This window comes from Electrophorus electricus, chromosome 2, assembly GCF_041902795.1.
Source record: "Electrophorus electricus isolate QZ-2024a chromosome 2, ASM4190279v1, whole genome shotgun sequence".
Lineage (NCBI taxonomy): Eukaryota > Metazoa > Chordata > Actinopteri > Gymnotiformes > Gymnotidae > Electrophorus > Electrophorus electricus.
The window spans coordinates 18,786,790-18,858,878 of record NC_137498.1 but is presented as its reverse complement, the minus strand read 5'-3'; the positions used below and the strand labels follow the sequence as shown (position 1 = coordinate 18,858,878).

Here is a 72,089-nt window from a genome sequence, read left to right as displayed (position 1 = left end):
GAAGAATGTCGAGAGACATAATCACATTGGTCTGAATGTTTCAGTGTGGTTGGTGTCAGTAAGGCCAGGATGTGACAGAAGACAGAGAGAGGGAGAGACCAGGAGAAGCCACCCCAGCCAAGTGGAGGACAGCAGCAGTGTGTGGGGGAGTTCTTCAACTCCAGCAAGTCAAATCAGGGGAATTAAAAAGCACACTCCATTTTGGGTATAATCTGTTTACCTGATGCTCAGACATAATCCCTGATTTAGGTTGCAGGACACGTCATCCTTTTAGTTGATTTCTCTTGGAGCATCTGTCTGTCATGGAGCTGCAGTGGTTATGTGGCTTCTGCCTGGTTTGGACCCTGACCCACTGCCACTCATGTCCAGATGTATCCAGCGGCTCTCAGATCATGGCTACTGACATCCACTACATCCATTAATAGCCTTCAAACTTCTTACCACAACGGCTCTGTAGTTTAGCTTTAGCAAGTTTTGCTATACTGACATTGCCCTTCACCTTTGGTGACTATTCTAGAGTGACTGCAGAAGATCGTTGTGTCTCCTACTAAGATCAGAGCATGAGTATAATAAAGATTTTACCTGTAGGCTTCCTATGATTAGAAAGAAGGGAAACGAGGATTGCTGGGTGTAGCTCTTAGCTTAGGCAAACTAGTTTAAGCCTGCTCAGGCAAACTGCTTAGAAGTCCTTTCAATGGGATTTTTTCTTTCATTTTCCATTTGATGAAATCTGACTTTTCACGTACCTTACAGTTCATTTCAACATAACGCTTGAAGCTCTAGGTACATCAATGCAAATTTACCAATTTGAGTGTCAAACTGAGTGATAGCCCAGAGCTTGAGGCTATACTGATGTCATATCCATATGTCATTTAAATCTTAAAAATGACTAGTATATTCAGTTTCATTTGCACCAAACAAATGAGTATGTTATCCAGTTTCAAATGCAGTGCATGCTAACACTGCATGATCTGACCTTTAGATTGGAAGATGAAAGACCATGAGGTATACCACACCTTTTCCTGAACTGCGTAACCATGCAGGTATTGCTCTCATTACAGATTGCGGGGTGTGAGGGGAGTGAAGGGAGTTGTCTACTCTACCACCTTGCCCACAGGCACAGATGGTGGAAGGTTCCCAAACTTGAATCAGACTGGTGGGGCTTGCCAGTGTGGTACCACCTAGTTCTATTACTGAAACGAATCAATCATCTCAATTTTACATGATACATTTTTCTCTGTCGTAATCGACAAGCCGTCAGCCTGGTGAGCTTAGGCATTTATCTCTATTAAACACTCAATAGTGCCATTTTCATGCAACGCCTCTCCAGCACACATCTTCGAGATGACATTTGATGAAGTGTTTCTAATGCACCCCAACCCACCCCACCCCACCACACCACACACACAAAACTTTATCTATCCTTATGCCTGCTGGCTTGTCCTCAAAGGAACCATATCATATGGAAATGAATTCTTTATCTTGAAGAATATGATAAAGAGGAATCATCTTCTCAAAAAAAATCTAAAAATCTGCAATTTCAGAAATGGCGCCTGACGTTGTTGTTTGTTGGAACAGCAGGAGAGAGGCGCAATAACTCCTTTGTGGAGAGCACCGCGCGACTCGTGCTCAGAGGCACCCAATGTGCCAGTGCCAGAATCCGTGGCAACGTTGACGTCAAAGAGAGAGAGAATCAGCCCTTATGCCGTTTATGTCTGTGTGAATGCATCCAGAAGGCTTCATGGGTGTTCTCACACACAAGTGCATATCTGTTGTGTTTCCAATATATTTTTTGTATTTACACAAAGGATTACGTTATGAATCAGTATAAATATAGACTTCAGCCTAGAAAAAGGCACAAAATTGCTCCTCCGTATTAATTTAAACACTGGTAATATGTGTAGCTGTAAGTCATTGGTTCTGATTTCAGATTTCTTCTACGTTAAAGGAAAGCTGAACCTGAACCATAAGTCATTATATATGGCTAGAACCATAACTGTTCCTCTTGCCAAATACTTTATGAGAATCGTCCTTACTATGACCTCAAAATCTTATGCTTGTGCTACAATGAAACCACATCACTGTTTTTCTTAGATAATTTAAAGAAATTTAATATGACAGGTCAGTGAAAACACATTGCTTATTTGGTTCTGTAGAGATCCCAGGCACCTGTGGGACATCTCACTAACACATCTCCCTTCCAGCAGAGAAGACACCACCATAGTCCTCTGGTGGGTTTGCTAACACAGTGTGACAGGAGACAGTTATCTGCTAATGATCTTCTGTGGCTGTTTAAGCACCTGCATACCTTAGGTGGCATATCTGTTAAGGGTTCTTCAGTCTTTGGCATGGAAAGCTGAAAAAAGTTCAATAGCTCCCCTATTGGCCAGCCACAAAATTACACCTCTTGTTATCCACACGGCTATTCCTTGAGGCAGACTGCATTGTCTGATGCCTGATGTAAGCTTTCACAGCTAGGGCAGGCTCGGCTGTGCCCCAGCTCAACTAAACGGGATACAGATCGAAAGTAATTATCGCAAAAACGTCTCTCACAGCAGGGACTCTCCCCATGGTCCCCCTTACGAGGGGAAAAGGCATCCATTGTTGCAAGCCGTCCATTGTTGCAAGCCGTCCATTGTGGTACTGCTGTACAATAAGTGATTCATTTTAGATTATTTTAATTGCCCTGACTCCTCTTTAAAATAGTATCTATTAGAATGCTGCTATCATTCCCATCTTCTGCTTAGGCAGAAATGAGCTAAAGTCTGTTCGAATGGAGACCTTGATGTCTGTTCTTACTTTTATAGCTCTGTTACACACTGAAATCTGACTGCATACTTCTATAGTAGGCTAATTTGTCTGTGGATTAGTGGTTTTGAGTTTTATCAAGATGAGGTGGGATTTGGTCCAATGAGAGAGAGAGAGAGAGAGAGAGAGAGAGAGAGAGAGAGAGAGGAAGAAGAAGAAGAAGAAGCACAAGAAGCACAAGAAGCACAATACCTGGTTCCATTTCAATTATCCACCAAGTATCTAAAGGATGTTAGGGCTATTTGGAATAAATGTTTATTTGGTCATTAGGATTTCTAAATTGTAGCACCCAGTGCATGCACTAATAAGCAAAATAGGCGATTCCTCCATCCAAATTGAAATATTAACATCACTTTATTTTCAGCTAATTATTTATTTAAATAAATGATTTATTTAAGTTTTAATATTTAGGTTTTGAAGGCTACTTGCTGCATAGCTGGTAGCCATGTGTTACTTTTTTAAATCTTAGGTGTAGTAGTGCTTAATTATTATTTCTATCTAGAATACAGCTATTTATCAGAATTATTCCTGTTTCAAGACAGAAGAAAACTTTTGGGTTGTTTTTGGCCTAATTATGATTGTTTCAGGGTGACTTGATGTGATTACATTTACATTTTTTATAATATAATTAATAATTAATTAATAATGGCATAAAAAGCCTTAAAATTGCATGGGTAAAAAACGGAATAAATATAATAGAACATTTCTAGAGGACAACAGTATTGGAGGATTTCCTGAAGACAGAAGTAATGTGTAATTTATATATACAGAACCATTGTAGTCAACAGGTGCAGTTTTAGAAGGTCAGTGTGTAGTTCTTCAACCATGACAGTAGTCCTGCTTGTGGCTGGTGGGAGCCGATGGCTGAATAGTACCGTGGGTGGCGTTTGGAGCTGCCCCAGTGTGCAGCCAAAGAAGTGGAAGCGGTGTCTGGGGTTCATGCAGCTGTTATACTCCATGCCTGAGCAAAACATAGGAGGAGGCAATGACACAAGCTTGTGCACATGCGGCAGCCATTGCGGACATTGTCGCTCATTCTGAAGGTTACTGGAGATTGAGCAGATTGTCTGCATTGTGTTGGTTCTGATTCTGTTCTTCAGACTGCAGTGGTGTTTGTTCTAAGAGGATCAGTTGTAAAAAAAAGCTGGAGAAAAGACAAACAACAGCACCAGGTTGTTAGACATATCAGTTGAATAAATGGATGTGCTCAAGCAGTTTCTATTTTAAGGCTGTTTGGTTGAGTTTTGTAAAGTTAAGAGCTAATTAAACAAAAATGTGTCTCCTCTTTCTTTCATGTCTTTACGTTGTGGAATCTTTTTTACAAGATGTCAGATTATACTTTATAGTTAGTCCATTGAGTCGTAATATATTGGTAATAATTTGCTTTATATTAATATTGGGTTCCTAAAATTAGATGCAAAACATATATTTCTTTCGCAGCCAATTATTACACTAGTACTTCTTTGAATGTTTTCTATTATGAGTCTAATTATTTGTGATTTAAAAAGATCAGCTGCTGTACATGAATTAAGATCGCTTTCCTCTCAAGATCTTATTTTTAGATGTGAAACATTCCATAGAACTGACTTGTAACTCACACTCTCACTCACTCACTCAGTCACGTTTAGTATATAAAAAATAAAATTCTCCATAAGGGGGCACCAGTAGTATTGAAATAGCTTTGATGCTTTGCATCAATGACACTATCAGCACTGGTGCCAGTGCCAGTGCCCATAAAGAAAATGGACCTCAGCCAGCAAAATTGGTGTTGCCCCGTAATCTTGTTTATCTGGATTCAGTAAACCTGTGACGCAAGATGCCAAAGGGCAACATAAAGTTGTTTACCGGCTTTCCTGCAAATCTACAAACACAAGGTCACAGCAAAAACTGCAGCAATGAATCATCAGTGGTCCTGAAAAAGATGAAAAGTTGACTCTGGATATCAAAGAAAGAAGCAAAATTTGCAAATCTGCCATTTGTTTTATACAGCGTCTTACGACTTCTGTTTCTGGATTAGGGAATGCCCACACCCAGGTACGTAATCACTGGGCGCTCAAACCAGCGGAGACGCAGGTCCATTCTCAAAAGATTCAGTAGTTATCGGGAATCAGCATCAACTCCAGCCAAAGCGCTGAATGCTGGCACTTTGCTGAGTAAGTAAGTGTGGTCATGGGTGGTGTATGCATGGTATATGTGTCCTTTTTAAATATTGTGGTATTTGGCAGTGTCTGTCAGAAATGTCAGATTCTGTTGGGTGGGATTCCTCTTACAATTCCTCTTACAATTCACTCCATATGGCACTTTGAGAGTGAAGATTTGAGTCTGAACAAGACACTGTAGCTATTACTTTTTTAGCACATCAGTGGATAAAAGACTGAAAATGCCAATGGGCTTTTGGGAAACTACTATCACTGTGATGACCTGCGGTCCATATGGGCGCTGAACCCTGTGCTCTTTGTAGCGTGCTGACTTCAAATAATTGTGAACTGAGTGACTAAGTTTGAATACTCGTGTTTTTGTTGGGGTTTTTTTAAACAAAAAAAACGTTGGGGTGAACTAGATTAATACGTTCCCCATACCATGAATACACCATGTACACTGCGGACAAGGACAGTAGGTTTAATTTGGTTTGTTGAGGGGGTCGAAGGGAGCCACTGTACTTAGCGCATTAGATTTAAAACAAAACAATAAGGGGAATGTGAAGAAGACCAGTTTACACGCATTTACACCCATATGATTTGAGGATAATCGAAAATGTATCTACAAAACCTCTCTGGTGTCAATGAACTACCCCAACATATATCTAATATTCCAAAAACAAATAACAAATAATCTACAAAAGCACAAAAGAACTGTCATTCTTATTGTTGTTGTATTCTTATAATTCTAATAAGAATTATTAGGATGCAGAAGTTCCAAATAAAATCACACCCAAATTGTCTCACCAAATAATTGCTTACATGCCATTTAATCTGAGGAGCTGTTTTGGTGAGAGAATTTAATATTTTAACATTTTGAGTTGAAACTTGTGACACAGAAAGCTAAAGGTGTTCAATTAAAGAAGAAGCTCTTTAAGCAGCTTTCATGTTATGTTGGTGTCCAAAATGCAAATATGCTAAAACGAAGACCAAAAATATTACATAAACATATGCTTAGATAATAGAAGTGGATGCAGTCTTTGAGTGGATGCAGTCTTTGAGATGACCAAATTATTCCAAATACAAAGCTATGGCAGCAATGTTGTACAGTATTATCATTTATGAATGTCACACTAAATGTTTGTAGGGGCTCTATCCTCAGAGCTTAAATGTTTATATAGGTAACATGACCTATTATGCCCTAATAGGACCTTTAGAAAATCTTGAATGGATCATAACTTGACATCAAGTCCATCAGTCATAAAGAATTCATTCATAATGGTGAAATATTCAGCAATCCCTGAACAATTTAAGTCAGTCTTAATGTAGACAAATCAGACAGTGTGTGCCAGCAAGCTTGCACCATTACCCTCATTATCACTCGATGCACCAGAACTCCCCCTTTTGCAAACAGAACTTCAGCAGTACATGGTGACAAGAATGTTACATAACTGGCATTTCTATTTATGATGAAGGGGTGGTTGTAGTCAGATTCTAACAGTACTCTCTTATAACGTTGAAGAACTGCATTAAGAATACTAGGGGACCATAGCTAAATGACTGTGTCTCTGGAATGAGTGATATCAGGCAAGTCTGGACACGTAGAACAGCTAATTAAATCCAACTCATGGATGAATCCTTCTCTCATTAATGCAAATGGTGAGTCCAGAATATCTGACCCTGCCGCTCCAGTCTGTGGAACGGCCCTGACACGCTTCCCAGGCCTGAGAATCATGAGGTCTGACGCTCTGGCTCCTGTACTCATCTTAGTGCCCCGGACGCTGGCTGCTCAGCGGCTTAAGGGGCCATTCTGGTTGTAAATGAGGCTGAATGTTGTAGAAGCTAAGTTTAAATACTTAATGAAGAGAATCTCAGAGTCAAATTGAGTCAAGCAGCTATAATATTCACTTATTAAGGGCCACTTTAGCATTCTGACCGATAATGATCACGATCCTGGCTTTGCAGTCAGAAGTCTTGCTCTGTGAGTCACTAAATTAAACAGGAATCACAGTGTAGCACAGTTTTCTACCCAACTAGGGTTTCACTCATATCCAAACCCAGTGGATTATGTAAGGAAGGTGAAAGCTCTTTTTCCTAAACCATTCAGAAAAATATAATTCAGGTCAGATAGTTGTGCAACAAGCAAACCAAAACCTATCCACTGGATTGGATTTGCAAAGATAATAATATGAGTATTAACCATTTATAACCACTTTTAGAGGCAAATGTTTGCACAGAAAAACAGAAATGGGTGGACAGTTTAGGAGTAATGATGTAACCTTTAATGATTGTTGGGAGATTATTTAAAAAGGTTACATCCCGGAGAAATCACATATAATTTGCAGTAGATGATAACACTTGCATCTGGACCATAATGTCCTAATACGGTAATAATGAAAATGTCACATGTCACTCCTAATTTAAAAATAGCATATGTCTAAACTAAATTAAATCTTATTGGATAGCATGTTAATAAATGTATGAATGTGGAACGCTGAGGTCATGTGTGCAGCCTACTGTGGTGATTTCCAGGCCCAGCCTTTGGGGCATTCTGGCACTACGCCACAGGCTGTTTTCTTTTCCCTTGAACATCTGATCTGGCTCATTAGATAATTATCAAGCCCCTCAAGAACGGACTTGGGTTTGCGAAAGACTGAGAACCAATGACTTTTGCCCCTTTATCCTACTGGTTAATTAACTGGAGATTGTATAAAAATAAAAGTAGCCATGACAACTATACAAAGATGAACAATCAGTGTCCTGGAATGAAATACATTCAGAATATAACATCACTAACCCTGTCTTTCTTATGACATTTGAGAGGAGCATTTTTGCAGAAATCGCATTAAACCCATACAAGCTGGGTGATCATATGTTGCAGCACTATTACATAGCATTTTTACACACCTACAATACAATAGACTAGATTTCCTCAGAGAAGTACTGTTCTGTATGTTGCCTACAAGGTAGATGTGCTAACTGACATGTATAAGTGGAGCTGGTCAAGCCCTTCTGTTTGAAAAGGTTGAGCATGTTCCAAACATGAGCCAACTATTGTCTCCTGATGAAACAAATGACCACAGAGACGTGACAAGGTGTGATTTGCTGCTGGGTTCCTTCACGCATGGCATGCGCAGCCAATCGGGTCAGCTCGTCTCCGTTCCACTGTGAAATTGTATCGAATCACCATGCCACTGCGTGGCTGGCTCTGGACGTTTTTCAAAAATATGTCGGTCACGTGCTGATCCTCACCATAGCTGCCTTCATTGTTCCACTGCAAATGAATGTAGGCAACAAAAGCCATCACATCGCACATTTATTCTTTTTTTAATTTCTGCTACAACCTGCTGCTCTGTCATTCGTTCCATGTCTGTCAACCCAAGTGCCAAGGCAACATAAAGCTGGGATTTTTCCATCAGCCTTGCCGCAAAGTTTTCCAGTGTCAGAACTGGAACTGGACCTAAAAGTACTGTAACTTGACTAAGAATTGGAAATACTTTAGGTTTTATGCAGGTGAGATACAGGGACAAAACCAGATTTTTTTTCCAGCTGAAAGCAAAATAGTTAATATGGGGACCCTTTTATTAGTCAGAAATACATTTATAGATTAATTAACACATCCAATTGGATGTGATGTGCTTTCTTTCTATGAAGGCAGTCTAGGCATCTGTACAGTATTAAACAAGTGAACACAGTCCAGGGAACTTATGTTATGTAGGGCATGTAGGTTACGGGAGGCCACGCAATGCGGATGGCTTTTCCACAGCTTCATGCGTTCGGCATGTCCAACACCCAGAGAGGAGTGCATCGATGGGTGTCTTCAGTCTGCGCTGCCCAATATGGGATGTTATGTGGTTATGCTGTACTTAAGCAACTGAAACGAATGGAGCTGATCTGGACACAAGGCAAAAGTGGTATTGGAAGATACTAGAGAGCACGCAGGGTAGAAGCTAGCCCCCTTTATCCTGTATACACCAATATATGAGGCAGCATAGTTCAGGCAGAAAATTGATCAATAGATACAAATAATAACATTTAGCTGTGAAAATAGCTTGATGTATCTGACATCGCTTTGACATTAATTTCCTCTGAATTAAGACTACAGTGAATTTCAATGCCAGACACCCTGAATGCTTGTCTCTTCAGGTGGACATAGTGGTAGGCAGAGGAAAATGTAGCCCACTATCTCTAGGTGGAGACTGTGGCTGTAGCAAACCAGCTCACCCTATGGACAGGTAAAAAAAAAAAAACCCTGATAAAGCTAGCAGCATCCTGGGATATCTCATATAGAAATTGTGATACTGAGAGTGCTCTGATATTCAAAAACAGAAATGTACATAAAAATTCATTGAAACCCACAAGCAATTGCCGAGAGAAATACACACACACACACACACACACACACACACACACACACACACACACACACACACACACACACACACAGATATTCCTATGCCTTTATCCAGCTTTAGATCTCACTCAATTCAAATCCAAAGTAGCTTTATTGGCTTGATCATATTCAGTTCCATTTTTTGCAAAGCATTTTTGCCTATTTATTTCCTACTCACTATTTCTATCCCTCACTTACCCACCCTGACACATACACACAGACTAATCCATGACCAATATCATCTGTGCTGTTGTGTCTATTACTGTTTGTGATGGCAGATGAGACATTGTCATTGACGGCTGTGTAAATCCCTCTGAACTGAGCACATTCATACATATGAAGTGGTTTGGCTGGTTGCTACGAAGTGCAAATTCGGAACTCATATTCCACCATACACATCATGTACACGTTGCAGGGATTAAACACCTGTTTCAAATGCCTCTCTTCTACACAATACATCAGAGCTTGAGCACAGGTGGCCAATGATGTTCAAATTGACTACGCTTCACTCATTAATAGTTGGAAATTAAAGACACACTTCCTTCGTTAAATTCAGTTGACCCCACAAAAGGACTCTTTGAGCTTTCCTAGTCTAATGTGACGTGGCATGCCAGCTGCATGGTGAGATTAACACTGTGATGATTTCATTAGGCATCATTGATTTTTGTTGATACACCAAAGACTGGATTTATTCTATAATATATTTCTGAAGCTAACAGAAAAAAAGTGACAACAGATAAAAGTGATAAAGAAATCCTTCACATGGCAGACTAGACAAAATAAATGAAAGTAACATGACATTTTAGCTGAATAACAAGTTAAAAATCTATATGCATGTTTCAGTTTCATTGTAGTAATAACACAAACATGTTTCCTCTATAAAAGAAAATTTAAAAAATGATACTTTTATACAAAACTAATTTTAAACTTACTGATCAGCCAGAAGCTCCACATTGTATCACATAACAAGCCAGTCCCATATTACATATGGTAAATGCAAAACCTTAGAGTGTTTGCTGGATTGCCAGTAGTTTGGATTTATCTGGCAGTGTCTGTCTTCATGAGATGAGCACTGGTGAACCTTTTATGGGAAGTGGAAACAAGGTTTTCTACATACCTCTTAAAACCTCTATTTTATTATTATTATTATACTTTTCGTGTGTGTGTGTGTGTGTTTTTTTAAGCTGCTTAGCAAAACAAAGATGACGCTCTCCTAAAAGGGTTCAAGACAAACAGGAAAGGGAATTGTCAGAATCGTAGGATGCAATCTGGCAGCTCTTCAGCTTTTTGTTGGTAGATTGAAATTAACGATAATGGCTACTATGAATTTGAACATGGCTCATCCTCTGGTCAAAAGTGGTTTTGCTTACTGCAAAAAAAAAAAAAAAAAAAACTTGTTTATTATATATTTTTACATGCTGAATCCAAATATGTCTTCAGGACTTCTCCATCACCCATAGTGTTTTTGTTCCTTTCTATTCATATGTCATTATGTATATTATGGAAAAGCAGTACCAAGGAAAGTGATATAAAATGTGATATAAGGTCCACCCACTTTAGTTTTAGAAGCAAAAAAAATCCCAATCAAATCACCTCTTTATTCACAGTTTACAGGAAAATTGTTATAATGTAGCATTAACTTAGGAATTCTTTTAGGCAGCTTTACAATCCCTGGAGTGTAACAGCTGTGCTAGATACTCTAATACCACGGCTGAACTTCAGTAGTTGGACTTCATACTGTTGGTCAATAACACACAATGTGCAATCAGATAATTCAGTCCTGAAAATGAGTTGATGGCTAACAGAGACTATAAGGTGGACCCCGTTGGCATGATATTATTAGGCTAACCTGATCCTGCTGGCTTTCATTTTGATTTTACCACAGTTAGCTTTATATACAGTGCAGTCCATATGCAACTGGAAAGTGGCATGATTCTCTTTGGCTCTCCACTCCAGCAGACAGGAAATGAAACAATGACCGTGAGGTTAAAGTGCCCAATGTCAGCTTTTTTGTAGAGTAATTAAATATATAGTCATTGGACCATATAGGAACCATACAACCCTTTTTGAACCCTTCATTTTTGTGGAAAGTCAGAAAGTCACCAGGGGCTCGGAGTTATGGCAATAATGCTTCTTAAGAGACTGGCTGACTCAAAGGCTTTCAGTGGAGCAAAGCCTCTTCTAACTCACTACTGCTGAAATGAAATACTGTTGCTGCTCTGTCACAGTGTCCAGGAGAATGGACTTGCTGTCCAGGAGAATAGACTTGCTGGACATGCAGGACCACCAATCTGGTTTATTCTTCTGGGAATCAGAGATGTTCTTTATATGTGATAATAAACAGTAATATACTCAGGACACAGTATTATATAGTCAGTGTATTCAATTACTAGTATAACATGCTTTTTTATCGATGCTGAGTTAGAGCACAGAGGGCTTAACCATTGGAGCAAGAGGAGATTATTGCAAATACATCTTTTTTTCTTCTTCTTCTGCCAAACCAGTTTCTTTATAGTCTTGTGCCAACATGTTCAGTTAGACATAAGGTGGTGAACTGAGCCAGTCATATTACACTTTGTTTGAGTTCAGTTTGAGATTGTTTCTAGACATCACTGAGGAAATCCTGACACCTGAAATCAACTCTACTTTTAGCTAGTCACTCCTGAGAAAATGATCAAGTATGCAAGCTTGTGATTACTTATTAGATTCAATAAGGTTAAGCAAAATGTCAATGTTTATTAATATTTTCAGCAACTTAAAGTGTTGTAGCAAGGTTGCCATTTCATACAACACACCGCAAGGGCAGCATTCTCGAGGAGTCTCGGGCCTCTAATAAAGGCTACAGCAGGGATTAGCGATTAGTAGGGAACTCAGGACTCTAAGCAAGTTTTCATATCCAAAACCCACCTTGTAGCAATAATGTCCAGAAGCAGGGGTCATGGCACTTACACATGGAGTAGAGAACTTTGTGTGATTAGTGGACATAACCATGGGACATGTCTAGACAGCTCTCTCACTGAGCTACCTGGATGGGGTTTGAGCACGTTCCCTGACGTGGTTATGGACTGTGCTCCTCCGAAGACACCACGGTCAGGTCCACCTCCTGTAAGCTGAGCCGCAACAACTCATCTTTAGGATGCATATGTGGCCAAGAGGCCAGCTGGGGAAAATATTCCCATTCTGTGATCCCTGCTGTGTGCCTCCCAGCTGTCAGAGAGAGTTATCAATGCTTCTGTTCGTGATGGAGACCTCTAAACCATGCTGCATGGCCCAGCTAACCGGGGACCTGCAGATCCGCTAACATATTTCCCACTGCCCATATGCTGGGCGTGGTCTCTGTGATAAAGACAAACCAGTCCACTTGTGGTGCCATGACATGACACGAGCCAGCTGTATGACTGAAGGACAAGTTCAGTGAAGCTTGACCACACTCCTAGAGTAATCTCTGCCAGAGTTTAATTTCTGCATCTGATATAACACACCTGACTCTAATATTCAGAGGCACCTGCAGGCCTCTTGATCAGGTGTATAAGATGAGGGGGTATCCAACCCTGCTATTGGAGATCATTCCTGTGGTAGGACTCCAACCCTAGGCTATCACCCCTGGCTATTTAAATATCCCTGAAGATACCTGCTTGGCTGGGTCAAGTGTGTTAGACTGAGGCAGAAAAGCAAGTTTCGGGTAATTAGACTGCTAGGAACGAGTCTAAACCAAACTCCTCTAATTTATTATTGGCGATTGTAAATGGAGATTTTTTCCCCCTAGAAAATTATACAAAATTATGTATTTTTCCGTATACCGTGTCTACAAGGCAACATTTTCCGTCAAATTACGTTGCGGTTTGATTTTTTTCCCCCTGAGCATGTGAATGTCTTGACTTTGTTGGATGTATTTTAACATTCTCATCGTGAGTGCTTAACGACGTCTGAATGTGGATAAGCCGTGCACTGCGGAGCGTAGAAATGCTTTGTAGTGAAAGCGGGTATATGCTACACATTAAACAGCAACACATGTCCCTCACTGCATGTCAAGTTGCTTCCTGCATTAACTTGGAAATTAGAGATCAAAGCTCCCCCACCCTCCCCGTCGCCTCCTTACCTTCCTCCTCAGGGGGAAGGATCGATGCGTCGTGCGAGGGCTGCAGTGCGCTGTGCGCCGTTGTTTATTGCGTGTGGCGCTCTGCGTTTGCGTTGTTGCATCCCCGAGTGACCTTTTCCGCCGGTTTCAAAAGAATATCCTGAAATTGTAAAGGATTATTCGCGGGTGGCTATGGCTCTCCAAGCAGGCTGTCGGGTGCCAGGGTATTATTTAAGTTTGTGCAGGTGCCTGTAACCACAGTGCTGGTTCCAAATCACTGACATTTGCGCACATAATAAGGATTCAATAAAATGCTTTGTTCTGTCTTGTTGCAAATGTGTGCTTTAGCTTCAGTTACCAAGGAGACTAGAATAAAACGTAAAATAAACTGCAACAAACTAAATTGGGTGCTATAGAATATTCAACAAATACCATTAAAGCTCATTTGCTTTAAATGCAATACTAAAGGAGACCTGAAAAAATAAATGAAGGATGCCTGATAGTTCAATGTAATAGTTTAAATGATCAGTCTGGACCTGTATAAATCATTGCGTCAACTTATCAGACATCCTAACAAATAATAAATAAAAATAAAATTTTGATTTCATTTAATTATAATACAGTTATTAATATGATTATTGTTGTTTGAAGTCATATTTCTGAGGAACTGGTACGATACGTTTTTGTTTTTTTTCTAATTTGACAGACATACACTATTTATATTTGTTACTAATCAACTTGCAGGACTTAAACGCCCCGCTCGGGGATTTTGGGGACTTAAATCCCCCAAAAGACAAACAGGCTCTCATTCGCTGCCTCGGAAACTGCTCTGATGTCGTTCAGCGCAGTTTGAGAGGAATGGTCTGCCCTTGCTCGCTAGCGCCACATTTCCACTTGTGGACAGAAGCTCGCTTAATCTTTTTTAAAGTTTTATTTATGGATGCCTGCGTTTCATGTCTAAAGTGCTATATATCACAGCTTTTCACTTCCACTCCTACAGATCCGCTGGGTCAATGGTCTCATCCTTCAACACACATGAACTAATGAAGCACTTTATTAGTAGAATTAAGTAATAAAACAAGCACCAGGGCACCCATCATGAGAGTCGAGAACTCCAGTCATATATAAAATCTTGTCTTAGGAGTAACTAAGGCACTTTTAATATAAAAAATTTATCTGTCCAGTCGAGAATGGATCAGCGGTAGCATACAAGCACAATCTTTGGTTTCCCCTTTTCCAGCAAGTACCAAAATACCCAACAGAGGGCAAGGCTAGAAAAGGCCTGATCCCTACAGTTCAGCGCCTCTGTACTACACCATGCCAAACTCAAAAAGTGGTTGATTCTTCAAGCTCCTACTATGGAGCCATATTGCATCCTTGCTGGGAGCTTACCATTCAAAGAAAGCCGATGAATTCACGGTCTTTTTTGTGCTAAAAATAATATCTTGGCTTGAAAGGTGACATCTTTATTGGGAAGTAAGTATTTTCAAGATGCCAAGATTCAGGTGTGTAATGCCAGTTTGGAGGCATGGCGTTCAAGAACTTTGAATGACCTATAACTTTGATAGCACAATTTAATGAACAGAGTTCACTGGGCTATAGCAGTGACATGATTGGACGAGCTCTCCAGTACATAATACAGCACAATGAAGGTCATTAGAATTAAGGCTCTGTGCTTTACATGAGATATTTGTTTCTGTGGAGCTATAGTTCTTGAATCTATATATTGTGCTTGATTAATAGTGTCTTGCATGAATTTTTTTTATATTGTTTTATACCAGAAAAAGGAAATGGAAATCCAATGTGTCACTGGTCACCAAATGTTAGCAACTGGAATGCAACAGTTCTACTTAGTGAGTGCAGGGTATGCAGCATTTAGTCTACGTTGTCGACAGCACCTCTGTTTTCTGTTTCCACTCTTTCCACAGTAAAGTGCCATCTGGTTCTCCAGCACCAGGTACTTTCATTCTCCCTTTGGCTTGTTGAAACCTCTCAGAAAAGAGTCGAAAAACTTTGATTTTGTCAATCATTAGCACAATGTATCCATTTGCCATGTTAATTGGCCCAAGGTGCTAAAACAAAACATTGATCCTCAGTAAGCAGGGACACTTGAAGATTTTCAATTTCCTGCATGCGACTGATTCTGATTTTTTTGTTCAACTCCCAGAGCTCATAAGAATGTTTGTGGGGGCAGGGGGTGTTGCTACTGTGGTGGAATATTCATGGGGATATACTATCTTTTCAATTCTGGAGTGCCCCATTCATTCTCTCTACACATGCCATGTAGTCCCAGGCACATTGCCAGTTGCAGGTGAAAGTAGCTCAAATCTGAACTAAAACACTGTGATCGAGCTAGTCCTCATGCCAGCCAATAGTGCCATTCTTGTTTCCCATCATCTGGTCTGGCTTTTGTCTGGTCTGGTCTGGCTACAACGATGAGGGAACCCTCCCCTCTCTGCCCTCCATACACCGATACTCTGATTTAGCCCTGGTGACAAAGGGTAGACAAAGAACACTATGGTAACATGCAAAGGTTGTATTTTAGATGACATCCACAGCAAAGCAAGGAAACAAACAAACAAAAAAAACCTTCTTTTTGTTAAAATAGTAGTGCATAATCTTTTGGCATGACAGAAAATGAAAATGTGTGGAGGTGGATGTGTGGTGAAAATGTGACTGTTGAGATCAAGTGCTATTTAAGTAGGATATGGCATTGTTCAAGTAAGGTTTCCTCTTTTGGTTTCCTCTTTTACCTGAATGTATCTCTGCCCTTAGACCTTCTGTGACTATAAGCTGGTGTCAAAAAAGTATCCAAACTGGAAGGGAAAATAACCGATTTGATGTGAGGTTTTGCTGCTTAGTCTTCTGTGAAAAGATTAAACAAATTTTCCTTGTTTTTGTTTTAAACTTGGGAGGCTGATGTTTGAAATGTTCATTTGGCAAAGTCTTGCATTCATCTCCTGTACTCACTCTATCAAACAAAGTAACTTAAATTTTGAAAAGGGTCTGGGAAAAAATAAGATTCCTTCATTCAGAGATCCAAGCCTCTAATCATATGGATGAAGCACAGTTAGAACAGATGCTAAAAAGAGTCCATTAAAGCTGAGTGTCACATTTTCAAGTGTACCAGCTTGACTTTCACAGGCTACCGAACGTGTTAATATATTCATAGTGCTAATACACATTCGCACCTCGAAACTTCATTGGTATGCTGAGACAAAAGTGACAGTTTGAAATATCAATGCATCTCTCTTCTTATCCTAATCACTGAACTCATAATAACGCCGAGTGCATTGAGATTATTCCTGCAAAGTGGGCAAAGATTGGTTGAGGAGAACCCCTGCCTAGCCCCTCCCCCTAGCTCCAGAATTATTCTCCATGATTTGCATGATTGAATTTGCAGATCAGTTCATCTCAAGGCGTACCAGACAGCAGTGGAAGTACATTGGTTTTGGTCCCTAGATTGTATGACCGTGCATAATCAGACCTAGTGACCCTGAAAGCCAAAGGTCACCAATTATCCCAGAGCCTAAAGGGGTCCTGACAGATGACACAAATCCTGAGATCCCAACACCATTATTATAGTTACCAATTTACCTTTGAAGTTTTAGTCATTTTAGGAAATATTGCGATTTACAGATTTGATTTGATTAGTATAGTGTACTGGGTAACAACACTGCCTCTTTAATGAGGGACTGGGGTTCCAACTGGACAAGTGCACCATGCTATAACAATAAGAGTACCTGGGCAATGTTTGGCAAGACAACCTCAGTTGTGTTTAGTTCAATTACAGCTGATCCTTGTTGATCTCAAGCTATCACATTAACCATATCCTTATTCAAATTCCAGAGTCCAAACCTTTATTACATATTATGATTTGTTTGTGACAGATTTAAACTAGAATGAGTTCTCATGAAAGTGGATCAAACAGGCATTTATGACTGCTGATCCTGGCACTCTGTGTGAGGTGAGTTAAAGAGATCCAACTTACATGGCACACTTGTCTTATTTGAATAAGAATAGAAATCAAATGGGCATCATTGGCATTTAATTAGAATTTTAAAAATAGTTGACACACTGTCAACACATTGACTCAGGCTACAGAAGGCTTGGTTTGTGTGTTTCGTTTTGTTTTTCATACATGTTTTTTAAAAATGGACTTTCAAATTCTCTCTGGTTCCAGCAATGAGCTTCTGCATTACTGTGTCATTTGAAATTATGTCATTTAAAGCATTTGTATAGTGGTTTTCAAGATTACTTGCCACAAGTGAAAAATTAGTGATAAACAAATGGCTCTGTTGATGATGCTAATGACAAAATAAGTTCTTTATCCACTGTGACTCAGCATTTATTATGACAAGTAGTATACCCTCAGCACTGTATCAGAAACCAGTATTTTACTTCTACACTTACTGGCTGTACACCTGTCTTATTTCTTTTTTCTTTTTTGGGGGGGAAAAAAACTGTATTTGTACAGTTATGTGCTGTCCATATGTTACTCATCTGCTGCCATTCACAATTTGTCAGCCACTGTCCACACCAACAGTGGTCCAGCACCCAAAAATATCCAGCTGACACCAGTGCTGATATCAGAAACTGATTGTGGGCTCCTTTAAACTGTTAATGCAGTACAGACATCAAAGATTGACTATAGACTCCAACTGGACCCCCACCTACCAGGCTTATGTAATTAATAAACATGATTTGGTTCATTCTAATCAAGTGTGTATGGTGTATATGGTTTATGGTGTAAATGAATTTTTTTTTACTAGTCTTTACCTATAATCATCCAAGTGTAATCTTTAAGTGAAACCAGACAACAGCAAAATGAAATTACCCACAATCCCAAAACTGTCTGGACAATATATTTTCATATTTCTACTTCCAACAATTAAGTTCTTGACCCTTTCTTTTTTAATAAGACAGAAACTGATTTTTTTTTCTTTCCGGTGTTAAGCACCATTCAGTTTTCTGTCTCCACAAAGCGTGTGAATGATGCCGTCGTTGTTCCTTCCACTGTTTGGAGCCTCATTCCCTCAGTCCTGGGGTTGTGGCTCTGAGATCATGAAAGGCTGTGAAATCCATAATCACTCATTAAGCCATGAACATGGAACCTTCCCCTCCATCTGATGACATCACTAAGCAATGGAAAATGGCTGCTCTGTTAGCCATGCCATTGACAGATGAATAACGGACTGTAGCCACAGCAGTTGTGCTGTATGCAGTCTGTGCTTTAGCCGATTCATTATAAAGCTAACATTAGATAGTAAAGATGTGCTTAAAAAGCTTATGGACAACCAGCTGGAGTTGAATATGCTATCAAGAATATGCTGTCATAGTTATGTGAAATAAACATTAACTCACTAGTTGATCTTAATGCATATACACAGGAAAGTCACCACATTGAATTAACTCCCCCAGTGTTAAGCTGATCATAGGTTTTTACACTGTGTTTTACACTGGTTGCAATAGCACACAATCGGGGTAATGTTGTCACTGGTGATTTAGGACTGTGGGCTCCTTTTTTAAGTAATCTCTTTTAGCAACATTCCACAACAACTATCCTCCTAACCAGATCAGACAAGCATTGCCTGTCATTTCCTGGGTCTTGTATCATGCATTCTACATTCTACATTCTTAGCTTAAGTGTCATCTAATGATATGGAGTCACAGGCACTAAGGGACACTGTATTCTGAGACTCTGACATGGCTCCCAAGCCTGGAGATGACAGTGTAACCCTGGCCTCCTGCGAGCTCTTTCATTATCTATTTTAGCTCACATCAACCAGACAGAATGTATTCTGATGACTTTCAGGGTGTGTTTTAACATTAAATCACAAACCTATTGAAGATGTTTCTACTTCAGTGCACCCTTGCGAACCCAATGTTGTATTGCTTCATCTTTCTGTGTCAAATGTAGGGCCAGGGAAAATTTATTTCTGAGGTCAGACTGACCTCAAAATCTTCTGGTCACACAGGTCTGTAATGGCATATTTATGATTGTGCTGCTGTCACCTGGAACCTATTATAACTCATAATGTAAGAACTTAGAATTTACATCAGTACCACACAATTTCATGTATAACTCATAAAGTCTGTAATTATTATTAGACAACAGCTATGAATTTTTACACTGCTTTTGGCTTGCATTTTATCTGCACCTTTAACATCTTTAGCAGTAACATATAACATTTAACAAGCATTTTTAAAAGTTGTTCTTGCTCATGCATTCTAACAAGACTTCACTTTCCCTAGAAAAATCCAAGACTTTATCTGATAATGGAGTTAAAATAAATGTCATCTGTCATCTGAGATGTTTCACATGCACTCAGCCTATCCTTCTGTATATGACATAAACACACTGTAAGAATTCCTGGTCATTTAGACTGAGTAGCAGGCCATGCTGTTTAAATATTATTTCTGTGCATTCTGTACCAGGCTGGATGTGTGTGTGGTCAGACATATTACTATGGCTATATGATCACTTTTCAAAATAGCTGTCTGTCATGGTATTTAAATGCTGCTTAAATTGAATATATCTGATACTCCTTTTTAGGCTTTAAGGGAGTTATAGATATTAAAATAGTATATTTGTCATTGTGAACATAATTTTGGAATTGTCTGAATAGAAATATGTAATTCTGTATAATTAATTGTTTACATTCGGTGGTAACTCGGTAGCATACTATGATGTTTAAGTGTCTTGAAGGCTGTCAGAAGGCAGAAGCAAAAAAAAGGTGCACACAGTGCAAACCTGTCACAGAACACTCGTCTCCCGCGAGGCACGTGGTTTGGCCAGACACGTGCAGTGGGGGGACCTTCGTCTGCGGCCACGTCTGCACACACCTGCGCCTCGTTTGTGTATTTAAACCCACGTCAGGGTGTGCAGCGTCGTTGGTCATTGTTGCCGTAGTGTGTGGATGTAACATCATAAATGTCTTGATGTAATGTACCCTTTATTGGTGTTAAAAGTATTTGTGTTTATCGTCCGTGTTTAAATGTTAACCTTTTCATGTTTCGTATTAATCCTCTGTAATTCCTGAGTGTTGTTAATGTTGTATGTTTATATGTAAATAAATGTACATCCCAGTCGCTGGAGTCTGTGTGTTCTGTCCCTCGCCCTGCGGTACTTGGGCCACCACACGTTACAAAACCCTGAATATCAGGATCCTTGAATTAGAGAAACATGTTTGGTTGTTTGAATTTCATTTCATAAGGTGGTGTTTTTGATTCCTTAAATATTCATTGTTTTTCCTTCAGTTATACCTCTGCTCTCAGTTGTCATTGAGAAAATGCTGATTAACGCGTCATTCGTTCGTCATTTCCAAGTTGTGACTGATCCCTCAATTCTTAAGTCACTGCTGCATGAAAGACCCTCACTCTCAAACACGACGTGCAAATTACGCACTGTTGACATATCTGCCATCTCTCAGAGAGGTGAGGGCTGGTGGTGCTAGATGCAATGTGTGAGGGAGAGACAGAGACAAAAAATAAAAAAGGAAGAGAAAACCATGCACTCATTAACGGTGCGATGACTATAACACTACAGTAATCAAAGTTTTGTGTTCAGAAAAAAAAACGAGCAAAATTCATTTTAGAAGGCACGCCTAGTAGCTGGGCTGACGGTACGTCTGTTTCTGGAGGCAGGCCGTGTTGTCCTGATTAGCCCATGCCATCAGCTGCAAACGTTAACACCATGCTGATGAGGCAGGGTGAAGTCATGATGCAGTCGTGCAACGTGCAGAGGAGGACGTGAACACAAAGGCTGAGTGCTGTCAAAGAAAAAGAACATTACAGTCATCATTTACTTACTGGAGCTATAAAGGGTTGAACTGGTGTTCATTCTTATTGTGTTTGTCAAATATTATATGTAATATTTAAATATCTATATGTATTAAAAAATATTCCTTTTGCTTTAAAATCAGTATTTTCCCAGCTTGATGGATGGCTCCTGGCAACAGCAGTCAATAGACTGTGCACAGCAATGGAAAAGCATGGGTGTACAGGAATAGTTACCAGGTAAGTCTGATTTACCGAGTTCACTCAAATAGTTTATGGAATAATATTATCTCCCCCACGCTTACATAATTTTGAGAATGAAACTTGTATGGCAGTTTTTAAGGGATAGAGGAGCAGCACAGTAATAAGCTAAAATAAAATCCATAAGTAAGCATGGTTCAGTACAGGGATGCTTTGTTGATGTCATTATATTACTTCATCAAAAATGACAATTACTTTGTCATTTGTGTAGCCTTTTTCCTTTCCATGAATCACAAGGTGCAGTTTCTTATTTTGACCTTTATAGGGCACAGCAAAATGCAATTTTTCTTAAAGTTCTTTTTCTATATCAATGCGGTATTATATTGTGTCCTCAGTCAAGGACTATTTACATTCTTATTAAGCACCGTGGCCCAACACATAAGACTCAGCTCATATAAGTCAAAGCTTCAAGGCCTCATGATTAAAGAGTAAAGTCAACTGGGATTTTCATAATATGTAGTGTATGAGGAAAGGCTACATGTCAAGTAAGGATTATAGGCTAATAAACAAGACACTCTCCACTGCATAAATGTTACCCTCCCAAAGTTGTGGCAGGTTAATGGGGAGGGCTTTGCATGCTATGCATTACCATGACATGGGCGATGACGAGAATAACTTGGAGGTTTGGGCCCCATCCACCTCCATGGAGCAATCGAACGCAGCTGTCCTCCTCGGCGGCAGAGTGCATGAGATAAGGCAGGAGGAGGAAAGAACCCGGAGAGAAACCAATCGCTCATTCCAACGAGACAGCTGGGACACACCAGGCCTCGGCTATGCTGGGCCACTGGTGAATCAGTTGGAAGATATTTACTCCCTTCAATTACACAGGAAATGAGTACATTTATCTAGCCTACCTATCTGTCCTACTCTCGTGTGCTGCCTCGCACGCTGTAGCAGGCTGTTCTGATGAACTCTAATACGCAGCTGTCAAATTACTTCGATTGAAACGATGAAAGGGAAAATCACAATGTGGGGAAAATTGTAAATGTAAATACAAGCAAAAAAGTCACAGAAATATTCAACCCAGAGCTTTATTAGCTAGTTTCACCTGACAGCGTTAACAATGACATTTTCAGTAAAGGTGATATTTTCCACCATTTTTAGACTCTAATTGACCTATTAATTAATTTATTGTCCTTGTAGTCATTTAGGTAAATCTTCTTTTGTTTACTTACACTTACTAATTATAGCATACAGACCAACAAAATTGCCACTCCTATTAAGATGATGGGAAGGTGTGTGTGTGTGTGTGTGTGTGTGTGTGTGTGTGTGTGTGTGTGTGTGTGTGTGTGTGTGTGTGTGTGTGTGTGTGTGTTTGTGTGTGTGTGTGTGTGTGTGTGTGTGTGTTGGGGGGGGGGCATGAATCATAGTTAAGCACCTCCATCTGTATGATGATGTTTAATGCCACAGTCCAGCCAACATCCCCCAGTTACTTGGCACTGAGCACGGTTGATGACTGCCAACAAACACTCCCTTCTCAGACACATTTTTTTTTACAAGCAGAACATCTGTAGACAATACATATGTATATATCATTTAGAGATTGTGCCAAGTGGTAGATCTGGCAGCCTAAAGAAACACCTACCATAACTGTATTTGTCAGAATAAAGCATAAAGCATAGTTTAGGGACCAGACTGATGCCCCTTTGAGAATCATTCATAAAGCATTGAGCACTGTCACTGAGAAGTAGAGGTATTAAAGCCCTGCCAGCCCCTGTGTTCAGGGTTCTGGTGTGGCAGGTCTGTACATCCCAAATCTCACACATCACTCAGGGTCTTGTACATCACACCTGGTCTCGCTCACCACTCACAGTCTCGCTCATCACTCACAATCTCACTCACCACTCACAGTATCACTCACCACTCACGGTCTCGCTCATCACTCACGGTCTCGCTCATCACTCGCGGTCTCGCTCATCACTCACAATCTCACTCATCACTCACAGTATCACTCACCACTCACGGTCTCGCTCACTATCTCATGAATAATTCCTGGTCTCATGGCATCACTCACTATCTCACGCATCACTCCCAGTTTCACACATCATTCCCAGTATCACATATCACTCACAGTCTCATGAATCACTGGTCTGTGTATGCCTAGCGCTTGCAATCAGAAGGAACTGATTAATGTATTAAGGAATCTGTCAAAAACTGAGGTCAAGAAAGGGGGCACTTCAATTTTACCATGTATAGCACATTGTGAGACACACTAACACAGCCACTTGCTGCACACAGAGCGAGAGGCCATTTTGGGTTGATGCATCTGCTGAATGTCATGAAACTCTCCCCATCTGTTCCCAAGGACTAAAGTTCACTTATGGAGATTTTCAGTTGTTTGTGTGAAAATGACAAAATGAGAATAAAACACTGCGGCCATAGCTTGAAAATGTTCCGCATCTCATAGTCTAAAATACAGTATAAACCTGTGAATATGTATCACACTGTATTACTAAATAGTTTTTATCTCTGTTGTAGTTTTGTTCTTCTCATCTTAATTGTTTTTAATCACCTTGAATGCCTGATTCAGTCATTGGATGATTTTGGTATTGAACGTTACGAGCACACCCCAGTCTGCTTTCTCTCTGCTCTGCAGCTTCAGAGGGCTTTTGTTATTTTTGTTTTGCATTGGCTGTCACTTGAGCATGAAAGACAATTAGGTTAATCCTACTCCAGCAGAAGTGGCTTGATACAATTTTTATTATAGCTTTTTTATAGGCATTTGGAAGCTTTCACAAGTATGCAATTTAATCCTTTGCCAGGGTGTGTGTGGGTGGTTTACCATTTCTCCAACTTCAAAGAAGGTTGCGCACTCTTAAATACCACATATAGCTTAAGCTTACTCATTCAGCCATGTTGGATGTCTCTATCCAGAAGTGTATTTTAAACAGTGTTGATAATGGATGGACTTAATGTCAGCATGTTCCTGCTGATGGCTGCCTTTAGAAAAACTCTGAAAGAAGTTCGGAAATGTAGGGCGTAATGGAGAAAATTGGCCTCATTTTGAGTCTCTGCATGTGCGCACAAAACAGTCCATTATTCATCACATCAGTAATGAGGGTTTTGCAGCCCAACCAGATGGTATTGGACACAGAAAAAGTGATGCAAGACATATGCATTTTAGCTAAGATGTGACTGTGTAGGCTGTCCAATTTATACAGCCTACCTTTGTGATATACAGTACTACGATCTGACTGAATATATGTTTTCCATAGTTTTAAAGGCATTAGAATTGAATGGTTTATGCTTACATTTGTTCTTAAGACAAATATAAATATAACATTTTTATATAAAAAATGAAATAAAAATATCGGTTAATCTTAAATGCCCCCCCAAGCAAATAGTTTTCACTCAGAACATTAGTCCCTTTTAGCCTGCAAATGCTCAGCATGTGAGAATATCTTTAAAATTGATGGAAAAGCATTGTAGGATTATCTCGAGAATTAATAATAAAACTTCTGAAATGCACCTTTAACCAACAAATCAAAAGTGACATTAATACAACCATAACTTATGCTACATGCCTATCTGGTGTGCTATGAAACATTTAAATGTTTTTAGAATTAAAACTTTAGTAGATCAACAAATGACATGATTCCGTAATTTTGGCTTTAGATGATGCCTAAAAATCTTTTTCAAGATTAAGATGAATTAATGAAGAGTAGAAGAAAAGCGACCCATGAGTCTGCCCCCTACATGATGGTTTTCTCATTTGAAGGGATGCTTATCGTCACCATGGCTTCCGTTGCCACCCACAGCCTGGTATGTGCCTAACTACGTAGGGCAACTGATAGTGTGGTACAGCCTGTTGGTTAAAAAGACATGGTGACAAGTTTCATATATGTCTTTTTAGAAGAGTAATGTGCTAGTCTTCACTGTAGTCTCACTGGTGCTGGTGCAGTGTGACAGGGGGGAAAAGAGTCTCTGTAATATGAGAACTGACCTGGACTACACTGGAGAATAGTCCATTTTACAGGTATCTGGAGTTTTCACACACGTACATACACCTACTTTACTTTCAGAATACCTGGGCAGCCAGACCCATCTGACTTAAGTAAACACTGTTGTAAACAATATGCATTTGCAATTTGCTTTTTTGTTCCATGTGTTCAAATTTTGTAGTGTGCCCCATGCTATCCAGTATCGCCCAATGGAGGCTGAGTTCTCCTCTGAGTCTGGTCGTCCCAAGGATTCTTCCTTTATCAGGGGAGTTTTTCCTTGCGACTGTCACCCATGACTTGCTCATTAGGGGCCTAGACCCGCTTCATGTAAATCTGCTTTATGTGTATTGTAAAAAGTGATTATGGAAATAAAATTGAACTGAAAAGATCTGACTAAATACACCTACTTTTGTCACTATTCCCCTCTTCTGGTGTTACAGTTCTCGTGCCGATGAGTTCCATGTGGTCTCCTTGTGTTTGATTTCATTCCCTATTTCCACCTCTTGTTTTGGTTTTCCTTGCCCTTGAAGAATCTCTTCTGTTTCCCATTTGCTTTAATTGCCCTGTGTATTTATATACCTTGTTCCTGTGTCTTCTTCATCTATTCACCTCCCCCTGTTGCACTGGGGGGGGCGACCCGAATGTAATCTCACTCTTGCCTGTTCATTTTTCCGTATTGTTCTCTGTTCCCATGTTCTTAATTTCTCTTTGTGTTTTTTTAGACTTACCTCAGCATTTTTCTTCCTGGTTAACCTAACTTTGTGTTTTTCATGTGTCATGTATTCAGGTGTTTCTGTCCATGGATTATGTTTCTGTTCTTCTTTCAAATAAATAACACTGGACAATGCTTTTGAATCCTGCCCTGCCTGCCATAATGTCACAGCTCCAATAACATAGGTGTATTTTATAGGTGTAGAATTATATAATATTGCTTATCTGTTGTAAAGCACGACTACCATATATAATCTATATATCAGTATATATAATCTAAATATATAATCTTTCTTACTCTGTGCATATTTATATCCATATATAGTGGGAGATAAATTTGCTTTTTATACTGAGAGCAGACAAAGGCATCTACTGACAAGGTTGAACAAATTAGCATAACCATATATGGTATTTAAATGTGCAGAACCTTATGTAGCCTATAAGAAACCAAAACGTACCTATAAGTTCCATGTACCTAATAAATAGCCCAGTGAGTTCAGGAGGGTTTTAATTAAGTGTATGGTAAGTGTATATAGTGAAAATAGCCACAGTCACAGTGGATAAATCCATAATTTTGTCATTAGTTTAATCAACAAAGCTATTTGCTTTTATCAGTAATCTCTTTTCACTTCTGGCTAGTCTCAAAAATCAGTTTATGAACACTTAAAATAAACTTCTTCAAATGACAAATTGCTACAAACTAATTTCTGAAATCTTTTACAACCACTGAGAATATAAAAATCCCCTTTTCAAAAGCTCATAACATCTGAAAACAAGGCATATTCAGGATATTACTTTTTGTAAGCCCATAAGCCTGAGTACTGTCAGAGCAAAAGATATATTTTTATTATTTAGGTCCTAAATTCTAATATATAGCAGTGAAGGCTTAAGAGGTTTGAGATAGGGATACTGGAAGACAGCACATTTATTTTGAATCTTGAAGTAATTGAAGTTCAATGGTAATTGAACCAGGCAGCTTTTTTTGACAAAGCCACCCCCCCCCCCCCGCTCTCTCTCTCTCTCTCTCTCTCTCTCTCTCTCTCTCTCTCTCTCTATATATATATATATATATATATATATATATATATATATATATATATATATATATATATATATATATATATATATATATATATATATATGATTGTGGACCTGATGCAGAAAACAGCACTGATAATAGATCTGTGGGGTCCCAAGTCATAGAAACATTGAAAGAAAAGAATATGATAAGAAAAATACCAGGGACTGGAATAAGAAATGGAGAGAATGTGGAAGATTGACACCAAGGTTGTTCCAGTGGTGATAGGGGCATTTGGGGCCACGAACCCCTAAGATGGAGTGGCTCCAACAGATCCCAGCAATGACAATATTAATCGCAGTCCTGAAGAGTGCGGTCCTAAGAGTAACAGCAAAAATACTGTGCAAACCCCCAGGGCCTCTGGTAGAAGGCCTGATTGTGACGTAAAAGATAAAGATATGATCATGCACTGGAAGGATATATATGTATATACACATGTATGAACATGATTCCAGGGAGTAACTGACGTATAGTTGCTGTTAAGTACTCCAGGTTTCCAGAGAAACAGGACATTTTAGACTGAGACACTTAAAGTGCATTTTTCTAGCACAGCTGATGAAGGACCTCTATCCAAATTATATATTTATAGCATTTAGTTGACACTTTTATCCAAAGTGGCTTACAATTATGACTGAGTACAACTTGAGCAATTGAGGGTTAACAATAGAAACTTGGCAATCGTGGGGCTTGAACCAACAACCTTCCAATTACAAGTCAAGTACCTTAACTACCATATGTGTGTGTGTGTGTGTGTGTGTGTGTGTGTGTGTGTGTGTGTGTGTGTGTGTGTGTGTGTGTGTGTGTGTGTGTGTGTGTGTGTGTGTGTGTGTGTGTGTGTGTGTGTGTGTGTGTGTGTGTGTGTGTGTGTGTGTGTGTGCGTGTGCGTGTGCGTGTGTGTGTGAGATAGATTCCTGTCCACATGATCAAATGATTTTAAAATGCAGTACTTCTTTGTTGGCTCAGTGAGATAACAATAAATGGTGGTCCTCATTGCCATGCTGAGCTGTAGTCTGTGTGAATGCATGAAACCAGCCTCTAGGCATCACTTCTGCAGAGCCTGCCAGTAAACAATCTCCATTTAATGCAGTCCTCCCAAGGCCACAGCCAAATTCCTACTCTGTTATCTCCACTGCACCTGGTCTCAGCCATGCTGGAGGCTGAGAGGATGCCTGCAATGACCACATCACATGGCTCTGTTGGTTACACATAAGTGACCGCTTATGATTACAAGTATATGCTTTCTGGCAGTATAGCTGAGTGGACAGTGTTGTCTGTACTGGTGGAAATTCATGGCGTGTCCACATGTTTTATTGCCTAAAGAAAAGTGATAAGTAAGCCAGGGTATTCTTGGTATTCTTTTTCTTACTTACTGGCTTCCCATTTATTTTTTCGACTTATGCAGATGACCTGTAAATTGTCTGCAGTAGAGACCAGCCGAGGAGGAGCTGCTTTGAGAAACATAAGCAATTTAAAAGTAGACAAGTGCTACAAATATGGATGATAATTTAAAAACTGGGATTTTAGAAGAAGAAACAATATTTTGCATGTTTATTCAATTATTTGTTTATTTATTTATTTTCCTCACGTATTCCGGGAATGGGAGAGGCATTTCAGAAGTGATAACTGATGGCAATTGCTTGCATACAAATAAAGGACCGAATTTCTGTCAGTTACTTGCATGGTTATGACTGTATTAACATAAATCAAAAGTAGCAAAGTCATGTTTATTATACCCACAACAGTATGATGTTAATATAGTAATGGATGTATAGACACAAATTCTTATTCTACAAACTGACAATATACTTGATATACTTCAAAAAGGAGATAAATTGTAGATTAAATGAGGTTCATCTCTATCACATGCTCTCTCTCTCTCTCTCTCTCTCTCTCTCTCTCTCTCTCTATCTCTCTCTCTCCCCACCTCTCTCTTCATTAGTGGCCCATTGTTCCTGTACAGTACGGAGGCAAAGATAGCCAGTGCCTGATGCAGAGATGAGAGGCAGGGGAGACGAGGAACATCTGTAGGACACAATGGGCTACTGAGTGGCCATGAGTACATTAGACCAGAGTCTCTGTGAAGGTAAATAAACAACTCACACAAAAGACGGAGACACAGTGGCCATGAATACTGATGTGTGTGTGTGTGTGTGTGTGTGTGTGTATTAGTTTAATATATTTATATATAATTTGCACAATGCAACAAAGCAGATAACATACTCTTATATATTGTTTAATTTTGCATGAACCTGTTTGGATATACTATATGGAACCTTTACAATGTTTACTGTACAACCTCTATGGGAGTACTCTGCATCTACAATGTAATATGCTTTAGTTCTGTAATCGAATATAATATTTTCTTGAGAGGCAGAGAGGAGCTAGCAAAGAGATACCAGACCAGGACTGAGGGAGAAAACAAGAGAACAGAGCTGGCAGAAGAGCTCTGACTTGGGTCCAGAAGTTTCACTTAAAAGCCAGTGATCCAGAGACCTCGCCAAGAAATGATTTAAGCGATCATTGATTAGCATGCTCCACAACCTACACCACTGAGTAAGTGCTCAGTCAAAATGCCAGATGACATACATAAAGTACAGTCATGGTTCAAGTCATAATCTTGCACCAGATGTGTGACTTGGATTAACACTTTTCCTTAAATTGAAAAAAAAAAAGTTTGTATGGATACATTGTGATACAATGGCTCATTAATCATAAAACTTAAAATTTTTTTCTTTCAGTCTTGCCATATCTCTCTCTCTCTCTCTCTCTCTCTCTCTCTCTCTCTCTCTCTCTCTCTCTCTCCCTTTTAGATGGGTACAGATGTGTATGCTTCACTCACTGAACTTCTGCTATGGCTTGCTGTAAAATGACAGAATTACACAATTGGCGGTACCATGGGTAGGAATGGGTCAACCTCATAATACTTTATTGTCAGTAAATGAAGCTGATATTTTCTGAAAACAGGATCTTTCCTGTTTAGTATTTTAAAGATGCTGTGACCTCTTGGGCTTGGGTAATGATGATGTCCATATAGTAGCTTCGCAGACATCGTAATCATCAGGTTTGTGGACGAGAGGGGTGCAATATGAGGAACGTGAGCAAATTCCATAGGATTTTTTACAAGAACAGGCTGAGCTTGGGTATTTTATGCTCAAGGGTCCTTTGCCACAAAATTCAAAGTTGCAAGTGCAAAATGACTCCATTAGGAAGCCGTAGTTTGCAGTTTCTCACGGACTCAAATGGAATGAAGCAGTAGCCATCAAGCCTGCTGTTAATTCTTAATAAAGGATGAAACCATGGAAACTGTCGCATCATGTGGGAGTCTGGAAATTAACCAAGTGTGTATGAGGCAGAGCTGCATCATAGACACAGGATATTAGTTTCTGTTTTTGCCAAGAACAATGAAGCTGAAGGTGCAGCTTCCAGCGGTTTATGAATTTGATTGAAATGTCTGTAATACTTTGCCTGAGAGGTTATTAATATTATTATATCATTTTCTTTGAACAACAGCCAACCTGAAGACATGTGTCTCAGTAACTTCCTGATGAAGAGCAGCCCGGTGTATGGAAGAGTTACATGTCTGTCTGTGTTCAATAGAAGTTGTGTGGCTCTCTTCCCCCCTTTACGTGACCTGATGTTGGTGTTTATCTGTTGGCCACTGAGGGCAAACATGATTGTTTACTCCTCCCTCATTAGGCTTGCTCTCATTTCAGTTCTTCATGTTCACCTCGTTCACCCTATCAGTGCGGCCTAATGAGCTTGGCACTGAAATGTGCGCCAAGAAGACCATGTGTTTTACCCCTCCCATGTCTGAGGTTATACAAGCAGCATTATTCAGCGCAGATCATGAGGTATGGGAGAAATCTCATCTCGCAGATTTGTGATTAGAGAACAGAAGAAATGCTGTGAAAATGAACTCCCCAGGGAGGTGAAATGCCACCTTTCCACTCTGATTCATTAAAGATGATTTTCTCTATGAGAGTCAGTTTGATGCTGTATCTCAGAGATCCCAAACATTAATTTCCTACACATTACCTTGTAGCATTCTTTATTGTTCTGAATGCCCAAATTTGTTTTGAAAAGCTTCTTACCTTTAGTGTAATTGTATCATTTCCAATTCAACCATTTCTTACAGCAAGAGAAAATGAAATTGAGACACTGTGCCAAGTGTTAATTGGGGTCTTGTTCTTGGGTTAACATGGCTTGAATTAAAAAAAATGCATAAAAATGCAGTTGCTGTGAATTTAATAAAAGAGAAAGGAGAAATGCCTATATGTATTTTTGAGTATTGTGAAAGCAAATTAATCACTTATCTCATATGCACTTGGTCTTAAAATAAAATTCAATGCTTTGCAACATGAAAATCTGAACCACTTTTCAATAAATTACCATAATCTCAATTACATTTTTGAAATTTATTCATTTTTTCTCATGGTTTGTAATAGCAGCAGTTCATTTGAATCCATCGGATTGGAATTTAGCCCACATTGCCAACTTAGTTACAGAACATTGCTTATATGCACAAAAGCGTATAGTACAGCATCAGCTATGTTGAAACATGGCCTCCATTAAAACAACACAGCAGCTTTATTCTACTGGAAATGGGATGCGTTGCTAAGTGTGCGTGCTGACCTCTGTTTTTGTTGGATAAATGGATACCATCAAATTGTATTGTGCACCATACCAAACTTACAGCTGATTTACAGTCTTGTCATTTATGATCAGTATTAGGTCAAGTTCAATATTGATAATTTTCCATTGTCCCACATACACTTTCACAAATGCAAACTTGTTTTGAAGGAATGCAACTGTTGTTACATGTTGACAAAGAATGGTGTCCTCAGCCATAGGTTTCCATTTTCAGCAGTAGGCTTGATTTCTTAGACCACCAGAATTTTTCAGAGTTAAGATCAGTGCTGCCAGCAAAAACTACCCACCATATAAGCTAATGAACATAAATAAATAAATACATAAATAGCAAAAAAGCATAAAAGCAAAGATACAACCAGACATTAAAAAATGCATTCATGCACACACACACACACACACACACACACACACACACGCACGCACACGCGCACACACACACAGTCAAGAAACCTACATATCCCATACACATATATAGTAGATTTAATGGCTTTTTTGTTATATTCATTTGAATGAAATAGTAGAACTGTCTCAACAACTGAGCCGTTTGAAATTGAGCAATTAAAATTATAGGCTATTTCAGATGTCTTTTCTGTGAAATCACATTTAGAACAACAGTCCTAGTTCACGGCAAAAAAAAATAACATCAATCCCCGACTACACATTTCAGACATTATGCTCTTTTGATTAAGACTTTTTCTCTTGAGACTTTATGCTGAGATTTTAGCTTTCCGGTCCAGCTATTGCCTAATTTAACGCTCTCCTGTATGGACGCATATGCTAGAATACGAATTACTTAAAATAAAGGGCACTTCTGAGACTTTTAAAAATTCACGGAAAATGTGGTAAAATTTGAAAAGTCGAGATTTTGATAACCGATAATCCATTTGTATTCACCGAGTTATGTTAATCAATTTTTTTTTTCAAATCTAGACCTTGCATTTACGTGCCATTCTGAGTATGGAATTTAATAATGATGCGTTCACTGATAAAGAGCTATTCATTTTTTTCCCGCTGATTTCACCTTGCAACCTTATATCATCTGATTCCCATCTTACATAACAGTGATTTAACATCATAATGACCCATCACGTATTTTACCAAGCTTTTGGGATGCAGCACTAGTTCAAGACCTGCAGCAGTTAAAGCGTATGAGTTTATGGAATGCTTGTTTGAAGTCTTCGTTAGACATTGTATAAATTATGGGGTTTATCAGCGAGTTTAAGTAGCCCAGCCAAGTGAATATATCAAACAGTTCCGGATAAAAAGTGCAAGTTGTACAAATAGGCACTAAAAGCGTATATATAAAGAACGGGAGCCAGCATATAATGTAAGCGCCCAATATAATCCCCAAAGTTTTTGTTGCCTTTCTCTCTCTGGCAGCTGATATTCTCTTCTTCTCCAAAAGCGCATCGGACACCGTAACTTTCACCTGGTTGTTTGCTGAGACCACTGCATCGCAAGAGGACGTTTCGTTCGTTCCATAATTTAAAGAAGTTGTCGATGCCACGGAGCCAGGTGAATTTGTAATGAGGTGTGCAGAAGTAAGTCTCTTCCCAGTTTTTTTGGGGGACTGTTTCAAAATTCTCTTTCGGGCTTCTACATAGATCCTGCCGTATAGTGCGATCAGAAGTAACGTGGGGATATAGAATGCTCCGAAGGTTGAATAAATAGTATAGAAAATGTGATCAGTATTCACGTTACAGCTCGTAACCTCCTCCGCTTTCACTTGACGCCAGAAAAAAGGCGGCAAAGAGATGGAAATGGCGATTACCCAGGCAATGGCAATCATGCCGGCCGCGCGCGAACGAGTGCGCTTTTTGGAATATTCGACAGCGTCCGTTATAGCCCAGTAGCGGTCCAGTGCAATTACGCACAGATGCAGAATGGACGCGGTGCAACATGTTATGTCCGACGACAACCATATATCACACATGACCTGTCCCAGTGTCCAGGTGTGACTTACCGTGTATAGAATGCTTATAGGCATCACCAGAACAGACACGAGGAGATCTGTGACAGCAAGGGATGCTATCAGCAAGTTTGCAGGAGTGTGCAGTTTTCTTGACTGATAAATTGTGGCAATGACAAATGCATTTGATAATGTAGTCGCACATGTTAACAGAGACAATAATATGGCCACAGTCGCTTGGACAACGAGGTTTCCATCACTTTCTTCTGTTTTGTCCGTGTAATTTGAATCGGTGTAATTGGATGAAATGTTTAACAGCTCCCCATATATGACAGTTGTTGGTTTGAACTGACTGGATCGCTCCATCATCCACCGTTGCCAACGCAGATATAGAAGTTCGTTTCTACGCGTCAGGCATTACGTTTAAATGTCTATCCTCTGTGGGTTTTTTTCGTGTCATCTTGGTCTTGGAAAGCAAATGTGTTGTACATGTTCTCGTCGCATCGCAGGAACATCAGTGAAACAACCCGACATACAAAACTGTAAACCCTGTTCTTCAGAATCTTCCTCAGTTTTTCCTTTATATGTCATATAGCATACTCCGTTCGTCTCCCGCAACTGCATACAGACAACTTCGAAACACGAACGAAAATATATTTGTATTCCACGCTGTTCAAGTGAGTTGGTCTTTATGTTTAACCGTGCGTAAAGCAGGCGACTTGCGAGTAACAGCCGTGAGGGAAAGCCTTGTTCTTTTTTACTTCGCCCTTACTTCTATGAGCTTTTTTGAGGCACATCACTGGTCATGCTGTAGCCTAACCTACTTCAGAAGTTCTAATGATGCTGCTGGAACCTCACACTCAGCTTTATGCAATCAGCGCGCCCTGGCTACGTGAAAATACACTGGGGGCGCTAACAGTGCGCGCTAGTACTCACTCTCCAAAGTCATCACCATCTACCGGGTCATAATGCCCTAGGGTTTGATCAGCTTGCTGTTCAGTGTGACACCGAGGCAACCTATATAATAATTTGGCTTTGACGACTTTGAGTCCCATTAAACAGTCATGTGAAAAAATAGCTTAGGCTAAATAGGTTTCAGCACGTGATTTTCTTCAGGATATTGGACAGCTCCTCTAAATTTCGTTCTAGCACGGCAATTTAACAAGGTTTTACACATCTAGTCTTGCCTAGTTCTTCAAATCACATGTTAGTGTTTTGACATATCTAACCAGACTTATCTCCTAAGTGGCAGGAGAAGTAAATGATGAGGTGAATAGAGTCCTTAAAACATTTAAAAACCCTTCAGTGCAAGGAGACGTCTAAATTGGGACTGTGAAACACTGGATACAGTAATTGTTAATATCCACTAAAACTAATTTACTGCTTTTAGGGACAGGCCTAACCTGTTTCTCCTTAGAGCAATAGCCTACAAGAAAGGTTTACAAGACAAGCTTTTTCTTAGGGTACATTTATAGTTGTAGTTCGAGTCCCTTGGCCCAGACCAGTCCAACATGACAAATAGTCTCAGAATGAGATGAACTTGATAGTTGCAATAAAGTAACCATAGAAATATTAATAATTTTCTCAATGTCTGAAAGAAATTTTGAACTCTCAAATTTAACTGAGAAATGTTCCTAGCTGACAGAACTTCTGTGACACTCATGGATAAATTGTTAACAAAGTTTAATAACAAAGAAATTGGAAAAAGAAGACAAGAATAATGTAAGATGTATAAAGAAGGTAAAACATCAGCATACATCAATAAAATCAAGTTTAAAAAAAGGGAGTATTTATTATTTACATTTAAAAATGACTTATAAAAACTATACAGAGTATGACTAGTTTAATAATGACAGAACTTTTCTTTGTTGTGTAATGTCACAGTGTCAAAACTAGAATATCATGCCAACATTGGGGAAAAGCTTTTAATTACATTCAGTGTTGTCCTTGAGACTAAGAAGCCTGGCTGGAAGCTTCAGTCTCCTGGACCATGTTCTGAGAATCACAGAAACAGACCTTTGTACACTAATTCCAGATTGCTGCATGCAGTATGCAGTGGTTTCTTGGCACGTATTCACTGAGCTACATTCAAAGTGGGATCAGCTGAGAAACTAAAACCAAAGGTTAAATTCTAAAATTGTTGATAAGAGATCAACAGACCTACCATTTTTGATTGCACCATGAAACACCGCAGTGTTCATATCGTTGTCATATCTGATCCTCTGTGTTGATTAGCTGGTCCTTCCAGCAGCAGTGGTTTATGGGCCACCTTCCATTTCACTCCCATCTCAAGTTCCATTTGATGTCCTTGCCATGTAACAGGTATAATAACACAACATTGAAAATAATCTCATTGTTTCAGGCAGGATTTTAATTCCTGGTATATCTTGTATTTTTCACATATAATTTAGGGCATGGAATGGATTACACTTTCATACTAAACAATATCATTACACAAACAACACATGACATGTTACAGGATCTATGAATGTCTCCTGAAATTTCCAGTGTAGCAACTGTATCGCTTATGACAGTGTTTTTCTCCTTTTTAAAACTCTGAGTCTATAGAGTACACTAGTCCATTCTAGTCTGCCAGATCAAACAAGGTCATGCATACTGAGGTACAAAAAGTTCCTTAAGTGGTGTCCTGTCCAGAAGAATTGTTTTATGGCTATTTTATGTTATTGGGCTGCCTATGTTACTTAGTGGAAACAATGCAGTAACTTCCTAATGCTTTTGCTTAATCAGTGAGGCATGAGAACTCTTTGCCCTCCAGGGAAGTCAAATCATTGCTCCTACAGTACCAAATGTCAGTGAGGCATTTTACCTCCTCATTGCCCCACATTTGTCCTCTCTGCTCATTTTCGTTACCACCAATCAGTTCTTATTGTCAATCTTGTGACATCATGTCCTGAGTTTGGTTTGTTTGATGCCTTTGGACCATACTGTGCTCATACCAGAATTGTTTTTCAAGCGGACTGAAACCAACCTGCTCAAGGGGTCTTGGTCTGCTTATTTGGTGTACATTAGGGTTTGAAAGGCAGCATTCTCACTTGCTCTAAAAAAAAAATGCACTAACAAAACAATTCCCACCAGGGTTAATTTTAATCGAACAAAAGCTACCAATTCTGAATACATGATCAGAACTGATGCTTCACTGTGTAGCTAGCTTATCCCATGCATGTACAATGCATGCATAGAACAATATCCAATAGTTCTCATTGCATATTATATTAGTTATTAAAAAAAATCTCCCACTACTTTTACCACTTATTACATCAACGCTGATAGTTTTACAAAAGAAATATAAATACATGCATTTACAAATTACAGCTTTAAACACACCACTTAGGAGTAGGATAATGAACATGAATGGCATACACACAGTAGCAATCACTGATAATTGAAATGCTTTGATTTTGAGTGGGCTATAGACCACACACTAAATCAACAAGGCAATCACTGTTTAATAGAAATAGTTTTGAGTGATAATTTGGTGTTACTGTAACAAATTAAGAATAGTGAGCTGCACCTTGCAATAGATGTTCCTTATTTCCTTATTATTCCTTTTGGTATATATGACCATATAAGGACAACCAAGGGAATATTACCTTAACCTTATGTGTATAAAAAACTGCAGAAAGGCTTCTGCAGAAAGGCTTAAGAATGTTGAGTATACAATTAAAGTATAATACAACAGCAATGATTTCAGGAAAATGTTATTGTTTAAGTACATCTCCCAATAATGACTATCTAGCCCATATAATGAATCAAGTAAGAACTACAAAAAGCTCTAGGCTATTTACTCTGGTATTTATACCAGACAAACTGACATATGTGCTTTTGAATACTACTGACCTTGGGTATAACTTTACTTTGAAAAGTGCTGGGGACAAGAATATGAACCAGCTGTTGCATTCAACATCTGTTGCCCCTCAAATTTGTGTTTCCTTAGAGGAATGAAAATCAGCCATTTCATAAAGGGGAGGGGGGGGGGGGCATGTCCCCAGCATCCCCACAATAAATTGTGCCTTTGTTGTTGACTGCATTTGCAACCTCTCTGGAATCATCCTTCATCCAATGCTCCACTCCTGCAAACAGACCCCCTCAATCTCTTACACCCACAAGCTGTAGTCAAGCTCCCAGAAACCTTCATCCAGTACTCCACTCCAGTAGGGGGCACCTTCCAGCAATCACTACCTCCAGCTAGGCTCTCATCCCCATCCAAGCCAAAAGTCACAAGGTACACTAGAATCATTATAAAGTCTTTATTTTTCCATGATATTGCTCATATTTTCATGGAAATGACACACAGGACTACACTTATACTGCTGGACTGTACAAGAATGTACCAACAGTTAGTTAGTATGTATGCAATCAAACTGCCTTTAAAAAAAAAAAAAACTTAAGCAACAAATTTAATAAAAATGTTCAAATGTATCAGCAGAACAATGACAAAAAGCTGGGAAATATGCTCACCACACACAAGCGGGTCAAAGACAGATGTTGGGCAACTGTGGAGGCAAAGGATACCTGGGAATATTACAGTGAGTGTATTCAAGCAGATTTACATTTTACCAGAAGTGGCTCAGACACTACTATTTTGCTACTAACATTTAACTAATGAGTATTCGCTGACATATGTCCAAACCTTTTATCATTTCCTGATGTAGAGATAACAATGTAATATTACCAGATGAATTAAAGAATCACAGCAAGTCACAGGAACTTAAAGCATTTACCATCTAAACACAATATCTTTAACAGCAAATGGAGATGTTCAGGATGTCCAGGCATTGCCCCACCAGGCACTTTATGCTCAACCCGTTCCCAGACAAGACCTCCTCCCACCGCTTATCCACTGAAAATTAGACGTGCCTCTCCGATGTACAGTCTGGCGGTCCCTCTGCTAGCACAGATACCCATTTAAGCAGCGTCGCCCCGTTCACGCTCGAGGCGTTTAGAGTCGCGTCGGGTGGTGACATCACGACCCTGTTTGGTGCGTTTAGCGCGTGTGGTCCGCACATTGCTCATATTTAACACCAAGCACGCCAGAGTTCATTTTGGAAAATAAAACGAGAGCTCGATAAGTAGCATTCTCGCTTGCACCAACCCATATCGCAACGAGGTTCGCGGGTTTTATTTTACTGAACCAAAGCTGCCAAATCTGAACACAGCCTAAAGTATTTACGTGGAGCTCGAAAAACGCGCGCCTTTGCGCGCGCACACACACACACACACACACACACAGGCTGTAATAATCTTATTATTACGTGGGATTATTATGTAGGATTAATAAAGAAGGGCTAGTTGATCATTTAGTTCATTTTTATATGATAAAAGTACAGGTAGGGGAAAAAGAACGTGCTGCCTGAACGTTTCGGGAGCAGCGAGACTTGGTCTCGTTTCGACCCGCGTGCACGTGTAGCTAAATAAGCCGGTAGCTATGTACAAGTACGCTTACATTTGGTTTTCTCCCACAAACAGCTCGAATTACGAATGACGTGATATGATTGTTGGAAAATTACCTTTCCTTGAACAAGAATGGAAGACAATGTTGAATCGGGTGAACGCAAAATGTCAAGCGATCAGCACGGAGGTAGCTACCACAGCTAGGATGGCTAACAGCTTGATAACGTCTCCTCTCTGCGTTAGCTAGCCAACTTAGCTACGAACCTGGCAAACACTTTGATATGCACTTTGACTTATTAGTGACTGTCTGATGTAGATGGAAAAAAGTTTTTGATCTGACACTAAGTGAATAACGTTTAACCGAAGGATTTGAAATTTGTTTGGATAGTTAGTGAGCTAACCTAGCTAACGTTACAGAAGTTATCTCTGCAGTCGATTGGTGGATAATTAGCTAGCTCAAATGTCAAGAGAAACCTGAACATTTCTCTGTGGTTTTCGCCATAGGAACTGCAACCTGGTATATCAGAACTGCTAAAGTGGCTATAGCAGTGGCCATTATCAAAAGCAAGCCATCAGGTAGGAGTGGGAGACAACAGGCAGAATATCTTGCCGCTGAACTCAACCGGGAAGACGAAACTTGGAAAACTAAAGCAAGAGACCTGAAAGAGGAAGTGCTACGACTTAGACAAGAACTTGTGCTCACAAAGCTGCTGTCTAAGCCGAATAATTCAGCTGGGGCAGGAGAAGGTGGGTGTCATTCATCTTTCTTTGAGGCTTGCAGTAGGTTCATGTACCTGCGAAATACATTGGGAACTACATGATCGAAGAAAATGCGTGTCTCATGAATTAAACATTAAGAGATTTGATGAGGAAAATACACACTGATAGTTTAAGAATAGTGGTAATTGGGTTAAGTAATTACTTTTCCACTAAGCCAACTGTTGCATTTAAAAGTAATTTTTTTTTTGTGAACTTCATATTTTAAAAAGGGATTTGACTAGAGGTATAGGAGAAGACCTTGAAAAGTGGCACACCTTGAAATCCAACCATTGGGACACACCCGTGTTAATTCACTTATTAGCAAATGACCCTGAATGAGTGAATGATCATCCTACAGGTGGTGATCTGGTGAAGCTTCTTTCCCAGGACCTAACAGAGCACCATCTCTCAGAGAGTGACTCTGGCTGTGGGACTGGCAACAACACGCAGACTCTGCCCCTGACTCCCGACCTGGTAGATGCCCACTTCCTGTTACTTCCCTCTCCCAGCCCTCTGTCCTCTGTCCATCCTAGTCGGGTGTGTTTCCCTCCCGTGGGCCATGCAGGCTCCCGAGAGCGTGCCATTTCAGAGCACACACGGTTCCTGCAGAACCTGAGCGGCTTGCTTCAGCTGGATGGCCCCGCTCTGGCCCTGAGTGGAGAGGGTGATGTGGTGTGGGACTCGGTCCTCCACCTGCTCAGCACCGTGGTGGACGCCTACAGAGAGGCTGGCGGAGGCCGGCTCCTCCCTCAGCCAGGCCTCCTCATCCAGGCTTCGCAAGTGGTGGCGCGGGTCCTGGATCAGAGAGGGATCCACCAGAGGCCTCCTGTGCAGTGTCTGGGCCAATCGGAGGACTCACTGAAAGAGCTGGTTGATCTACTGCTAAACAACAGTCAGCTCAATAAGGTAGGCGAAGTCCAGAGTAACACACCCTTAATCTGGTTGGCTGTTGGCAAAGTACACTTGTGAATACAGCCAACTGGTTTAGTCCTTAAGTCCCTGTGGACTGGGTTGGAAAACACTGTTTAAAAATCCTGCTGTTCTTACACTTTTGATTTTTAAGATGATTAGGCATTGTGCTATTTTTTGGACTGTGTTTCTTTAAATTTAACCTGGATTCTGCTTGGCTTGTCTCCATAAAACATTTTTCAACAAAATGTCCATTGTCAGAAAATCTTCATCTTCACATGTCTGCACTCCCTGTCAGCATTAATGACTGTTTTGCTCACATTGAGTTGAGAGCAAGCTGACCTTTGCAGTATATCACTTTGGATCGCATCGCTATCATGATTAGCCTTGCTCCAAGGACAAGACGATAGGTTTGGCGCTTTTTAGCTCAGGTGGATTTAAGACAAAAATAAAGAAACAACAGCAAAAAAAAGCCTTGAAAAACATGAACTCTTGGCCACGCGGCGATTTATTGGCTCTGTGCCTTTTGCTTCTGTCTCGCACACACGGCCTTCCATCAGAACGACTGCTTGGACTCTACTTGAACACCTGTCACTCATTTTTAATCCGACATTTTTACTTGGGCATGTTGTATGCAGAGTAACAGAGGAATTCTCAGCATGCGCAGTGTTCAAGCAGTGTCTGCCCCTCGAGCTGTTTATCCGGATTTACACTGCGGTTGGGGCACTGACTGTAAAATGCCCTCAGCAAAGTGAGTCTATAAAAGCCAAGGAGAGGTTTGCTTCTGTTTATACTTCATGTTTTATTTTTGAAATATTTATTTACTTCATTTTTAGTTTTGTGCGGTTACTGAAGGTAACTAAAAAATGAAACACAAGACATCTGTAGAAACAATGGGCAGAAATTCAAACAAGCAAAAGATGGAACACATCTGTAAATATTGATTTGGGACACATAACGAACACAACCTTCCAGTTTTATTGCCTCAGCAATTATTGAGTTCTGCTAACTTCATGGGCAGCTCCAGAAACTATTTCACAATGAAATAACAGCTCCTGTGTATGTGCACTGGACCTTTCGGTATTTAGAGACACAGTGTGATTGATTTACCAGACCAGATAATATAACATTTGAGCTCACTCAATAAGGTTGGATATCCACTGGTAATAGAGGGTCAAGATTATCCTATGTGTGTTGGATTGCTACCTTTTAGTTTAATACAGCACCATTGCTTTTTCAGCACTGTGTAGTGAAGACTTGTACTGCTGATGACTGCGTTAGGGGGCTTATTCCCTGTTAATCTCTGAGTGCTGTACACCTATACTTTACATATGTCAAGTGCATCAAGTTTGTCTGATAACTACACTGTATGCATCCACTGATTTAAGAATGCAGACAGGCAGCTTGCCTTCATAAGCCTTAATGGGGGGTGCTGTCATCTTATCCCTCTGGAGGACAAGTCAACTCTTTCTTTGGTTGGATTAATAGATAGATTTACACTGTCATTTACCATTCAGGCAACATTAGGAGGCAAATAGTATTTGCAAATCTCAGGAAGAGAAGAGTGATGCTTTGTGCTGATAGATTGAAATTGGAGTTGTGCCTTTTGGTGTTGATCCTACTTTAGCATTTAATAGCTGTGCACTGTGCTCCATGAATGATGACTAAAATAATAAGATCTGTAATTGCAGCTCGCTCTGAGGCAATTCGACCAGGCCTGTCTTTGAGTCTCTCTGGTCTGATGTCATTGATTGTTGATTGCTGCTTGCACCGGTTGTGACAGCATTTAATGGAGACTGAAAACGTTTTTTTGTTTTGTTTTGTCTTTGTTATTTTTCTTCATATTAAAAGTACCTCAGTTATCCTTGTAATTTCTTTGTGTTAACCAGGTTCTGCCTTGCCAGATTCCAGATATAAGAGGTGCTCAGGACCACTCATTATTTGAATTTCATCTAGAGTGTGGAGGATGGTGCTGAGAACCTACCTTTAGTGGGCTTCAGGACCTCAGAGAGGGTCCTCTGAATTGTGTCAGGGTGGACCATGGCACTGTTTGGTTTTAATGTTTCATCCAACACCCCTGATTCAGCTCATGGGCTAATTATAAAGCTGTTTGTGAAGGGTGTTGGGCCTCAGTGAAGGACAAGCTCTAATGAGAAGGTGCTGAGATTCTCTGGGTGATTATTTCCAGCAGTTCTGTATTTGGATATCCCTGTTCTAACCAAACGCAAACTATAACTTAAAAAAAAAAAATCTTGAACCAGAGTTGAATTAGGCCACTTCTGTTGCGCAGATTTTTCAAGACCAAGAGGATATTGATATCTCAAAGGGCAGGCAAGCTCACCTCAGTGCTTTTGGATGGCACTTGAGATGTAATATGAGTTTCAGATTTATGGTCGTTTACCATGTGCCCCAGAGCACTTAGATAATGAATACATCTCACAGATTTATTAGTCCGTGACACATTACACTGAGTAGGCTCATTTTGCATAGGAAAAACTAACCTTGGGTGGGAATCTTTCCCAAAATCATCCAGCCAGGGCACTGAGGTGTGGTCCCTGTGCTCGATATAGGCACGTGTAGCAGCAAATAATGTACTTTATAAAATATGGCCCACTGTCTGTGAGGGAGCTAGCTGATTGGAGGGGTGCGTGTGCAAAAACACTAAGTCTTTTTAACATGACATGCCATTTACAGAGCAATGAGTGACTGCAAGAGTGCAGTGTCCTCTGCTACCATTTCTCCTTATGCATTTATTGAGAGCTTCAATATTAGTTCTTAGACTCTGGCCATGAGAGTAATTTCTGGATGTTTATAACATAGAAATTGTACAGTACCCATGAATTTAAACCTAACATATCATGGTCCCATTAGGATTTTTGTGTCTGTAGGATGAACTCTCCCAAGAAGCTTTTTGAATCAAAACATGTTCATATGGTAATTACTGACCAATTTAAATTAACTCTCAATTCTCACGACTCTTTGCCTTTTGATTGTCAGGTGACAGAGTCTGAGCCACTACTGATATGAGGTTCATTACCGTTAGCAGGCTATTGTTCCCATGCAAGCCGGTAGGTTGCTCCTGGGCGTGTGCACTGGTCCTGTGCACCTGCTCATGGTAATAGTGTCTTTACAGGTTGCAGTGTCAAACATGGCTGTTTCTCTGTTGCCTGGCTGCTGGGCATGGATTGTGTGTCTGTGTGTGGTTCTTTGGACTGCCAGTATTTTCTATATTATTTCTCTGACAAGGAGCACAGCACTAGAAATGAATAAATCGGCATCTTTAGTTTGTCTCATCTGGGCTCCTTGTGAGCTAAAAGACAGCTCCCATTCCATCCACTAGGGCCATTGCTCGCTGGCTTACTCCTTTGCTCATTTAATACATTTTTTATTATTTTCAATTATCCTGAGTTTAGAAAACGATTTCTCTTGTGTGCCCAGATAATTAGAGTGTTGGGGATTAGGCAGCTAATCCTGTGTTTGTTTCAATTATGCTCCTGCCGGATGTAGCAGGCATGTGGGCTAATGTGTGAAAAGATAAGGTAATGTCTTTCTCCCACATATATCAGTGGATGCTCAAGTTTCTGAGTTTGAGGCTTTCATTCATTTTTTTTTTTGCCATTTCTTCATCTAGAACCCATCAATTTCTGATATTATATTTCAGGCACAGAATTGAAATACTAAATTAAAAGCAATGAAGGACTCAAGGGAGGAAGGTTGTTTAAGGTTGTTTTGTCTTTTTCATGCATTTGTTTGTGCTAATGAAAGGAAAGACGCAGGATAAGCTTCCTTTCATTTTAAGGAATGTGGAAGGGTCTTTTATGAAAAACATTTCAGAAGTCATTTTTTAACTCATAAAATAAGGATATCAGTGTCTTAAGGATGAGCAGTACACACCTTGTTGGAGAGGGGAAGGAGGTTGTTTTTTTTTTGTTTGGTTTTTTTTTCATTTTTAGGTACCGATTATAGGTAGAAATAACTTGATCTATCTTGCATGATTTCATTGTTTATCATCAAAATGCTAATTTCCAAAACTGTGTATATATATTTAAATTGTACTACCATTACCATATGCAGCATCTGTGTGTGGGTTTACATTTTTGGGTTGCTTTGACCTGTAGGCTGTAGCCTTTAAATATCCTTTTAACCCCCAACTCAATTCCCAGGTTTGTTCTATGTTATAAAGGACCCACAAGATAAGATGCATCCTTTATTGCAGCCTTTAAACATTAGACTTTAAGTGGCTCCTCCAGTAAATTTAGTAAAATATGAGGTGCCTTTTTTAAATTTGTTAAGAGGATAAACTTTCCACTCATTATATCAATGTTGTGTCTTTGGAGGCATGAGTGATGTGCCGCTATAATGTCTTAATATCTACTACTGACATGGTACACTATTAGTTGACTGATGGATGTATGTTTGTTTGTTTGTTTTGTTTGTTTGTTGTGTGTGTTTATTTTTACTTGCATTTGCTTATGGTTATGTTATTTTAGTTTTCGCAGTCTTTGAAAGGTCTTTATCAGTATGACAATTGTCATTTTTAGAATGTCCTTCTATAAAGGGAATTACTTTTTAGAAATAATGGAATGACACAATTGCATTTTTAAATTTTTTTGCAAAAACCCATAAGCAAAAAACAACCAAAAAAACAAAAAGGCCAAGTGATTGGCGTAATGCATTGTTTCTGGGGCTGGTACGTGTTTACTCAATCCCCCCATTCGCTTGGGATGAAATCAGGCAGCCTCTTATTGCTTCACTCCGATGGCCATTTCCCACAGTTCCAGCTGCCCCAAACCTTTTCAGGTTCTCTTTTTCTTTTTTCCATGTAAATTCAGCTTCTTGGACCTGAATGGAGCCATAGGCATCTATCAGCTCGCAGAATGGCCTGTTTTAAAATGCATGGAAAAATAAATGTAGCCATCGCTACATGAGAGAGGAGACGGGTTCTGTCAGGGAAACTGTGCCAGGCCGAACCGATTGAGTCAGTTTGAAGAGTGGAGCTTCTAGATGGGTAAGCATATACCTCCCTCAGCAGCGTTAGTAGGCCTAGTTACCAACTGTTAGAAAGTTGGTGTCCGGCAAAATCAGTAGTTAGTAAGTACCGCGCTTCTGTAATCTTGATTCCAACCTCTGGATCCAATATAATTTCACAGTCTGTTTGGCTCCTCACAGCGGCACTGTCTTCACTCGCCCACTTTTGATTGGTTTCCATTAGTTTGCCCCTGGACTTTATCTTCAGCTGAATGCGTTTCATAAATCATACAGTTAAGTTACATCAGGAACTGTCGGCGCTTTAATTGCGCCACTGTTGTTTCATTACGTGGGCTAATTCAACTTTTTCATTTCCTGTGTGAGGCCTTCTTTCCCCCCTTAAAAAAAAATCACTGCACACCCCTAACATGCGAAATAGTGCATTTTCAGACAGTTTCCAGGCGTTTTCAGGGCTATTTTGCTTGGGAGGCACATGCTTCCTGTTTCTTTTGTGTTCCATCAGACTCTTTTTGCCATGTGTTATGTTTTCTTGCATTTTTTTTTTTTTTGAAAGACAGACAGCTTGTGAGCACAGAAGTCCTTGGTTTGAACTTAGATTGACATGCCCTACATGCACAGACACCCCACTCCCCCAAGCAAGTAGCAAACAGGCAAACTCATCCGGATTTCCGCGTGTGGATAACACCTCACCTCTGTCTCCCCACAGTCCCGAACCCAGGAGGCTCTGACGGAGTGCTTGCTCTGTCTGGGCAGCAGCGGCTTGCTCAGGCCCACGCTTGTCAGACTGCTGCTGTCCAACATCAACCACCTGACCCAGCATCTGCGGGACACCTGCCAGGTAAGAGAAAGCCTGATGCATTTGCCATGTCCTGAGGGTTCAAGACACATCGATGCATTAATGGTATTATTGGGGGGTGTATTTGCTTCCAGTGTCAAAATGTGTTAAGTTTAAGTTAAATTTACTGGCGCATTTTTGTCACTCCCAGTAATACTGAATGAATTAGCCCAACAGACCCTGTGAAGGCAAAATGTGTGAATGTGGAAAAAGGAAGCAATTAGGCCTGCAGTGTTCATTTCCACTGAGCCTGTTTGTAACGGAACGGGGGTCTGTCACATTTCCGAGTATGCATTTTATGAAAGAACAAACCAAGCACAGCCGAGACCGGACAGGGCTGCAAGTTGTAAAGTTCAGTACATAAAAGCATGTATAAGAAAAAATGTTGATAAGACTTTTTAATATACATTTGGTGGGGGGGGGGGGGGGTGTTGTTTTTGTCTTATTTTAGGCATATTTATACTAATGAATAAGGAGCATTTAATTTGATATATTTAGCCGTTGTTTTGATTTAAGTAGGCCTTTCAAGGAGCGATCTGCAGCACTGGATGGTTCATGCACTTGTCCGACAGAAAGACGAATGTACTAAACCCGCGAGAGGAACTCTGAATGCAGTAGCAGCAAACGGCAAACACCTAGTGCACACTTAACGAACAGACACATAATTATGCGCTGGCGAGTGGCAAAAGACACGAGCACAAAAAAACATTACAAAGTTGCGAGACAACTGGAGTGAAAGCCACTGTAGCTGGCAACTGCTCAGTGTACTCTGCACACCACGCAGCTTCTTTAACTTTCACATATGCAACAGCAGCAAAAACTAAAAACTTATTTCTTTTGCACTTATTTAAACTTTTAGATTTCAATGAAAAAAAAATAAAATGAAATGTTATTTCAATGCACCTTTCCTTGTAGTATCATATGTGCAGGAGACCTCTGCTAGCTTGTGGCTTTTACACTGCCTTTTTTTTTTCCATTTTAATGTATAATTGCCTTTCTTTCCCATTTTTGTAAACTTTTTTGTAGAGCTCTCTGAGCAGCTGGGTTTAGGCCTTCAGCCAATCCATCACTCCTCTTCCAAGAGTTTTTTTTTTTTCTCTCTCTTTTAAACCAACAGCCAAAATCCATAACAGAGAAACAACTCTTATAAACTCATTCGGGGCAATCGCTCCAAATTGCCTGGGAGACAATGAATCAACAAAGACTGCGTCCGAGGAGCAGCTCATATTGAAGGAGTACACGAGTTCCACCTGCACACACCAGGCCTGGCCTTCTTCACTTCCATGCTAAAGTCTGTGTCTGTGGGTGTGGGTCGGTGGGTTAGTGTGGGTGGGTGTGTGCCTGTAAGCCTGTGCATTTGTGTGGTGTGTTGGTGTGGCATCTGTGTGCCTGCCTGTGTGTTTCTCTGTTCGTGTGTGTGTGTGTGTGTGTGTGTGTGTGTGTGTGTGTGTGTTTGCAGGAGGATGTCGCACAATTTTAAAGCAATCAAAGAAAATGAGCTTTCCTCCCATCACAGACCCATACCATGCAGAGAGAGTCATCAAAATAATAACACTATTCCATGCCTCTTTTGTGTGATCATGTCAGTAGCAAGGGGTGTCGATGACTGTGGGAATGATCATCGGATATGTCATAGAAAGCAAGTGCCAGTCTGTCGATTCTGGGAACTGCTGTTAGCTGCATGCTTCATGCCAGAAGTGCCTACGGGTTTGTGGAGCTGTCCTCAGTGACTTAATGAAGTAGTGGTTATATGCATCTCTTAACACTTGATGGTCTGTTCGCATATCGTCACTGACTTGGCAGAGTCATCTGTGCTCTTGTGCTGCTTTCTGTATTGCAGCATTGGCAGCAGAAGGTTTTTACCACATGGTTGGAGCTCTATATGGCTTTGTGTCTCTTTTTTATTTATTTATTTTTACTAATCTTTCATGCATAATTTCAACATTTGTATAAAACATTTTGCAAAATATCTTGATGTTTAGGTCTCCGGATGTTATAAAGTTTTTTATTATTCTGGTTTGTCTGTGTAAAGCACTTCGAACTACCATTGTGTATGAAAATACACAAATAAACTTGCTTTCACTGCAAAGACCTTAAAATGATAACTTAAAGGTGCGTTAGTCCAGATTTTAGAGATGTTCACCTATGTAACCTCAAGGTGACAACACTGTAGGTAAACACAACAAGACTGGAACAATTTATTTTAATTACTCTTTGGATCTGTCTTCTATTTCAGCCCATGAATTCAAAGCACACCTCTAAGATCTGCATTGGCCAACAGAGTTCAATTACAGATTTCTAGCATTACCAAAATTACCATGACTTCATGAGTGATGAGATGTTTATTAATAATCCTTTTATTATTTAATAAGTTGTTAGCAAACGTGAACCACGTGGTAGCTGTTATCTCAGATAATGTAGATAAATGATGAGCATCAAGAGAGGGCGGCCTTCCCCTGGCAAGAAATTGATTTATTCTACTTGGTAAATTATGATGACATACCATTCCCATTTTTCAGAGAGACTTCTTGTTTAATCATATTACAAATTCTTCTTGCTAGTGCAGTGGCATCAGCCTCATATGTCTTGGGGGGCATGATCATGATTTTTTATGCTAACGTGCTGTTGCCCATTATGAAATTTAGCTTCTTTACAGTGAAATTGTAAACTTATAAACACATGCTAATGTTAGTTTAACATGATGTTGGGGCCTCAAACAATGTCCAAAGAATAAAACCAGGAATGTCAGTAAATTTATATCTGCATCAGAAATCAAAAGGTGAACTTGTGCAGGTCAAAAAGGCACAAAATGCAACGTCTTTGTAGCAACAGAGAAGAACACTAAGCTCTGGGATTTAACTGCTCTCCCCTGAATCCGATTTGCTTTCCAATTCCCCTACATTTCAAAGAAAATCAGATATTTAAGTGTGACTGCATGACTGTCATGAGCGAGTTTCAGTGTCATGTCTAGACTCTGATTTAAATTTTAAACCACATATTAATAATATTAGTAAAACTACATTCTATCATTTAAGGTGTATAACACAAGGGAGACCTTGTCTTCTTTTGCAAGAATCTAAGAAATTGATCCATGATTTTGATTGTTTTTTGTTTTTTTTTCCCCTCAGTAACTACATCTTGCAGCTATAACCAACAAGCCTCAACTTGTACAACGAATATAGCTACAATTAATATATTAACAGTTTTATTGAAAAGTAGGGTTTTTGCTTTTTCTTTTTTTTTTTTCCTGAGCCAGAAGAAATTTTACCAGGGGTGAATAAAACTGATCTACTAGCCCAGGGAGTGGAAAAATGTTATGCTGGACACTGAATGTGTATTACTGCTAGGTCACCTTTGTGGCCTTCAAATGAAATGCGGCCAAATGAACAATCCATTCTTTGAGCCATTGAGACATCGTCTTCCAGACACCTTGGCGTGTGATGACAAGAGCAAGCAAAAAAAAAAAAAAGAAATTTATCAAGTACATTTACGCGCTTTGGGGAATTCACGAAGGTTCTGCAGGACTTTGACCAAAGTGTGAACTTCTATGAAGTCCAAGGCATGAAATTGCCTTGTGATTCAGTTCTAAATGGTTCTGCAGTGTTAGGCACTGCAGATGCCGTTCAGTTTCTTTGTGGTTTTTTGGGGGGTTTTTTTGGTTTTTTGTGTGTGTGTGTTTGTTTTGAGATGCCTCAAAACATTGCTTGGAAGGGATGTTTATTGAATGGTAGAAATCCTGCCTCTAATTTGTATGGAATTCACATTTCTCTTTGTTATACACTTAACAAATTAAGTTGTACTGATTAACATCTGATAAAATGAGAACTCTTATAATCCGGGTTGAAAACATCTCCCTGAAGTACTTTACATCTCTGTCAAAGTCAAATTTATTTATATAGCACTTTGATTAAAGTTATTATTCATTATATAGTGCTGTGATTGACACTGCAGAGTACAACTTGCGTGGGGCAAGTCTGGACAGGTAACCCCTTGTACACTGTGTGCACTCATAAGGTCTTTAGTAGTATAGAGGTTCTGATGTGGGCTGTGGATTCCAGGAAGGCAGCAGTAGTTTATGGGTTGTTGAGACACTCCATAAACCACTGCAGGAAGCTAGACACTCTGGTAGTGTAGGCTAGGAGTCCTTAGGGCACATTGATAGGCCGTGGGACTTTGTGCCTGGAACGCTGAGAACCCCACAGTGGAAGGTATGAAAATGTCAACACCCGTTAGGGAGAAGGAAAGTCCACAGCGTGTATGAGCTAGCTCGATTAGCCGTGCATCAGGAACCAAACCTCATTCCTTGTGTGGTGGGGGGGTGGTTGGGGGTCACGTTTCAATTGATTCCCTTGATTGTTGACTGAGATAGAGCTTATGTATTTTGCACTTTTAGGCATACGCATTGATCTATGTATTTCAACAGTATTCTAGTTCGTTGGTATATTGGCCTCTAACCTACTGTACTGGCTACGATGTATTCTATGTGTAAATGACAAAGCACTTTTGTAAGTCGCTCTGGATAAGCGTGTCTGTTAAATGCCAAAAATATAATATGTAAATTTCACTGGAACCTCACTGCATAACAGTTAAGTGAACCCAAGATATGTCTTCCACCTCTTTTCCCCAATTTGTATCAGGTCCCCCATCTCTGTCCTCTCTTCTCACTCTTGTGCTCAGCCTCTACACACCCTCCCCTGCTCATGTCTATCTCCAACCCTCCATATTCATATTTTTGCCATCTGTATCCCCATCTCACTGAGTGTGGAGACTGTCAGGCAGAGTGTTATTTTTAGTGGCTGCTTGGTGTTGATTTATGTGAGCATTTAAATCTTGTTTAACCCCTTGTTGGGGTCGACAGGAGACATATGGCCCTGGCCCCCTCCTCTTTTGACCTTTGCTTGCACATAACTGGCAACAGCACAAAGTAGTCGAAATCTTTGTGTCTCCAATCAGTGCATTTTTTATTTCTTTTTTTGCTATTTTTTGTCATGTTATAACAGTTTATAGTTGGCGTTTTGTTGGGAAAACTGTTCCAAGCAAAGGTGAAATGTTCAACTTCCATATGGATCAGATTCCTTACGGATCAGCTATGGATGACAATGGCTTACGCTGAAGCTCTTTTTGAATTCCACCATGTTTGCTGAAACACTAACACTTCTTTTCATTCTTTTACTCATCCATCGATCTGTTCTGTATCTGGGTGCCAGATATTAGGGTGACTGGCCTGAGGCCCCATCCCACTTGCCAACAGATAACCAAACAGCGATGGTATCGTCAGTGTAGCTTGGTAGCTCAGGGCCACCATATGTCGTGGTTATGTCTGTAAAATTAGCTTTGTGGCCTGAGGGAGGCGTATTGCATTGCCAGATCCTGGCTAGAGAAAAGAGGGCATGATTGAAATGCCTCTCAAAGTGATCTGTGTTGACTGAATCTAGTTTGCTGCTCTCTTTTCTGTAAGGCTCTGAGTTATGTTTTCTTTTAAGCCTTGCTGCACTTTTGAGTGTTCGAGTAATGACCTTCTGGTTTTTTTTTTTGTGCATCTCCTCTGAAGGTGCAAGTCTTTTGCTTTCTATAATGTGATGAGTACAGTAGTAATGGTTTTCTCTATAAAATTGCCAAGCATCCCTGGGTCCCACCAGAGGAACTTGCAAAGACTACCTCTCCCCTTGACACCTAATTAGAGTGGTTTTGACCACACCAGCAGTGGTCGTGGCCCTCAGCTCTTGCCATTAAAAGATAGATTGGCTATTTTTCAGCCCGCGGCTTATTAAGATGAGTTGTTTCCCCTCATTTATAATTGTGCATAGCATACGCTTAGCACTCTTCTGCGGTTTCTCAAGAGGCTTAAACACAGTCCAGCGGGGCAGTCATTTAAGCCTCCAAAATCCTCAGACAAATGTCTTCATTAGAAACTCAAACCATACAATTTAGTCATGCATTAATCACTGCAGCAATTGTAAGTAGTTCTCAAAGTTCCAGAGGTGATATTAAGACTTATTATTATTCAAAACAACATTCTGTTGCTGTTCTGGAATAAGCATAAAAAACATGAATACAACTTCAGTTGCTCATTTTTTGAAAAGGAGATCTCTCTGGGATTTTGAAGATGTAAATGACTGTTGAAGGCCAATGGAAAAACTGCAAAGTTGAAAAATATTTAACCTTCTATATTCTTTTAGGGGCCACACCAACCATTTAGAATGTTTCGAGACTGATAAAAGACATGAATGGCAGGTGAGTCCTGCTTGAAGGTGTTAATATACCCAGATGCCACCCTGCTGCATAGAGCAAAGAGATTTTCTCCATTCATAAATGGAGTGAACTGGTCCTCTTTGAGAGTCTTATTTAAGTATAAAAACACCCTGAAGGTATAGAGGTTTTATTGTTTGTATATATCAGAGAGCAGGCCGCTGTGAACTGAATCATGCTTTATGTCTTTGCATTATAGCATGTCCACAAAGGCCCACATGAGACATTCAAAATAGTATTGAATGGCGGGAGGCGGGAGTGAAACTAGTTGTCTGTAGAGAGGTTTTTATTGTGCTTGTCACCAGGACAGTTCTCAAACTTGGCAAATGAAACTTTAAAGACTTTTCTGCATTGTATTGATTTGCTAATTTGTGAGGGCAGTGGAAACAATAACATTGGGTCTCACTGTTTAGATTACATCAGGCTGATGGTAGTGAGTGTACATAAATCTGTTCAGCCCCCTGGATTAATTAAGTAATTATGAACAGCTCTGCCCTGTCATTCGACAGGATCTTCTGCGAGACAATGGCCTTCTCCCCACTCTGCCCCCATTCGCTAATATTCACATTGTCCTCTGTCCCTTTTCTGTTTCTTTTTTTCTTTTTCTTTTTCTCTCTCTCTGCTTTCTTCCTGACTGATGTTTACCTGGCAAACACCTATGGCTTCGTTCATGTCCTCTGTTAATGAGAGGGAAGTGCGCCTATGATGGGTGCCAAGGATGAGCGAGAACCATGTGATCCCCACGTGAGCCTCATGTGAGCCCCAAGTGTACTCCCCTCAGACGCACAGAGCTCGCCCCAGCTGGAAGGGCAACACCACCACTGGCTGCCCCCTGTCGCCTCAGGCAACCTGGAGAACGTGACGCGTCACGTGGGCCCCTGCACCCTGTCTCCTCAAGCAACTTGCAGGCTGTGACAGTGCGCGTGGGCACGTTCTCCCAACTTCCACTCTGTCATCAGTCTCCCACCTCTGTTGCCGGCACGGACGCCTGTTCTCGGAACACTCAGACCGCTGCCATTTTGCCAGAACAATTTGCAAGTAAACAGCCGGAGGCTAGATGAATTGAGACAACCAAGAGAATCTGAAATAATGTTTGTAAATCTGAACAATCAAGCTGAAATAATGGTCGTGGACTATCTAAACAATCAAAATGAAAGAATGTTTGCAAAGATGTTATTTTGCAGCATAACTATTCTAGGTAGTGCTTCACAAGGTGTTTTGGAGAAATTCTTATCTTGCTACATACATTAATAAATTAATAATTGCATATGTAGGTATTGCTTTTGGTAAATGAAGCAAAAACTTTCATGTGAATAATTTAGCCACTTGTCTCAGTATTTGTAGCCTTGGCTAGAGCTGTTTGTAACAATATGTACTAACAAATTCTGGGACTTTTAATAACTTTTAAATATTAACTATAAGTGCACTTACAAATGTTGGCCACTATTGGAACAGTTAACAATTTATGGTGGCAAACTATAGTCTTATATTATATCCTTTTTAAGGTCAGCTGAGTGCTCATCCAAGTTTATGGCAGTAGCTATGAGTCTAAAAGGCTGCGTTTCTCCAACAACTTGACAGCTGCACATTTTTTCATAGCCAATTCTGAGTCTTGAATTTTAGGTTTTGCATGTTAAGGAGAGTGGTACACAAACCCCTGATGTCTATTTAATATGACAAAGCTCCTGAGCAGAGTTGGGCAGAGTTTACTGAACTCTCATTTCGTGCAAGGCACACAAAATTAAATCTTACACTTTGCTGATAGATAACTCTGGTGCCTGTATTGTGACAACCCACATCCCACTCTCCCTGCATCTAGACACAAAAGTCTGTTTTTACATTGGCATTACTGGTACATGATGATGTGTGTCTTGTATCCTGATGTTAGGGTCAGGGTGTTCCTCTAGCACCCATATGTCTTTGCCCGCAGACGCACACTGGGTGCATGTCCTCTCACAACCACTATGTTTGCAGCTTGCTCAGGGGCTCGAATCCAGGCTTCCCGTTTCCTCTGCTATGGCTGACGATGACCCAGAATGCACCATTGTTCTTTCCGAACTTGGCTCCCGATTCACTGAGGTAGTCATCAGAGGGGTTTTGACATTTCAAGGGGAGGCAAAGAAATTACTGCTTCTCTTCCCCAGCGCAGCAATGCTTCACTGCCATCCATTTTTATCGCCACTAAAGATGAAATCTGTTCTTTTGGGGGGGACGGGGAAGAAGAAGAAGGAGTGAGACATATATTCTGAAGCAAACTCATAGGGCTGTCAGATTGCATGGTGAGCTGTCATTTCAGTGGGCCCAGTCTTCTGTGGCTGGCACCTCAGACCGCCATGCCTTTTCCCACTGCCATTAAGGAGATTGGGGCTGACGAGGTGATGATATTGCGGGAAGGGTGGGGGCAGGGGCAGATGATGAAGGGGTGGAATTGATTGGCCTAAATAACTGAAGGGCAAACGCAGAGAGGAGGGCATGGAAGGAAAAGGGCGAGACTGCTCCCACAGCCTTGCACATAAGGCATCGATCAGAGCAGATTGTTGAGCGCCGCATTCTATGCACTCGGTTTCGGCCCGGCAATTGGTACGTGCCAAGCCCTCTGGCTTTTTCCAGATTCGTGGCCACATGTTCATACATGTGCTCGCATGTGTGTGAGAACACTCACTGAGTGCACTTGTGCACTTTCAGGCATGCCTGTATGTGTGACCTGGTTAGTGCTCAGATCCTCTCGTTAACAGCTTTCAAGCCTGAGCCCAGTGAAGCTAGAGCATCGTTTCCTTTGTCTTCGTACCAGCCCTCGTTAAATCCGTGGAGCTTCTGGGAAGCATCCTATCATGGGGTATTTGGCCATCAGAAACATTCCATCTCCAAACACACCCATGCCTGCACCGACATCTCCAGCTCAGGCTGTTCCTCTTTTCCTGTCTGATGTTGCCTTCGGGTTTGTGGGTAGTGCAAATGGTCTTGCGTATGAGGTGTGAGAGAGCAATTCTGAGCCCATAATGGCACTGTTTCTCTTCTGGGCCTCTGCAAAGTGTTAGGGGAATATGTTTTCCGTGTCAGCGCATAAAGAGGGCAGCAGAGAGGTTGATCCCAGATAAGTGTTGTCTGAAAGCATTTTCCTGACGCTTCATGAATATGGCCCAAGCTCTGCTGTCATACATGACTGATGATGGAGTTGAAGACAGCGAAGGAGAGGGTGTCCCACCATAAAAAAAGAAAAACTGATGAAAGCATTTCTGGGGAACACTCAGACGGAGGCAGAAAAAGCCATTTCATTAACGCCATATTAAGGCTAAATCTCTCTCTTCCAGAATCTATCTATCTAGCTCACTCTCTCTCTCTCTCTCTCTCTGTCTCTTTCTCTCTCTCTCTCTCTCTCTCAACAGTGAATTATATTTGCTAATCCCAAGTCCAGGTTGTCCAAATGTAGTACTGCTCACTGGGTACACACATTGCCAAAGATCTGGCCACATCCCCATACTTGCACCTGGCATTCAACTGAAGTCATGCTCAAGGGCTGAATATTTGACCCTTCTTGTTCCATCAGGAACTTCTTCTTACACTCTGCTGTGTTGTGTTTCATTGTATTCACTGGGTGAGGGGTGGTCTTTGGATTTGTGGTTAAACATTGACTCCCAAGGACATTTCAGCTGAAAGGTTTATCTGCGTGCGCTCTGAATACATTCATCTCTTAGAGTACATTAGAAAATAAAAATGTGTTAGTCTCTGGTTGTCCTTGAAGCAGTTTTCTCCACATTTTTCTTCAACACTGAATGCATATTTATTTAAGACAATTCTGAGTAGTACAATGAGAAATTATTCCTCCAAGTAGCAACAAACCGTTTGTCAATTCTACTATTGTATTAAAGCAGTTGTTCTTTTTATTGACCCCCACCCTTCCACAAACATATATAATAGATGGTAGGACAGAATCACAACAGGTTGAATCTGTTCTTTGGTGGTTCTTACTAGCTCCCGTGAGAGAAAAAAAAATCTGATTTTCAAATGAATGCATTGACTATTCTAAAGTAATACTTTGCCTATTATGAATAAAATATTAACCCCCCCCCCCCCCCCCCACCAATCCAAGAGGAAATAAATATACACTGTGAAATGAAGTTAGGTATGGTGTAGAGAGGTTTTTGGAGCACAGGGGCAGAGTGAGTTTTCTGAGCAATAAAAAGGCCAAGAATTAGAGCAAAAAACTCATCAGTTGTTAGTCTAGAAATAACAATTGATGCTGCCGACCCAAATCACCACCATATGCCATTCACACATTTGTTTTATTCACATGATGGCGAGCTCTACTGAAAGAGCATCACGGTCTTAGTCAGCCCAACTGCTGAGGGTTTTGCAGCCAGCTGGCTGCATTGGGAGCAGGGCGAGCATAGAGTCCACCCCATTTGCAGGTTGGGACAGAACGGTGGGCAGGTGTTTGAAACACCCTCCTCCTCTGTGACCCGCACAGGTAATATGGCGATGCTAGAAAATGTAGCCATGGCCCGACAGGCTGCTGGTTGGGTTGAAGGACTCCACAAAGCATGCCGCATCACAGAGTTAATGGAAACATGTTAGCCTGAAAAGACATGTCAGTGCATATGAACGGTCCACGTGAGAACAAGTACACGTCAGACACGGCAAGATCCCACCTCTACCAGAGTCATGTTCCCATGTGTAAGATTGGATCATGACTTTGGTTCAGTGTAGGCAGAGTGAGGTTTAAAGGACCCAAGGCCTTGTTTATAAAAGCATTTTTAGTGTGAGTATATGATCGTTTCCTAAATCATTCACATAGATAGTTCATAAGATGTCTATATGTTCATGCATGAACCATTTATAAATCCCAAATCATCTGAAGTTGTGCACGTTAGTAACAGACTTATCAATGCCCCCAGATCTCCTGATATGGTAGCAACACTGCCTTTCCCATGACTGAAAGATGTGCAGTCCTATACAATTAAGAGTCCATGGGTAAGACTCCTAACACCACAATAGCTTATCATGATTGAAATTATTAGTCACTCTGGTTAAGAGTCTATGCCAGATGTGTAAATGTAAATGTATACAGGCTATGGGCATTGGTAGTGCGTGCAAGCCACCAGAAATGGGCTTGTAAAACAAAGCAAAGATCTCGGCTCAGAGTGCTATGGGAACTTTTAACAGAAGACCAGCGAATGGCTGAAAGTATAAGTCAGTCTCCAGTATCTACCTCATTACGCTACATTTGTGGCATTTGGCAGGTACTCTTATCCTGAGCTACTTACAAATTTGTCACTATGACATGATATGCTCCCTGGGAATCACATGACCTTGGTGTTACTAGCACCATGCTCTGTCTGCTCAACAAGAGACATGAATCAGATATTTTTTGTTTGCAGAATAAACAGCATAAGACGTGATCCTTGAGTTCACTGAGGAGTTTTACGAAGTACAATGTTCTACCAACAGTGTTCATTTACTGTTGTTTCCATGTTTCTAGCAAGTCTTGGTGAGCCCGGAGGAGGGATCTTATAAGGTTCTTTGACTGCCAGAAGTTGAGAGCTGGCTATTAATGCAAGAGCACACTGTTCTTTGCTCTAATGCAAAAAATAAATTTTATATATATATTTGTGTGTGTGTGTGTGTGTGTGTGTGTGCGCATGCGCTTAGATTTCTGCTGCACCCGGGATTTGCTTTGCTCTCATTTGGAGACAGTGTGTTGACTCTCACATTTATCCTACGTGCTTGCAAAATTCCAGAATTTTCTATCACATTTCTTTTTCCATTCTCTTTTGAAATCTGTAACCCATTCATATTGAGAACATTTGGCACTGCTATTGTACCTGTGGTACTGAAAATCTGGGAGTAAGCGTATTTAGTCTCAAACCAGAGCAGAGTAAATTTGAGCATGCATATACACTGGATGATCACATTATCAGGTGGCATCTACTTTAGCTGCATCTAATTGAACGCCATTGTTAATTATGAGATGTAAGTTTAATCCACCACACTTGGTACTCCTTAACCTCCTTCATAACTCAGCAGACTGAGGCAGGTGTTGAGTAGAGAGAGAGAGAAAGGAAATATCCACATATCTCCACTGGAACCACAACTGCAAAAACTGGAAAACCCAAGACAAGTTACTACAAGTTACCCAAGATACTTGGTGCATAAAACTGACCAAAACATTTTTACATGATGTAAAAACCCTGTCAGTATCATGGCGTTGTCTCTGGCAGACAGGCAGTGAGTCCACTCCTGGTGATGGATGCATTTGGATTCTGAGTAATGGTTATACATACATGTTTTGCTGACCCTTGCCTAGGAGCGAAGGGTGTGACACCCCTGACCTTTCAGCATGCATGTGGTGTCTCGCAGGGCAGGTTTACCTGGCAGCTCCAATTCTGCGCTGTCTGGAGATTTGTTGCTAGAATGAGCAGCTGCATCGTTAGCATCTAAGTTCGATTTCTAAAGTAAAATGAAAGCACTTTGTTGCTCACTCTTAATATAACCTAGCCCTCAGCCGTATAGATATCATTACCACATGTCGTGTAGCCTAGAATATGTTTAGATTGCAGAGTGATTTTCAAAGCAGTTTTCAAACCAGAGGCACTTCTGTTTATTTATTTTATTATTATTATTCTCAGTTGATATTGTTTTTGGGTTCTACTACTTTTCATAAACATTTACAAGCATGTCTGAAACATGCACGATTTAATAGCCTTTCTATGGCTATATGTGAGGGGCTGAGCAGAGACATCTCAGTTTTGCAGTGCATCTGCTTAAACACAAGGACAAGTCTGTATCCATGCTCTGGAGTTTGATCTTTTTAACCTGTCGTGGGTTTTACAAATCTTGCCTCGTGCATCCTGTATCTTGACGTTGGGATTAAATCTGTGCGTGAGTGTGTTTTATAAACAAGGAAAATGGTTTCCATCAGGTTTAGCAGAGAGCAGCTGGAGACGTAATTTAAATGCACTTGGAATGTATCCTTGGTACAACCTTTGTTTCAGAGGAAGCATACAGCTGGCCAGAGTCCATTGCAGGGTGCTGCGGGAACATTGGCCCTGTCTTCTCACCGCCGGCATCTTTGTTTCCTGTCACCCTTCCTTAATCAGACCGACCGAGGAAAAACAGATGCAAGCTCTCCGTTTCCCTTTTAAGTAAAAGACAAAGAGAGGCACACATTTCCCCCTTGTTGTCAGCTGGCACGCACATCCACTGTGCCGTCTCCTCATTAAGGAGTGCATTAAATGAGAAACGGGTAGCACTTGGGGTGAGGGCTTGAGAGCTGAGCATCACAGCTGAAGTGAGTCACGGACACACGGAGCAGAAGACATATTTGTGTGTTCTCTTTGGGGGAACGCTCTGACTGGCACCTAGACCTGTAAAAACACATGCCTTGAAACTATGCGCAGGAAGCACTGATGTGGGCAGTTACCTGGTGACCGATTGCAGCCAACAACGAGGTCCACCACAAAATGCCACATCCGTATCCTTCGACTCTCCTCAAGTGTTTGACTAAAGGACCCAGGTAGAAGGGTACAGTTCAACCATGCAGCACTTCCCTAATGTGCAACATATATCCATCATATTTCTACACTTTTCTTCTTCAGATTATTGTAGAAGAAAATGCAACTAACAGCTTTTTTTTATGAGGTTTCCATGATAAAACACAGCGTGATAACATCCAACATTGGACTAATTGTAGAGAAGAAAAGTGCAATTCCAGACCATTTAGGACACTTGCTTTGGAAAGTCCTGGCTAATGTGAAGATGTATCATATGAAACTCAAGCATTCTGCTGTAGAGGCTCCATTTACCCTGCCTGCAAACCAAGACTCCTGTGGAGAGTCCATGCACATACTGCATCACAAAGGAATAGCTGTGATATACTGCACATTTATAAAGAACATCAATCATTTTTTTCTGTTTTCTTGAATATCAGAAATAAACCCACACCCTTTGATTGGATCACGTTAGATAAGGCTCAGCAAATGCACTCTTGGAAAAGGCAGAATCGATTTGCTGTCTTGTAAATCTCTGTATTGTGAACGTAGCACACTGGGTGATTGGGGGGGTGGGGTGGGGGGGTGGGGAGCGGGAAAAACGCCCTGAGAAACAGCACAGTTGGAGAACAGAAATCAATTTGTGGAAGTTGTTTGCTTTTTTGGATTGAGAAGACACTGAGAGAGACTGTGCTCAGGCAGTGCACCTAGCAGATCCTAATCAGCTTCATTTTGTTCATGATCAGATCCCACACTCACACACACACTCACACACAAACACACATCATCCAATTTGACTTTTCTCACACTGCAAGAATATGATTTATTTTTGTATGCTACATGGACATAGGCTTCGAGTGGGTTCAGCCTGCCTGTTCCTGCTCTCCGTCGGCGGTAGAAGGTCTCACTTTGTACCGCCGTTTACATTTGAGCTCCAGTGTACACCCTAGTCTTCACAAGTGACCTTGTGCCAGGGCGGAAGGGGGTGGGGGAGGTGGGGGTAATAAATGACTCCACTGCCCCATTCTTCCTCTGAATGTCACTGCAGCACCAGTGCAAACAATGCAGCACAGATCAATCGCCACTAGTGTAATCCAGGTGATCCAGAGCATGTGGCTCTTGCAATGGGAAAACGCTGCCTCACAAGGACAATGCCCCGGCAGTGCAGGCCGCAGCAACACACACTCCGCAACACACACACCTGGCCATGGAAGCCAAATTTACACGTCCGGGCTGTGTAAATGAATAATTAGGTAACACTCATGGGATTCTGTTGGAGTTGTGTTTTGCAGTTGATTTCCTTTTTTTTCCTATCACACACTGTAATGGTTTGGGGAGCCATTAAGGTAGAAAGTCATTTTTCAGCATGCCCTTTCTCTTTTCCTTAATCCTTCTGAGGTGGCTGTTCTTTTTTTTTTATTGGTTGTGTGCGAATTGGCCAGCTGTAGCAACAGGCTGTTTAGTCATTGTAATAAGTGTTAGTCCTGTTATAAGAGACGCCTCTAATCTTTGACCTGACCTGAGATGTGTGTCAGTATGTTGTTTTCTCAGCACTCAGCATTTATATGAAGTTTTAAATGTATAGCTAGATGTGCAGATATATCTTTAGAGTAAATGTTTTCTTCTCTGTTAAGGCTTTTCTGGTTTATCACAATACAGATTAACTGGTCTGCATAATTGTATATAATAATGGTCTATGTAATAATAAAGCCACTTTTAGATTATAGCAGTGGAGAAAACAAATGTATCATCAATTTCTTCTTGGATATGAACCTCATGCAGGAAGGAGGACAACTTGGTGAGAGACCTACTCAGAAGAGATGGGAGATGTTCCAAAAACAAACTTTTCTCAGAATGTCTGAGAGCGTGGGGTCAAAGCAAAGGAGAGGGGATGAGCCTCTTATCGTCCCAGCCGGTCCAAGGCGTGCACTGTGTGTCCTAGATAGTGGAGCTCCCCTGACCCCCCTCTCTCTCTCTCTCTCCATCCATCCCCCTCTCTCTCTGGCCTACTAAAGGTGGAAGAAGCAGAGCATAAGGCAGCCCTCTCTGTGCTGGGACATGGGGACAGCTGAGTAGAGCGCATAATGGACAGCCTATGCATTTAGATGAGCATTAATTCTGCAGAGACAGAGCGAGGTCCTACCCACCCCGAACTCCTCCACCCTGCACAGAGCCCGTGGGCCGCTGAGCACCACAGATTTCCAGCAGGCTGCCAAAGCAGTGGTGTCATCTGCCCTTTTCCTGAAGAGCTCATTATTCGGGCCAAGCTTTACAGAATCATCTGGTCACGTGCGACCAAACTGACTTACAAATGAAAGTCATGGAAAGGAGCAAGTAGAGAAGTGATCATAGCTGTCATTCCTGACACCTGTCTATTTTTTGTCGTCTTTTCTTTATTTATTTTTTACCCCAGACATTTTGTTTGTTCCTTTCTTTCTGTTTCTCTTGCTCTCACTGTCTGTCTCTCTGGTGTGTCTCAGTCAAAAAAAAAGACACAGGCTGTGTTCTTCCATTGGGAAAATAAATCATTTTCTGCCTATATTGCTTCAGCTCTCTCTCGTACCACTCTGTGCTGCTACAGATATCGAGGGCTGTGATCGAGTGATTTAGCAGTAAGCCTGTAATGATGTACTGCCTTAGTGTCCTTGGCCTTCGGCTCCGTTTTCTGCTTTTGCATCGCACGCCTGTCGGGTTCCACCATCGCCGTGGCTCCAGCATGGACTAGCCCCTCCAAGGGGCTTTATTCCAGCTTTTTAGCAGTTAGGTGTTGTTTTCGGTTCATCTCTGTTAACGCCGCAGTGAGCCTCGGTCTTGGCGAGATCCTGTGGTCATGGCTGCTTGCTATTTCTTTAGTACGTCTGCATGCCTCAGCCGGTTCGTTTGCCTCACAGGAGAGCAGTCCTGGGAGAGCCTGAGCATGTGAAGCAGCTCAACCTGCTGCCAGCTCCTCCCTGTTCACGCAGTCATATCTGAGCCACCCAACAGAAGTTTGAGCCACCCATCAGAAGTTTGAGACTAATCAAACTAGCCAATGGACTGAGAGTGAGGCGAGGACTTGGTTGGTACCATGCTTTGATGCTTCAGACCCAATAATGCATGACACTACCACTGCGGGAAGACGCTGAACAGCAGAGACACCTTCCTTTCCACAGAGATCAACGAAAAACCTCGCCACATGATGTGGACAGCCTTCTCTCTCTTCCATCTTCTCTCTTCCCTCCTGCCTTGTCTCATTTTTTTGATTGCTGTGTACACCCATTGGAGAAATTACAGAGAGACACATACGCACGCACGCACGCACACACACACACTTCTCCTTATTATCTCCCACTCATTCTCCACACCCCGCCTCAATCCACCCCCTGGCTCTCCCGAAACACTTATTGCTCTGCGTCCCGGGACAGCTACGAGATTTGGAAAGATTGACGTCAGATTTGTCATCTCAGCATACCTTCTGGTTTTTTGTTTTTCTTTTTCATTTTCCCTACCTCCACATATTTGATATTCCAATTCTCGTCTGCAGTGCCTTCCTTCGAGCATTTTTCTTTAATCATGAAGCACTTGGGAAAGAAATATTGGCTGTGGTTGTTTTTCTTACAGCAAAACACTTTTTTTTTTTTAAATGCCTTGTTCTATCTAGATTACTTCATGCTATACAGACATATTCACCAGGGGAGCCCCTGAAGAGATGCTCCAAGCTCCCTTTGACCTGAATGAGTGGGCAGAGTACCATGTTCAACAAAGGGACCGATGACAGATTTTTGCACAGCTGAGGATTCAGTGTTTTAGACAGGGGTGCATCTTATTTCTTCGCCATGTGTCACACTTCGTGTTGAATACGTTATAGGAAAAGGTACAAGACACCTTGGTTCAGTCTCCTTAGCACAACAGGAAGCCAGGGCAACTTTTTCATAGATCTTTCCTCTGTTGTTGTAGAGATGTCGGACTCCAAAAAGTGCTAACGGTCGTATGAAAAGCTATAATGTACATATATTTATATGTTTAGTCATTGGAATAGTTCTCACTTGCGAGTTGGGGGGGATAGAGAGGAAAAAATATATGTAGGGATCCCTCGGCTGATGGGTGCTGTTGGGAAAGTGTTGCACAAAGAGACGAAATCTGCGGCCTGCCTACTTCAGTTTTGATACATTCATGTGCACACACACACACGACATCTAACCCAAATAAACATGCACTCATTCACAGTCTAACCTAAATAGGTGCATGTGCGTGCGTGCGTGTGTGTGTGTGTGTGTGTGTGTGTGTGTGTGTGTGTGTGTGTAAAGGGAGCTCAGATAACCTCACCTCTTCATTTTCCCATTTCTCAAGTTGTCCAAGTCTGTCTGTTACTGTGAATGCACAACTAGCCGTGTCATGCGTGCTGCACTTTTACATTCGACAGCCACGTGAATTTTATCAGCAGGCTTTGCAAACAACAGAGGCATTACCCTGGAGGACTTTCCATCTCATATGTTTCTGCCTTGTTGTGTCCATTTCTCTCCAGGCCGATTGCACCTAAAGTTGAATGTTACTGCCTCAGATCTCTCACCTTGATCGCCCCCTGTGGCCAGAGAAAATTAGTCCCTGTACTTTTGAGCAACCAGATCATCATGAAGCACCATAAAACCAAATTCTCTGAATTTGGTTGTACATCATTCTTTTATCATCTCTGCAGTTGTACTGAAGATGCCTACAAAGAGCCCTTCCTTGCTGTTTGGCCACCTTTCATTTTACAATCAGAACAGTTGGGGCCATTAAAAATAAACTCAGAAGATGCCCTTGAAGCTATTACAGCCGAATTCGAATTTCTCCACGACGCCTTCCATCACTGGAGACTGTCTCTGGACCGGTACGGGAAGGCGCTGAGGTTGTCGGGGACAGCTGTTGACCCACACTCCAGTTCCAAAGCTTTGAAGCCTCTTTCACGTTCTTCGTCATTTCTCAACTATCAGCGGGAGGTGGGGGTGGCGTAATGAAGGAGCGGCCTACATGGAAGAAGAGGACATTTCGGGAGGGGGGACAAGGGACAGAATCAGTGTTGGACGAAAATCAACTAGGCAGGAACCATTGGGGGTTCTTCACATTCAAGCCAAATGACTGCTTTCCCCTTTCAGCAGTGGCTGCTCTGATTGATAAGCCCTTGCTTTCTGATTTACATTTACTCATTTAGCAGTGATTCATTTCACAGCAACAGTAACACCTGGAGCAGCTTGGTCTGGAGTGCCTCGGCTGAGGCGGCAGGATGCCGCCGGCTCAAATCAAGCACGTGACTTCTCAGCTGACAGCCCACTAACCTGAAACTCAGTACACCCCATCCCATGCTGGCACCTTGTAGCCGTTCACCCTGACTAAAAGAGCCATTCCTCACGTCGTATGAGCCCCTGCCGAAATGAATCTGGGAGGAAGTTGTAGCTGAATAACCCGCAGGGTGATGCATAAATGAATTTTTAAATCTGCACTCAGTACAAAAATATTTGCAAGATCTTTTTAGTGGTTGCCTGTTCAAGCCCCACCACTCCAAAGTTGCCAATGTTGGGCCCCGAAGCAGGGCCCATAACCCTCAATTCCTCAAATTGTATTCAATCATAATTGTAAGGTGCTTTGAATAAAAACATCCTTTAAAATGCCATAAATGTACTGGTATTGGATTTTGAAGTGGCCAGCTTGTACCATGGGAAGGATTTAGTACTCCCTTTTGTTGCATGATGACTGTACTGTTTATGCACTGGTTAAATATACTAACATATATCATCTTACATATGACTTATGCAGCTGCTTCAGGTATTTAAATGAATTTTCCCTGCCGCCAGTTAAAGTACTTTGTATTCTATTGCAGGGATCGAGTGAAGGAGGGCAGCAGCCAGTTGACTGGGCCAGATATGAGAACTCCTTCTACCTTTTCTGGCTCCTAGAGCACCTCTCGCAGGCCGGGCGGTGGAAATGCGGAGCTGAGAACCAGGATCTCCTGGCCCAGCTGGAGAGCCAGGTCCTGCCTCTGTCGGAAGAGTTCCCCCTGCTCGCACTCTACATGTGGCGGGTCACTGCGCTGCTCGATCCCATGAGCGCGGCAAGGAACTGAGCTCAGAGCTTCCATTCCCAGCGTGCTTTTGATCTCCTGCAGTTTTTCCCCACTTTCCACTATCAGGCTGAAATTGCAGTCAGAGGCTTAAGGGAAGTGGAGAGTTGCTGACTGGGGTTTGACATAAGGTCTGTTAAGTTAAAAGTCCCACATCACCCTGATCCAAAGCTGTAAGGAAAATGCCTTCCTCACATTCCACTGTAAAATACGAAAAATCACTCTGTGCATGACAAATAAACCAACTATTGTTCCTTTCCTAAGATATTTGTCTCTTCAATCCAAAAGAGGTGTATATTTGTCAGAGGTGAGCGTTTTGACAATGGAGTATGAGATGTGCTTGACAACGACATATGAGAGGTGCATAGTGTGCTTCAGCTTCAAATCATGCAGAATAATGAAAAACCCTGCATAAAAGGGTTTTTAGCGTCTGCTTTCACAACTATGTATGTGTATTATAACCCCCCTTCCTGTGCAAAGTGCTGTAAACGTCAATACCCAGCCAAGCACAATCAGTATCCAGCGAAGAAGCAGAAAAAAAAGCTTCCTATCGTGTCCCAATGTGAGTAGAAATGTCTTGGTGTGGAATGGAGTTGGAAGAGGGGGGTGGTTGTGGCAACAATACTTGCTTGCTGCTATACATTTGATGAAAATATCAAGAGTATGATGTGTCACTAAAGCATGCTTTAGTACAGGATACATTCAAATGCGCACTCATCAGAGGTCTTAAGCTGCTCAGTAGGCTTTTAGGGTGTTTTGGGGTTTTTTGCTATCCTTAATGCGCCATTGCAAGTCAGTTTTGGTTGAAACTCATCATGAAATCCTTAAACCTTAAATCCCTCAAATAATCCTAAATTAGCCCCTTTAGGGTGGTTGCGATCCTCTGCTGATTAAAAGGCCAGGCTTTGATAGGCTACTTTGTTCTCTCTTTCTTCATGCGTCTAATGCGCGTGCTCTGGTTGATACGTGCCGAGCATGTACAACGGCGTAACGCCGCACTGGATCCCTCTGGGAGCATGCTAGGCTGAGCCGCGTGCTCTTACACCGAGGAGAATGGGGGCAGTGCAGCATCTGTTTGTCCATCTATCCACAAACGCATGCCACACATGTGCCCTCTTCAGGAAGCTCTGGACCTTGGTGCAGTGCATGACCTCGGTACCATCCTGAAGCTCTCTACTTTCTTCCTCATCAGCTTCCTTGTGTTCTCTTTCTCCCTGTCTTGCCTCCTGCCTGTTGATGTATAGTAAGTGATCCCTACAGCAACCGCGCCCCGCCCCCTTACGGCAAGATGCCTTTCCTGATAACTTTTAGAAATACAATTTGGTCTCACCAGTGCATTCTTCTGTGTTTATCTTCATCTGACCTGTCTGCCCCAGCACGCGCACACACACACGTGCCTGGAAGTCCCTCGTAAAGCAAGTGACTGTTACGTGACCCCTGTGACGATAGCAGGCTGGCATGCCAAGGCGATAGCGTCCTTGCAGCCGAGCGCGCTCCTCAGCACGCAGCGGTTACTGCTGCCCTTGCCCACCTTCTCACAGCGCTGAGGCCGGTTCCCCAGAGCGCCTGCTGATAGTCATCGCCCCACATATTGTCTGAGCCCCCGCAAGCGCGCCTGCCCCTCTCTGCCATCTCTGCATTTCTCATATCCTGTCGCTAGCTGCTCCGGGGAGGAACCGGCAACAACAACCAAAAAAAAAAGCTGCAGCTCTATTCCCAGAGCGGGGGAGGGGGGTCTCTTAGGTGTGTAGATAACAGCCAGAGATGCTGTTTCATGTTAGTGAAAGCACAGATTCGAGAGTTCGAGTGACAGATTGTTGGTTTTGCTAGTAATGTCCCTTTGTAATAATACTTGTTTGGCTACAATACTTTATTGGTTTGCCATCAGCGTCTACAAAAGTTCCTGGTATTATTACCCTTCATAGTGGTGCAATGTTTTTATTTGTCAGTTCAGAAATAAAAACTGCATCTTTCATCTGCATCACTGACTACTACATCTGACAGTGGAGATTTTTTAAATATAATGGAGTATTTTCATATGCAATGTTCTATATGGGTTAGCAGAAAAGGAAGTTGACTGAAGGTTTTGTGCAGCACTAGATGACGCAGAGTCTGCCAGTAGCCTGTAAAATGTGATCTGACAGTAAAGGTATTCATTTTTCTACAGCATGTTAGATTTAAAATGGTATGATGACTTTAAGATTAAAGTGCAGTGTGAGCTATCATTTAAGTATTGTGCATAAGCCTCGAACCTTCCAAGCAAAGTATGTATAAACAAGCAGTCCCATAATAATGTTCCAAGTTTGTTTTGGGGATGTTCTTTTATTTTACTACTTTGCCTGCTTTTTGTTCTATTATTATTTCTTTATATATATATATATATGTCCATCTTAATTACGTTGACAGTGGGGCTCATTTCTGCACAGTCACAGTAATTGTTCCATCTATAGGTCTAATGTATTTGAAGGCATTACTAGGAGAAGTTTGACATCCAAATCAGTGTTCTGGGAAGAACTTTATGGAAAAACACACAAAAGGTAAATTGTACTGTATTGAGGTTTATTTGCATTGTAGATTTGCTTTTAGTATTAGTGTGTATTTATATAGTCTATTGGTCTTTACTTGCAAATAAAAACTCACTCCCCAGATTAATATCTTATGATCTCATGGGTGGCCTTTGAGTAGTACTTTTGTACAGTATTGTAAATCCCTACTTTTTATAACTAGAACCATAATAACTAGTATCAGAAAACAGCCCAATTGTATCGCTATCCAATTACTTATTGGCTTCAGAAAAGGGTTCCTTAGAGCAAGAATGGTGGCACTACTTGCTTGGTGCTACCTGCATGGCAAAAAACTAGAAAAGAAAAACTTTTTTTTAACCTTTATTAAAGCTGCATGCCAAAGTCCATCACTTAGGTGCATTGTATTTGTGTCGTTTTCATCTTGATCTACGATAGACATAAATGTTTCAGAGAGAGAAAAGCACTCTGAACAGAGTGCTATGCTCAAATCCAAGTGTCCTTTACGAAGGGGAGTTAGCGGAGTATTGCTCACCAAGATCAAAAACGGGACTGGTGTCATATTGGCAAGGGAGTTTAGACAGAATCAGCCTCAGGCACCCGTGATGAACTCGATGCTTGCGTAAGATCTTGCAGTGATCGCTAAAGGCAGTCCGTCAAAAACCTTCTATGCATCTTCCGTTTGAATGAAGTCACCGTTCTGAAACTTTAGTGCAGACTTGACACAACAGCAGGCCTTCAGCCACAATTTCCCTCCAGGCCATAGATCACTGTCAGGCTGCACAATAGCATCCCCTGAGACCCCATAATATGGATCTGGGCTTTATTCAGCCCAGGTACATGCCAGGCACTTTGGCTCGGATGGAACTGGCACTGGAGGTGCCCTCTGCGTGCTCAAATGCGGCTGCCCTTGGCATGTGGGGGCGAGGGATTTCAATTTAAAAGCAGATAACCTCTCCAGCGAAGGGTGCTAGCTTTTATTCGTGATTACACCTTGAAGGCGTTTTTGAGCTCAGGGCCTGTTTGCGGTTTTCATAATGCCCTGATCAAAGGCTCTTTTGTCAAGTTCAAGGTCATGAAGTGCCCATCAAAGAGCTCCTACCTTCTAAGTGAAACTACAGGTAAAATGTGGGTTGAAATATGTTTAAAAGTTTTTGCCAGTAGAAATAATATTTTCCTCCAGTGCTTTAAACCTCTTTTTAACCTGTTAATTGGCCTAGTAATCAGAAGGTTGCTGGTTCAAGCCCCACTATTGCAAAGTTACTCCTGTGGGCCCCTCAGGAAGGCCCTTAACCCTCGATTGCTTGACTTGTACTCTGTCATTATTGTTAGTCGCTTTGGATAAAAATGCTAAATACTATAAATGTAAATGATGTAAGTATTTCTTAATTACTATTGACATGCAGCTCATTACATATGGCGTCAGAACCAAAGGCACCTCCAGATAAATTTGAGTCGCATTCTAACTGATGTTTGATTGTAAGAAAAACTGCATGCCTTTTGGCACCGTGTTTAACCATGTCCCCTATGGCATGCTTGAGAAATTTATTATGGCACGAACCGTCTCACACCACCGTTGTTTACAGCACCAAGGTGTCATAACCTGGGAAATTTTACCAGAAATCAGGACCTGGTGGCTGATGGCACTGTGAAGTGTCAGGAGAAAAGAGAGCCACTCAGATAGGGTGGAGCCCATGTTGATCACTGCCTGGCAGAAACAGGAGCTCACTTAAGAGTCCCAAATCAGGGAACGCTACTTATGATTATGATCCCGTTTTCTCTGGAAGGCTTTTTTTCCTTAATAATAATGTGGAATACACCAACAATAATGTGTTTTTTCTTAACAATAATGCAGGGTACACCAGCCACACAGATGTCTTTTCTTTTATGGTGGGGCCTTCTAAGCACTGTGGTAACACTATGGAAGTTTCCAGAAGACAGCAGAGAAGGCTACTAACAGAAGACAACTGCCAATCAGCGCATGGCTAATGAATCACACGCTCTCTTTGCAGAATGGGAGGGCCGCTCTGGCTGATCAGAGCAGGCGTATAAGCTGTTGTCTTGATCACATAGTCACAGGGACTTTATGAGGTCCCCCCGCTTCTCCCTCTGCATGCAGTGCACACAGCCGATCAGACCTGCTCTCGCTGATTCCATTGAGGACCCGCCACTCTGGATGAGTAGGCGTGAGAGCGTGAGGGACAGTCACAGGGACAGGTGCAGTGGCAATGACCCCACGGGCGCTCCTCTCAGAGAGGGTCACTGAAGTCCATCATGAGTGCGACCTTGATGACGGGCAGCGTGGCCTGGCTGAGTTGTGGTACAGACACACTGAGAGCAGTATGTGCATTTTACGAGATGGAGACTGTTTTGATATGAAGGGATGATGCTTGTGGTGGTTTAGCGCTGATGGAATGATTGCCCTCTTTTAAGCAGTAAGGGGATTTAGGATGGGTGACAGAGCAGTACTGATATTGCCACTATAGACTATCAATCTGTCAATCAGATTGATCAATCAGTACCTGTGAGTTTTTTTATATGGTTATGCTTGGATTGATGTAGAAGGTTAAACTTTAGAAATAAATGATCATATAATTCCTTCTCACCCCCTTTCCTACAAAAAACAGTCATTTGACTGTTTAGGAATTTATTTCTTTATTTATTAACATTAACATAAATCTAATTATAAAGCAATTTTGCCAAATAATGTCTGAAAATGAAACTAGAGACTGCCAAATTATATTAGGACTATATTTGGTCAGCCTATAATTAATTTTCTTATATGTAATGGACTTATAAATATTATGTACTACAGTAGTCTGTGTAATTGGTTATGCATCAAGACTTCCCCTGATCTCCTGAAATCCAGCTTAATTACACCCATTATTTAACAGGTCCCACCTATGTAATATTACTGGGCTGCTTTACTGCTAATTATGCAAAACATTTTTCTGATTCTAATTATGCCAAAATATGCATATGGAAATTGTGTGTATGGAGGAGTGGCAGACAAATGACATCAAATGCCACTTGTTCATACATAAGAAAAGAAGGATATTTCTGAAACTGATGAGTTCAAAATCTTACTCTTTTTTTTTGTCCTGC

The 72,089-nt window shown here is 41.1% G+C and overlaps 2 protein-coding genes across 2 annotated transcripts; one reads left to right on the top strand and one right to left on the bottom strand.

Annotated features, from left to right (window-relative positions):
* Positions 1-31,454: 31,454 nt before the first annotated feature.
* Positions 31,455-34,552, bottom strand: LOC113587409 (5-hydroxytryptamine receptor 1B). Its single transcript, XM_027026063.3, has one exon. It carries the CDS (start codon positions 34,113-34,115, stop codon positions 32,961-32,963), a length of 1,155 nt encoding a protein of 384 aa, XP_026881864.1. The 5' UTR covers positions 34,116-34,552; the 3' UTR covers positions 31,455-32,960.
* Positions 34,553-39,290: 4,738 nt separating this feature from the next.
* Positions 39,291-66,529, top strand: mei4 (meiosis-specific, MEI4 homolog (S. cerevisiae)). The gene is made up of 5 exons (XM_027026052.3): positions 39,291-39,345; positions 39,663-39,905; positions 40,276-40,823; positions 46,522-46,653; positions 66,223-66,529. The coding sequence occupies exons 1-5, from the start codon at positions 39,291-39,293 to the stop codon at positions 66,463-66,465; spliced, it is 1,221 nt and encodes a 406-aa protein (XP_026881853.2). The 3' UTR covers positions 66,466-66,529.
* The last annotated feature ends 5,560 nt before the right edge of the window (positions 66,530-72,089 follow it).

Coding starts and splice junctions, on each gene's coding strand:
- LOC113587409 (XM_027026063.3), bottom strand. CDS start 34,115: ATGATGGAGCGATCCAGTCAGTTCAAACCAACAACTGTCATATATGGG.
- mei4 (XM_027026052.3), top strand. CDS start 39,291: ATGGAAGACAATGTTGAATCGGGTGAACGCAAAATGTCAAGCGATCAG. Junction 39,906..40,275: donor TTCAGCTGGGGCAGGAGAAG/GTGGGTGTCATT, acceptor ATCATCCTACAG/GTGGTGATCTGGTGAAGCTT. Junction 40,824..46,521: donor ACAACAGTCAGCTCAATAAG/GTAGGCGAAGTC, acceptor GTCTCCCCACAG/TCCCGAACCCAGGAGGCTCT.